This window comes from Diadema antillarum, unplaced genomic scaffold, assembly GCF_040938485.1.
Source record: "Diadema antillarum isolate AM-2024a unplaced genomic scaffold, OU_Dant_1.0 seq00000547_RagTag, whole genome shotgun sequence".
In the NCBI taxonomy this organism is placed as follows: Eukaryota; Metazoa; Echinodermata; class Echinoidea; order Diadematoida; family Diadematidae; genus Diadema; species Diadema antillarum.
In genome coordinates this window covers 1026487-1098575 of record NW_027271493.1, presented here as the reverse complement: position 1 = coordinate 1098575, position 72089 = coordinate 1026487, and the positions used below count along the sequence as shown (strand labels likewise).

At 36.1% G+C, this 72089-nt stretch overlaps 2 protein-coding genes and 1 long non-coding RNA gene across 3 annotated transcripts; all 3 read left to right on the top strand.

Moving 5' to 3' along the window:
* The first annotated feature begins 21938 nt into the window (after nucleotides 1-21938).
* LOC139734789 (uncharacterized) lies at nucleotides 21939-24690 on the top strand. The gene is made up of 3 exons (XR_011711176.1): nucleotides 21939-21990; nucleotides 22236-22316; nucleotides 22660-24690. It is a non-coding gene; the product is annotated as an uncharacterized lncRNA (long non-coding RNA).
* Nucleotides 24691-25405: 715 nt separating this feature from the next.
* Nucleotides 25406-42740, top strand: LOC139734812 (uncharacterized). The gene is made up of 8 exons (XM_071645597.1): nucleotides 25406-25422; nucleotides 25649-25818; nucleotides 29830-30090; nucleotides 30335-30613; nucleotides 31057-31332; nucleotides 31863-32135; nucleotides 33287-33550; nucleotides 39041-42740. Exons 1-8 carry the CDS (start codon nucleotides 25406-25408, stop codon nucleotides 39202-39204), a joined length of 1704 nt encoding a protein of 567 aa, XP_071501698.1. The 3' UTR covers nucleotides 39205-42740.
* A 2765-nt stretch (nucleotides 42741-45505) lies between these two features.
* LOC139734788 (uncharacterized) lies at nucleotides 45506-52878 on the top strand. The gene is made up of 6 exons (XM_071645580.1): nucleotides 45506-45766; nucleotides 46778-47062; nucleotides 47811-48071; nucleotides 49676-49824; nucleotides 50169-50201; nucleotides 50349-52878. The coding sequence occupies exons 1-5, from the start codon at nucleotides 45613-45615 to the stop codon at nucleotides 50193-50195; spliced, it is 876 nt and encodes a 291-aa protein (XP_071501681.1). The 5' UTR covers nucleotides 45506-45612; the 3' UTR covers nucleotides 50196-50201; nucleotides 50349-52878.
* The last annotated feature ends 19211 nt before the right edge of the window (nucleotides 52879-72089 follow it).

Below are 72089 nucleotides of genomic sequence, written 5' to 3'. Positions count from 1 at the left end.
AAACAAAAAACAAATCCGAAAAGTGCTACGCAATCACATTCAGGATAATGACGGAAGAAGTCTGTAATGAGCATGTGTTGAATAAGAAACGGAAAAGTTTCAAAAGGACGTGGAAGCAGTTGAATGAAAATGACTGAGAAACAGAGAAGGGATCGAGCTCCAACACACAGAGAAAAGAATTGCCAGTGCACTCCCGTTATACCAAATTCCTCTGGAGAAGTTTTTGTTTGTTTGTTTATGTTTTTTATTCATCGAAATGCCGTCACAAGCGAACAAAAATCATGCAGTATACAATTATTGTCTGATGAAAACACACAAATCCTCCGCTTATCATCACATGATTTTGTTTTATACTCATCAATGGAAAGCAATTTTCATTTGTAATTTTTTCCAAGGTTTGTTTTTTTTTTCATTTTACAGTTAACAAACAGAGAGATCGTCATTTTTTTGTGCACTTGTGCTTACTTTGAAAACACATGCTAAAAAAAGTAATGATTAAGAATAGGTTTAGAGTTGCACTTTGATACGTTCGCTCTTCCAAAGATTCGTTACTCCGATGTCCAAAGGTTTGTTATTCCAACATGAAAAAAAAAAATTGTAGTTAATTCAGGAGGTTTGTCATTAGAAATGTTCTTCGAAAAATAGATATTAAGGATCATTATTTTTAGGTCCGTTCTTCTAAAAGTGGAATGGGCCTGATATTCGTTTAGGTGAAAACGGTTATTATGAGGTTTTGAAATTGGAGGATTTTAGTTGTTAACTTGTTTCTCCACATTTGGATAAGCGAAAATAATTTTTCATGTTCCAATTAATAAGCCTTTCGGTTAACCTTCGGAGATTCCTATCATTTACCGAATACAAAAGCTTCATAATTATACGAACTCTATCAATTTTCGTATTGACAAACTGTATGAATAACGAGCCTCCGAAATGACGCGCTACAAAAGGTTTGTTATAACAAACCATATTGTATAATATCGAAGTCACAAACATCCATCCAAGTTATATGGACTTATTATGGACTTGTTCAGTTCAGTTCAAATTCAGTTCAAATTTATTTCATATTTCCATTTTCTCAATGATGACATTACAAAATTATTGACAACAAAACAAGAGTACAAAATATATAGAATCATGTCTTTTGATTGTAGAAGAAAAAGAAAAAGAAAATATACTTGACACAAATGTACATGGTCACATCGTATGAAAATGTCACTAGTAAGTATAAGAAATATGATGGGGCCTACATAAAAGCTTTAAAGCTTGTAAAACTGTAGGTTCCCGAGTTCATAGGCATATAATTTTACACGGAGAACGGATATGTTTGTCTTGACCAACAAAAATTACACCAGTACAAAAAAATAGATGAGTAATAAACTAATGAACCACACAGATATCGCACAAACCAGACTGCATACAAATCTCGCAGTGTTTGAATAACAAAAATGCTGTATTATTTTAAAGATGTATCGGTACCATGAAATAACTTAAGTAACTTGGTGCTGCGGACAAGGACAAAAGACTGGGAGCGTAAAAAGGTTGCTAAAGGCTTGGTAGTGTGTATCCACTAAGTAATAACTGTTTTAATTTGCGTTTGAAGGTGAATAAAGATAAGGAAGAAGTGATATCTAGATGGAGATCATTCCAATATCTGGGTCCAGTAAATATAATTGTCTTCTTTGCAAAAATAGTGCGAGTACGGGGAAGGTGATAGGCGTCACTCTGGCGAGTGGGATAACAGTGGATAGAACGATTCCTTTTGAACATGTGGATAAAAACAGATGGTAATTCATTAGTTGTTAGTTTATACATGAAAATTCCGAGATTATAATAAAATAAGTCTGAAATTTTCAGAATTCTGTTTTGATGGAAAAAACAATTGGTATGGGCAAAATATCCGGCGTGGTTTATGATTCTTATTGCACGCTTTTCAATACGGAGAAGGGAATCTAGTAATGAGTGAATTGCATTTCCCCACGCCAAAATTCCATAATTGAAGTGTGGAGATATTAAGCAAGAATATATACTCTGCAAAATATGAACAGGAAAAAATGTTTTAGCTTATTCAAAATCCCAATATTTCTAGACAAAATTTTACTTACAAAATTAACATAAGTTTTCCAGGATAATTCTTGGTCAATCCAAAGCCCTAAAAACTTTGTGTTATTAACCTGCTTTAAACATAAATCATTTATTTTGATATCATATGGAACAACATTCAAAGAACTACTAAATACCATATAATGAGTTTTTTCTATGTTCAAGGACAATTTGTTCGCATAAATCCAGGATTGCACGGACTTGAGCTCAGTATTCATCATATTTATTAATGCATTAGGGTCTCGATGTGAAAAAAACAAGCTTGTGTCATCGGCGAAACAAACGAATGACAAAATTTGCGATGATTTTGGAAGATCGTTTATGTATACTATAAATAAAAGTGGGCCCAAGAGGGAGCCCTGCGGGACTCCACATGAAATAGGCTTTAATTGCGAATCATGGCTATTGATATTAACAAATTGCTTTCTTTCTGTTAAATAACTCTTAAACCATTCTAAGGGGGTACCGCGGATTCCATAGTGACACAATTTATAAAACAAGATTTCATGATCTATCGTGTCGAAAGCTTTAGAAAAATCAAGAAAAACTCCAATTGTATGTTCAAAACTATCTATAGCATGAGCTACCCTGTCTATAAAAGTAAGTAAAGCATGGGTTGTGTTGTAATGTTTTCTAAAACCAAACTGAGAATCCGACAGAATGTTATGATTTGTGAGAAATTTTAATAATCGTGTGTAAACCACCCTTTCGAGAATTTTAGAGATTGAAGTCAACAAAGAAATTGGTCGGTAATTATTCACCAAATCTTTCTGTCCCTTCTTAAAGATAGGGACAACTTTTGCGACCTTCATCTTATTGGGGACTTTGCCATTAAGTAAGGATTGATTGAAAATGTATATAAGAGGAGTAATGATTTCGTTTAAAACATTTTTTAAAAGAAAATTTGTAATTCCATCATATCCTGAACTTTTTTTATCGTTCAAATTCTTAATAATATCTATAATTTCTTCTTCAGCAATAGGTTCAAAAAATATTGATTGAGAATTCCTATTACCTAAGTATCTATAAAATTCAGTTGATGATTTCGGGATTTTACTGGCAAGATGTGGACCAAGAGTTGCAAAATAATCATTGAAAGATTCCGCCATATTGACCGGGTCGTTAATCTGGCGAATCTGTTATGACGAAACTTCGTAGTATCGAACCAATTATCATTTCTGACCAATATATAATAACACAAATTCTCCACGGTAACAGTGTGTAACACAAGGAGCAAACACAGAGGGATTTCTTCCTAACGTATTCGTTTGCCCTCCCCAGCTAAACTTCGTATTTCTATAACGGAGCACATTTCTGTTGTTTTTCTATATTAATTCTTTGTCATAATTTTAGCTGTGATCATGTTTGTTCTCGACATGAAATTGCTGTTTGTTGTGAGTAGAATGCGTTTCCAACTCAAGAGAGCTGCATTGTTCAATATCTTGTTTGTTCCGAACGTCCGTGAGCTACATGCGAACCTCCGTGATGAAAACTATGCTATGTATGTTGGGTTATAGAGACTGCCCAGATGAGATACATCTTAAAAAGGTATATTATTATTTGGGAGAGAGGATTAAAGTATGGGATAGTGGAATAAGAGGTGAAAATATTATATATATATATATATATATATATATATATATATATAGGTGAGTTTCTGTAAAATGCGCGTAAAGTGAAGAAAGTGTTTAGCGGAAGAGCAATATTTCCACGGAAATGACGAATTTAGTTAAATCATCAGTTGTCTACCATTACGTACAGGTTAAGAGTACAAGCTTAATATTCTGCAATCAGGTACACATGTCCCTTAAGATATTTCGTTAGGATTTTGAACTGAATCAGATCTTTGAAAACTATGTTAAATGGTGTTCAAATGTATGTGCAGTACTATTCCTCACGGACGTTCGCTGCTCTGGACATGGTAAACTTCAGCGGTGAATAAAAACTTGTTCCTCTGGGAAAATCCTAGTATAGTTGGGTTCATATTAAAGTTTGAGTTATACTCTTTCAGGTAAGATGAATGATTTGGAGAATTTCCTACTTTTTAAATTTTGCCTTGTTTTGGCTCAATTGTACATCGTTCAAAATTCTGACCCATCTGCGTTTCACCACTTTGCCGGAACACCGGCTTGTAAACCCGAACGCAAGGTTGTTTGAAGAACAAGCCAGCTGACTTTCGACAGCCATTCCGCCTTCACACATCGTCAACATTGGAGTGTACAGAACATCATCAGAACATCAGAATCAGGCTGAATTTGCATGCTATTCCCTCAGTTTTCGTCAAGCCCGTTTGGTTACTGAGGTAGGCAGCCTTAACCAAAGATCGTACGATCTTTGCCGTAACTCATGATGAAATGAAATTAGCACTGTCACTAAAAAGACTTAGTGATGGTCACTAGAAATAGAATGGTTACTAACATTAGAGTAGTCAGAAACACTAACTGTCACTAACCCGTGAAGATCTAACGTTAGGTCTAACTCTAAGATGTATACTCTGTTGTGTGGTCTAGAGGTCTAGTTCTAGTAGATCTAGTACCTGGTATTTAATTAAGGAGCAGGGTTAGGCCTAGGTACTAGACCTATCAATGATTAGATCTGGGTGTCTAACGTTAGACCCCTATAAACGTTAGCCCGACCAGACGCTGTGCAACAGCGACTGAGCTGTGTATAGGCCTACACTCTAACAATGTTACTAGTAGGTCTAATTGTTAGGGTTAGGTAGTTACTAAATGTCAGAAACAGTAAGTGAGGTGTCCACACCTCGCCAGGGTCTCGAATACCGCCAAGCTGTGTAAAATTGTTACAAGCGCACTGAATAAAAATTTATGCCCGGGACTGTGTTCAGTATCATATGTGACTCTGCACCTCAAAACAAACAAAAAGTCGCCAGACATGAATTTTTCGTTAAGACCATATTCTGAAAGAGCAGACTTTAAGCTTTAAAATGATGTATAACTCAAATCAAATGGACTCTCCTAACCTATCTAAATATTGGAAAGAAAGCACAAATTCAGGTAAAGTGTGAACTGAGAAAAGAGGCTCTGAAGTACAGTATCTATTCAAGCGCTTAATCTTTACCAAACTGTGCTGGCTGTGCGATGAATGGGACAAAAAACAGGAAGTAAACCACCAGAGTAACAACAATGAAGGGATTATCAGATTAAACGGAAATTAAGCATGCCTGATTAACACATTCTGTCCATAATAAATGCCAACTTTCAAAGCAGTAGCACCATCCTTTCAAAAGTTATTAGAGTTGAAAGTGAAGAGTGTGGACAAGGTTTTTCAGAAATGAAAAAGGGATTCTAAAGACACACATAATCACACTATTCCACCAAAAATGTTCGAGATAAACTGCTAAAAAAACACACTTTCCTGCCCGTTTTATGATACCAAATTTTAGCATAATGTAAAAGAAGACCCGCTCTTTCAGAAAATATGAAAAAGTTAAGTTCGGCTGGGTTGACCCATTTCACTTATTTCAGCCCTCATGCAAAATCAGTGTGTGCGACTTTATGTTCGTTTTGAGGTGCACGGTCACATATTTTCTATCGTCGGAGCGTCTTGCAATTTTATTTCGAGAATGCACAGTTACCAGGTAGTACTACGGGACTATTAAACTGTTACAGCTTCGGGAGTCTGTGCATAGACGCTGGCCCGGTCAACTGCCTGCATGCTAGGCCTATATGCCGCATGGTTGCACCGGCCTCTCACACGCTGGTTCTCTCTCGAGGCGGATATGCATGTGGAGTAGATGCTGCCGCGGCTGATGCTGCCGCGCCTGGTGGCCCGGACATTAATGTTTCAAGGTTAGCATGTCTGTACACTGACGGGGCATTAAACTGCGCATTACTTGAATATGAGACAGTTCTGAAGCAAATACTTTTCACACAACAATAAATATATAATGTACTCTTAAATGAATCCCACAAGGATTGGAACAATCATCCCCCAGCATTCCCACTGATTCCCACTGATCAGTTACTTGCCATCCCCTTTAAGTGCATTGTACGCTGGGTAAAGACATGGCGCCCAATTTATGAGTTTGCCAAACTCTCTGTAGGCCTATATGCGGCACTGCATTTTGACTAGGCGGAGTTTATAATACGAACTCCCTCACTTTAAAACATACACTCTTACATCCAGGTCAGAACTGACCCGGAAAGGGTCCGTTGGGGTCAAACCCCGTTCCGGGTCAGATATGACCCCATTCAGAGTCATGAAGTGGGTCAGGGTGACTCCATGCCGGGTCTTCATGACCAAATTCCAAGTCATTTTTAACTCGGAACGGGATGCGACTCCAATGAACCCAGTTCCGGGTCAGGTCAGACCCGGATTTGTTCATGAGTGTAGCGTATCACAGATACCCATGCAAAGTATTCATGCATTATGAGCATGGTTTTTCTAGCAATTTCTTGGAACAGAGATTTAGAAAAGGCACAGCACTGACTTTTTACATTCGAACACTCATTGACATGCACTTATTCCTTTTTTTTATACTTTGAACAAGCTTTGTGACCTGAAATAAGAAATCAATGATTTGATGGTGTTGTTGTTTTAATGCATTACAAACAAACAAATAAATTCAAAGTACAGTACTTCCTGCCTTACGGTAAACAGTCTCAAGGACATCATCGAATATTCCAGCTCTAACGATCTCGGAGTCAGCATTTGAAAAGTACAGCTTGCGTTTTGATTGGTCAACTACGATGTCCAGCACGCTCGAGGCTGTGTATGAAATGTTTCTGACGGTGGTTCCGTTTGGTTTACAAACGATAAATCCAGATTTACCAGCCAGAATCACCAGATCATCGATCTCAAAATCTTTCACACCTGAAAAGAAAGGGTCTTTTGCAGTTATATCCTAGCGAGTAAGCTGTTCAATGATATATGTATGGTACGTTGTTATACAAGACGTACCTGAAAATAATGGGACTATTACTCACCAGATTAACAGTATGTCTAGCCGTCGTACACGACGCTTTACAAGGAGGCTTATGATTTCGCCTTCCTTTCAGGTCATGTACTATGCGTACTGCATTCTGTTTTTTTTTTCCATTTTGTAAGCAGATAATCGTGATAGACAGGGTTTGAGATGCACGCGTTTATTGTTTAAGAATCAGTCCCCACCAACAGAAAAGCCCTATTTTGCTTATAAACCATGCTTATAAAGTTAAATGATTCTCTTCATTTCTTAAATGCGGATCTTAATTTGTTAAGAAAGCTGCTGTTAAATTCCTAATCGGTCGGCTTCCCGGCGTCTCATGACCCTTTTGTTCTCCTGTTTATTTACTGGGGTTTTTGACCGGGTTTGTATGTTTGTTTGTCTGTTTCGATGTGTTTGTCTGTCATTGTCCCATTGTTTTAGTTGTACCTCTTCCTCTTATCCCTTCTGAATCTATATGCCCACTCTTTCATGTATGCAAGTCTCCAAAGACCCTTGTCGTTGCTCTTTTTTTTTTTTCCTCAGGGAATTTGCTTATTGTACAAGCTCTGCTTTTGTGCAAGTTCCCTCAATATCCATATCCCCCCATATTTCGTATTTCTGTCAAAAGCGTCTTATCAACCTCTGGACGACGTTTGTGTTTTACAGTTTTTACCAAAAGACTGGTCAAATATTCTTTAACACTCACAAGAACATCATCTCAAATCCTTCAAAACTTTGTACATGAGCACGTTGCCGACAATACTGGCACAACAAATTACGAATACATACAAGATATTTAGGTAGCACGATAGGACAGTAGAATCAAGCTCTAATAAATTTTGTGTAATAAGCAATTATAATACACAGGGAAATGCAAAGGGGAGACATTTGATTTATAAACCGACTCCTATTCGGAGCACCAGTTATCTATACAAGAGCAAAAACCCATCTGGGGTGCTTCGGGTGGGAGATGGGGGAACTCAGGGAAAGTTATGATTACCTTGTGAATTACCTTTTTTGTCTTTACAGTACGTTAGTGAGTGACTGCTAAAGTCAGGCATCTGCTTCTTAGCGAGTTCGAAGCTTCCCTTGTCTTCACAGAGTACTGGCAGACAAGATCCAGTTACAGCACTTGTACTGACGTTACCTGCCCTCGATTGTCCTACATAAACACGGTTGATAAAGAGATAGAGCCAAAAGCTTAAAAGAACTCCGTGTCTTCTTTATATTAAAGTTTTCTTGGCAATCACACCTTTAATGATCTCGATCACACAATATGACGTGAAGGTCTTCGTCTACTATTCAGAGGCATAGCACTTTATTACAGAGGACGAACGTTATGTAAATCAAAAATGATATTTTCCTTATTTTAAAAAGCTTATTAAAACTACAGTTTACCATTGGAAGAAGTGATTTTAAAAGATATTCGAGTTATAACATTTGATGCATATGTGAAATGTACAATCAATAATGTACTTGCAGTTGCTCCTGCAGATCTCATGAAAGGCCTAGGCTAAAGCTTTTTAAAAGTACAGTTTAACATAGGAAGCAGTGATTTAAAAAAAAAATGTTCGAGTTATAACATTTTTTGATGCATATGTGTAGGCCAATTGTATCACAAAACATCTTACCATATAAAATTTCGCAATACAACCTAAAATATAAAGGGATATCACTATCTTTGTCTCTAAACCATAACTGTGGACGCTTTTTTTAATATCTAACAACACTTAACATAGATTATCCTCATTAAAATCTTTACATTGGTTGTTTCTATTTTTACATTTATTCTTAGAACTATTTTGAAGCACCAAAGCTGGGTTTTTGTTCCATCCGCAAATGCCTTTAGCTATCCAACACAAGCTAATGGCGTATCAAGCCGTCTGTGTACACGTACACTTTGCATGGATATTGAATGATGTAATTCATATAATATGGACATACCTGTTATGAATACGATGATTACAAGTTTCACTATCGTCGACGTCATCCTGCAAATATTGGTGGGCTCTCTTGCCGAATCCCCCAAGTCATAGAGATAAAAAGGTTAAGAAAAGTTAAGAAACACCTCGACAAACGATATCATACGAAGTGCTTAATTTTTAATGATCACTCTATAACGTGAAATCACTATCAAGAAAACGTTTGGATAGAAGTTGAACAGACAAAACAAACCAACAAAACCATTAGTGTACTATTGCAAAGAGAGAAAGAGAGAGAGATAGATAGATAAGAGAAAGATTTGGTAGGTTTTCAGAGCGTTACAGAGAGTGGAAGATTATTGAATAATCATACAGTAATAAGTGAAATACAAATCGACATATATGTTAGAAAAGTCAGAATTGATACCATCACACCTATTTCAGCTTTGACGAAAAGGTAATGAACCCATATGACATTGAGAAAGATTGAATTCACACATGAAAGCTCGAAAGAGGCAAACACGGCACTGCTCGAGATAATATCAGAATGAAAATAACATGGAATTGGGAGATGATAGTTATGACCAATTCAAACAGAAATAAGAATCGAAATATTTGTTTTGTGTACTCCATAAACTGTAACATTAAGTCGAACTCTCTATGACGTATCATTCAAAAAGACAAACATTGTTCATAATAAACTTCTTTTATCGAAACCGAATGACAAATTGTTCTACGTTAATTGGCAAAAAATCATTCGGTGCCTTAGGTAATTTGTCATCCAGTTGCAATGAAAAAAACGTAAACCTCAACTCAAGAATGTTTTAATCTAAGTTGATTTTTTTTTTCATGAAGAAAAATATTCAAAGGATAAAATTTTGATTCCATATTCATCAAATGATTATGCAAAAATATGCAAGACCACAAAACCCACGCATTGGCTTTTAGACAAATTAGACAAGAATTCAGTTCGCGGCCAAGTACTAAATTATCACATCCTTTTTCACCAAATTGTTTTTGGTTTTGCTTTTTGCATTACAGCAAAATTTGAGGCCACATAAGTAGCCATATTTATTTATAGATAAGGGTCTCAAAGCCTTTTTCTTTCTGTTTTTTTTAGGGGGGTGGGGCATATGTCCAACGTCATTGGAATATATATTTCGATTCTTATACCTGTTTTTATAACTTTTTTTTTTCTGGCCATTCTAAGAGTGTACATCTATTAAAAAAGCGATAAATTTTACTTACCGATTGCGTCAAAGTATTAAATCTGCTCTTATAAGAACAACGTAGCCTTCGCCAAATATTTTGGAATTGTGTGAATTACCCTTGTTATTTTGTTCGAGGGTGTACATGTCGTTGCCATGGTAACGACACTCAATAAAGATGTACACGCGGAATAATATACAACAACTCTTTTCCAGAGCGTGTGCTTTCTTTCCAATATTCAGGAGAGTCAATTTGAATTGAATTATACATCATTTTAAAACGTAGAGTCATTTCTTTCAAAATCTGCCCTTTAAAACTAAAAATCTATGTCTGGCAACCTTTTGTTGCTTTTGTGGTACAGGGTCACATATAACGTAATAATCAACCAAATGGAAAACTCACCAGAAAGAACCGATAATGAAGCTCATTTTCTTTGCTCAAAGTTTTCAATGCATATATACAGTATCTCTCTCTCTCTCTCTCTCTCTCTCTCTCTCTCTCTCTCTATATATATATATATATATATATATATATATAATACCGTATATGCATGTATATATATACATATATACTCTATATAAAGAAGAGTGAAAATTTTCACTCTTGAAAGAAAAAGGTGATTTTCGAATGAAATTGGTGTGAATATTGAGTGAATATGTCAATTTTCACTAATGTTGGAGTTCCCTCAGGGATCACTCGAAAATCAAAATACTGGTTGTCTTTAATCACCGCTGGATGCGATATTGTCCTTCTTGTGAACCCTGTTGCTTTATCCGTCTTTGTGTTTATATATCTTTTTATTTTCTTCGTTTGTTTTGTTTTTTTACATGGGAGAGAAAGCAGGTTAAACCAAACAAAGCTGGAAGACCCTTAATAATAATAATAACGATAATCACAATATACCATTCCATCTTTACTGAGTATCGTTACCATAGCAACGACATGTACACCTGGTCCTGTGAGCAAACTGACAGGGGCAATTCGCACAGTTCCAATATATGCAGTAGGTATAAAAAAAGTAATAAAATTCTGAGGACTACTGTTCTGTAGAGTTCAGCTGATATAAAGTTCTATGATGGTCGTTCCATTCTTTCAACAGGGGCGTTGACAAATGGCATGGATAACGGAGCACATTAACGATAGAGACATAATGATCGTTCATCATTATAATTGTTATCTATAGCTGTTTTATTGTGTGTGTGTTTTTTTTGACCAGTCTTCACTTTCCAGCATATCCAATAGGGAGTAAAATACCAGGCGAAGTGAATTGGGTGAATAAGCAGCCAGTATAAAAAAATCCCAGCGATTTTAGTATACGCAGTTATTTGTCTGTTAGTACATTAATTTAATGGATGTGATGGGGGGGGGGGGTCTTATGGAATAGTGATGTTAGTTTTGTTCTCTTTGGGCAACGTGGAGGCAGTCAGTAACTACTGAGCTGTATATACGGGAAAATGGCATTGTTATTTTTCAATCGTTTCTTTTGAGAAAGTGTGACGTATAAAAGCTTTTCTGTGGAGTTCGAGGGAAGAAATATTCATAAATTTGATTATAATTAGGAAGAGCAAGACAAGGGAATAGACTGGAACTCTATTCACAAGGATTGTTCATGCATTTCCCCGTCTTTTGATTTGTCTGAGGCTAGCCTACGGGGGAATGGCCGTCAAATATTGTTAGTTTATTTTCTATTGGGTCACATTGGTATTCCTACCCTACATTTACCTCAAGTGCGAAGCTACTTCTGGAAAGAACAGCAACCCCATCCTACCACCCGTGCGTGATCTCTGTGCCAATCGCTTTGAAGCCACTGTGCAGCCATCTTACCACGCATACTAGTATCACACAAGTGCTTCAAATTGATTCACTTTTTAAAGACACTACTACAATTATAGGGAGACATCGGTGAAGAAGTCCAAGTAATTGCTCAGTATTTTCATAAATTATAAATTATCTAGAGCCTATATGATAACAGTATCATAAATACAACCTAATGTTTTTTTTTATTTTTGTGTTATCATATATTTTGTATGTTGCTTTGAACTCGCAAACCCAATTGGAGTGATTGAGTCAATAAACTTTCAACTTTCAACTTTGTCTATCTTGCTGACGACATCATGTAATCCCGGTGACAGTCTCTTCTGAAAAATGCGTGCAAGTACCCATAGGGTGTACGTGGTTCGCATGGCGGCGCGGCGCGACGTGTATGGGCCAATGAGATATCCAGATTGTATGTCCTAAAGAGATCAGTCAGGGAAACCCATGACTCAAACACATAGGTCTCTATTTGTGACCGTGCACCTCAAAACGAACATAAAGTCGCACACACTGATCTTGCGTGAGGACTGAAAATAAGTGAAATGGGTCAACCTAGCCGAACTTGACTTTTTCATATTTTCTGAAAGAGCGGATCTTCTTTTACATTATGCTAAAATTTGGTATCATAAAACGGGCAGGAAAGTGTTTTTTTTTTTAGCAGTTTATCTCGAACATTTTTGGCAGAATGGTGTGATTAGGTGTGTCTTTAGAAACCCTTTTTTCATATCTGAAAAACCTGGTCCACATTCTTCACTTTCAATGCTATTAACTTTTGAAAGGATAGTGCTACTGCTCTGAAAGTTAGCATTAATTATGAACAGAATGTGTTAATGAGGCGTGCTTTATTTCAGTTTAATCTGATAATCCCTTCATTGTTGTTACTCTGGCGGTTTACTTCCTGTTTTTTGTCCCCGTCATCGCACAGCCAGCACGGTTTGGTAAAGATTAAGCGCTTGAATAGACACTGTACTTCAGAGCCTCTTTTCTCAGTTCACATTTTTCCTGAGTTTGTGCTTTCTTTCCAATATCTAGATAGGTTAGGAGAGTTCATTTGATATGAGATATACATCATCTTAAAGTTTAAAGTCTGCTCTTTCAGAATATGGTCTTAACTAAAAAAGTCATGTCTGGCGACTTTTTGTTTGTTTTGAGGTGCAGGGTCACATTTGATCCAATCAGTTGGACAATCCGAACATCAAGACATACAATATTGTACCGCCTCGTTTGAAAAAAAAAAAACGCATTCATTTGCCTATACTGTACCTACGGAGATAAATGGTTTTGCTGGTAAAAATGAGAAATATAGGAAATCACCTTATACTGTTATTTGGTGCAAATTCAAATTACTTCACTTCATTTTAATCTGAACTTTTAAGACGGGTAACGTTTTGGAATGTCAATATCATAATCGTAGTTGAAAGGTGGTAGCGGTAATACCTGAAATATCATGATAAACAATGCCATCATTAAGACTGTCACAAGATGTATGAAAATGTTGATGAGCCTTTTTTTTTCAAACAAACACTAAAGTCTCAAAGAAACAAGGGGAAAAGAAAGTGATATGCAAAAAAAAATAGAATTTAAGCAGAAAGTAGGAACATGGGTTAAAGCACTTGAAAACTGTGCACGAAAACACACACACATACGCACAGACACACACACTCATACACAAAGCGAAACCATCTACATTTGTACCTTGTTAAAAAAACAACAACACAAAAACAGGTGAGTAAAGGTCTGACGTATTCAAGACGTGAGCCTTGCTTCAAAAACTCAAAACTAGAGCATAGAAAGGAGATGATTTGGAAATAGCACTCTCAGTTCCTCCTAAATGCATGAATAAATTAATGGATAATAAACTATAACGTCGGCACATCATACGCAATTGCACATACGTGTGTGTGTGTGTGTGTGTGTGTGTGTACATTTGATAAAATAGCTGCACAAGCGATCGGATTGTTCATGTATTCACTCAAAGCTCTTTGTATTACAAGGATATCCATGGAACTCCCAGCATGGCGTATCAAATCAGTTGTTAATACACGCTGTATCTGCTATTTTACTACGATGCTAATGATCAGCCAAATACTCCGCAGAGGGCGTCCTCCCATATCCCTCGCTGAATTACTATTTTTCATCTCTTTCTCCCTATCCTTTTTTTTCCTTCTTTCAGTCTGCATTCGGTTTGCTTTCCTTACGAACCTTCGGAATAACGCCACAAATGTTCGGATTAACGAACCCGTTTTCATTTTCGGATTAACGAACCTCTAGGTATAGGGAATTTGTGTGTTTCGAATTAACGACCCTTCGGAATTACGAACCTTCGGAATAACGAACAGCACCCAAATGTGCAGGATCGATACATTTATTTGCTTCTTCTGGTTAGCTGTGTTCTTGAAGTATACTGTTCAATTGGAATGAAGAATATACCCATTATCAACTGAAATAGGGTTTGTCCAATACATGCAAATTCTACAAGAATAATACAGTATCATCATAATTAAATCTCGTAGGGAACGGAGCTGCAACTGATTGTGAGAAAGCCCTTGCGAGAATTAAATTAAAAACAACGTCTCGTCTTTTATGGAAATAAGGATGCAGACAACCATGATCTGATGATTACAATATTATCTAGATTGTGATGAATAACATATTTTGGGGTTGATTTTTCAAGTGTTTTACGTGATTCCGTGACGTCATTGCTAAGATGCAAAATAATGGGGTGCACGCGTCACGAGACCGACAGCCCACGAGTCATACAGCCCATTACAGTTCATGAGTTATACAGCTCACGAGTTATACAGCCCCTGGGTTCGACACTAAGAAAATAAGGCCCACGTCGCGGCTGTAGTAAAAAATTATGAAAGAACATATGAAATTAAATTGAAATCCACAAAATGAAATTGAATGCCCAAATAGGCTCCTCTGGGGTACTTTCTTAATTCGAATGTACAGATTTTGAAATCTAATGCAAGAACTGTCAAACCGTATAACACGTAAACGAAGTCGTACGAAAAAAATCGCTTATTTGAATGCCCTAAAAATAAATCGAATTAGGAAAAACAAAATTGGAACGATTTTAATTGAAATAATGTTGCCCTTTAATGATTTTTGATGCTCATAAATTAATTCGCGTGTTCTCGAAATGAATTCCAGTGACTTGAGGCAAAATTCGAAAGAACGATATTGATCGTCAAGCGATAGCGTCTGAAATTGAATGCATCTATATGAATTCGAGTGAAACAAATATGAAATTGAGCGGGAAAACCTATATCTAATTACTGACACGATCAACTTTTTTTGTTTGGAATGGTGATCTTTCAAAAAAAGGACATAAAGGTAAGACACTCCTAAAATCGTAACATAATTCCAATTTCTACATCGTTATATCGAAATTTCGTTACAACTGAACAAATTAACAACAACAAAATGTATTGTTCATTATCATGGGAAATGCTGATTGCGCACTGTAATGTTATAATACCTTCATGCACCGCGTGTTGCATCCCAACAAATAAGTTTTGTCCAGAGATGCGAATTGTAGAAGGAGTGTTACATCAGGAATCCACCACTGCAGCATTGTCCATTATCGTGACCATCTTATCAGTGGCTGTGTGTGTTGCTGCAGTTATCAGGCGAAAACAACTCTCTTCTCCCACCGAGGTGATTCAGCATCATGATATGGATGTATTTCTATATAATAGAATAGATTTTGTTTGATTATATAATAAATGTAATGTATATATCATATAATTCAATGACTGTTATTTGTGGCACAGTATGAACTTATGTTATAATCTATTAGTTTTCTCAATATACAAATAAACCTGTTGTCCTGTTGTAAACCAGCACATGATTTTCACGTTGATTATAATTCCGTTTACAGCATCTCCTTTATTCATTGAATAGATCTTGTAAAACTATGCATATCTGATTTTTTTTCTAATTCCATTCTTGTTGGTAATAAACACAAAATGAAATAAGTGTAATGATATGTTATGAAACGGCAAATGAAATAACAGAAAAATGATGGGTTTTTTTCACTCGTGTATTTACAATATTGACCACACCAAGGAGTGTTTTTGCCAGTCATGTACAATAAATATGTCAATACGTCAGCAATTAACATATTTAACTCTGTCTGTCTTTGCAGATAACAATCACAGACGAGACATTATAATCTAAGGTAAGTACTACTGGAGAGACTGACCAAGCGACCAGTAGCACAACGACTACAGACTTAACTCACCGCCAGACAGCCTGGAAGAGCCGTATCATGCACAACGATGCCCTACTGCTACTGAGTTGCTCGTAGATTGAGTAAAGAGCAAAACTGGAACTTTCGAGAGTGTGTGGACAGCATCTACGACAACGTGGTGTCAGCTAAGCATCCTTACAGACCGGCTAGCCAACCATAAAACGTAAAGCTATTCCAGAAAAAAATTAACACCCAGTTACATCTTCATAGCACCGTCACAATTACCCGCAGGCATATTGAAATTTGTAAATACACGTGTATCTGTAAGTCAGCATCACGCTATAAAAGAACAGCGCCTGTTGTCCATTTTGGATTTGTGCTGTCACCATTCATTCATTACTTATCATCATTGCTGGGTAATCAGTTTAGGCTAAATCTTAACCTAGCTGTTAGAATAAGCGGAATATTTATCCACATGAATCAGTGCGTGATGTTGCACTGTTGACACGATGAATATCTTACCTGCACAGAGCATCCTCACAAGTTACACTTTTGTAGACAGACATTCAATACTATAGTGAATCAAAGATATTAAAGTAAATGAAACGAAATGTTGTCGAAGTTCTGATCATGATTAGATTAAATAACGCCTGATTTCCTGCTTGGAAGCATGTATTTTCATGACGGCCTCCTTAAAGAAAAGCGTTGTATTTTTGATTCATTGATTTATTTCATAATCGCGTTTTGCTTCACTTTAAAAGTTTGATTTACTACATGCCGACTTGGCCTACTCCAAAGGTTCCCTCAATTCTAGGTTGTTGAAATAATAGAACAAACAGGCAAAAAAAAAAAAAGAACAGAAAATGTAAGTCATAGAGATAATGTATCATTTTTTTTTAAAGCTCAGATATAGGTATGAATAGCAGCAGGATACTGTTATCTAAAGATAATTACAAGAAAGTTTTTGAACACCAATCTAATTTACCTCTTTTCCTCAGTTTGCTCTTAAAAGTCTGTCCGTTTAAAAGTTTACCTTATGCAGGTTTTATATGTCATGACCTTCATCATTTAAAAATGTTAAAGCTTCTTATTTTCCATTGTAAATTATAGTTGTTGTTTTTTTATTTTGCGTGTTACGCTGTTGTGGGAAATTGCTCTATCAGCCAACTCAGTAAAAGACTCACTTTTAATGAAATATGTTTTGACGGGTTAATTTGATACCTGTCCTCAAACTGCCTTAATATTGCGTTTTATTTGTAATCACACAAAGATATACGCAAAAATATGTATATGATAACGTAATACGTTGTATGTGTATACTATACATGTGTGCGTGTGTGTGTGTGTGTGTGTAACTTTATAATAAGTAGAATATTCTGTTCTTGCAATCAGCAATCTGTTGCTGTTACACGTTGCCAAATGCACCTCGATATGTAATGCTTCCGAAATTAGGGCTGCCCAAGAAGTTGGCAGAAGTATTATGGGGTACATAACAATGTGCAGCGATAATGCAGACACTAATACATCAGATCAAATATATGTAATAGATTAAAACTACTTACTTTGCATTGTTTATTGCAATAATTGTTATGAAGCTTCATCCTACTGAAAAAGAAAAACAATTGAAAGTAAAAAAAAAAAACACCCACGTATTGAAAACATTGAGTATCTTGTTTATATCAGAACAAGGTGGCACAACGAATGTGGGGTATAGCTATCACAGAGGATTACTTTTTTATCTGCTGGAAAAATAAAAACATAAGCTAATTTTTTAGTAGTTAATTAATTTGTCGGGAATTCACCAAGAGCTCTTGTTTCCGAGCAGAATGCATATCCGTAGAAAGTTACTATTAAGCGTGGCCTATTCGTTGCCGAAGAGGGCGTGTTACCAAATCCTACTTTTGAAATGAGCTTTTCTCCCTCTCTTCCTCACTCTTTAAAAAAAAAAAAACTCTATTCTTGTGTTGATCTGTGTTTTTCGATGTTTCCTGTTACACATTAGCAGATTTGAAATTTCATGTTTGGCACACCTCTCCTTCTTTTTCTTCTCCTCCTTCCGCTTACAGCTGTTCTTGTTCTTGTTCTTGTGCAAACATCGTTGTGATTCTTCTCTGTTATTGCTTGCAGTGCAATGAAAGAAAATGATATGAAGCAAGAAAAGACATAGAATGATTTGAAATTCTGAAATAAAGGAAAAATAAACAAGCAGGGATAGTTATGATTTTTTTTTTAATACTTTCACCTTCTGGTTTGTCTCTTTGGGGAATACATGTCAACAGGAATCTAGGGGAACCCACACAAAATCTTTTAGAACTAAATAATCTCGTATTTTAATGATGTATAAAGCATATATCTCAACCTATTCGTAAGGCATTAAATGTGAAATTTCCCAACATCCAGTGCATTAATAGCGACGCGTTTGTTTGTGACCAGAGGTTCTACATTTTTTTTTTTGTCAGCATAAGAAATTGGTTATTTTGTGTATGTGTTTGTGTGTGTGTGTGTGTGTATGTGTGTGTGTGTGGCGTGTTTAGGTCCTTTCTGTTGTGTGCTACAGTGCCCCTACTGCTGTTGAAATTTTTGTAAGAGATATCGCACATCAATATTCTCACTTGCCATGACATAACATACACTGCCAACATCTCTTATTACAACGTAACTGAAGAAAGACGTTATTTGGCGTTTGTGTCATATTCATATTATTGATTTTAAGACGTAAGTGACCGGTGTCCAATGTCGTGTCTTCTGGGAGTGGAGTGTCACAATAACACTAATGAGGAAGTATAGTTCTCGCCTCACTCTTCATAAGCTTGCTTTCCAAACAAATGCAATTATATCACCCAGGATATAACTTTGTCCACTTGTCAGTGCATGGGGCATGCAGCTGGGAGAGGTAGCTAGGGCATTGCCTTGTTCAAATTTATACGGTTGTATGGGACCAATGCAACTATCTAGAATTTAAAAAAAAAGAGATGTTTATTTGTTTGTTTTTAATTTCTTATTGTTCCATATTCCACACTTCAACAACTAAACAATAAACATAACCAAAAAAAATATGCATGGATGAATTGTCAAATACAGCATTTAAGACGATTAAACATGTGAAATATGAGAAATCTACCTGTGGGTTTCGCGCTAGGCGGTCACATATTATGGACCAGAAAACTATAGGGGAAATAATGTTACAATAATTCATCTTTTCATAGAGCGATGTATGTACAAGATATCACAAGAATCGAAAATAAGACATTTCCAATGATGGAAGATGTGTTTCGACATTTCAAGTGCACCTTCAGTAACTCTTTCGAAATAATTATTGTAATTCTTTCGAGGTAATTCGGGCAATTTTTTTCGAGTGTTTACACTTTAATGCATTGCTATCACAAAGCGGGCAAATGAGCTGAAAAAAAAAATTTCTAAAAGTGAACTATTTCACGATAATGTTTAAAGTACGTCAACTTATTATACTCAAAGACAATCTTAGATTGCATTTGATCATCGTCAAGTACCTCTGAACTTTAATAGTCATACATCTTTTCGAAATTACTTTATTCATATTTCAAATCGGAGGAATGAAATCCTTAACGGTCTGCTTGTTATTGGTTTTGCAACAAAATGCTGTGTCTTGACTCACATCCTGTCACGTGACTTTTATGTGTTAATCTTTACGAGTGTTATCATTGAAACACTACCCTGTATTTCTCCTTAGTATCTAGTTACATGCCGTAACATCTAATTTCCCCAAACCGCTTGCACATACGAGACTTCTCGTTATCAAAGGATCTTCATACAGTTATATGGTCTACGATTCAAGTTGGACATTTTTCTGTTAAACATTACAAAAGTGAACTTGTGAAAATTAGCTGCGAAGTCACATATATAGAGAAATGTGCACGCATTATTCGTTTCTAGTCCTTGTAGTCGACCGAAATAAAATTCGTATGGTGATATCAAATTTAAGATACTTCATTTGTGAAGAAATCACACTGAGAAGTAATGGAGTTTAGGTTTTTCATTCTTTTTCTCATTATTCTACATCGAAGGCAAAACAGTGGTAGTGCAAGAAACGTGCATAATGTTTAATCCCCGAGTGTCACCACACCCTCCCAAAAAAGCCCCCAACATTAAGTCCTTCATAATGAGAGTCGTTCGTTACAATATTACTATAAAGTGACCCTGCACCACAAAACCAACAAAAAGTTGCCAGATACGGATTTTCAGTTAAGGGCAGTTTCTGAAAGAGCAGACTCTAAGCTTTAAAATGATGTATAAGTCAATCCAAATGGATTCTCCTAACCCATATGAATATTGAAAAGAAAGCCCACACTCTGGAAAAGTTTGAACTGAGAAAAGAGGCTATGAAGTGCAGAGTCTATATTCAAACGCAACCTGTGCCGTGAATGGGACAAAAACATGATGTAAACCACTGTATATAGTAACAACGATGAAGGGATTATCAGATTAAGCTGAAATTGAGCATACTCTATAAACACATTCGGTTCATGATAAATGCAAACTTTTAGAGCATCATCATCATCCTTTCAAAAGAGTTGAAAGTGAAGAGTGTGCAAAGGATTTTCAAGAAATGAAAATCGGCCTCAAAGAAAAACCTGATCATACTATAACTCTACCAAAAAAAAAAATGGGGGGGGGGTGTAGAAAACCTGCTGAAAAGGCACTTTCCCATCAAATGTATGATCCCAAACTCAAGAGTAATGTAGGAAAAAAATAGCTCTTTCAGAAATATGGAAAACTCAACATTGACTTGGTTGACCCGTTTCACCTTTCTGGAGTCCTCACGTAAAATCAAGGGGTGCGACTTTTTGTTTGTTTTGTGATGCACGGTCACATAATACAATACAATTAATCACAAAATATGAGATGTGCAATGACCCTCTTTGAAGCCATATTCATCGCAGATTTCTGAAGAAATAAGCAAGGTTATAAAACATGTTTTATAAAATAAATTGTGGGAGCTGACATAGGACGGAAGGAAGGGAGCAAGTCCACAGATCTCTTCTTAAATACAGGAGTGATACATGCGATTTTGACCTCTTCTTGAAAACTGTTTTCTTTGGGATTCTTTACTATTTTTTTTATCATATATTTTTCAAACATTATCATAAGTGTCCAACCTATCCCGCTTTTGCAAAAGGTGTGACGTAATATAGGTCCATTCTATCTTTTTGTTCCTGGTGTTGTTATAGGGCAGTTTCGTAGCAAAGTTCAGTGCGCAAGAATCTTCAAATAATACTGAAGGAGGCAGAATTAACCAAAAGAAGAAAAAGAAGAAGGAAAAAAAGAAGAAGACGAAGAAGAAGAAAAAGAAGAAGAAGAAGAAAAAAAGTTCGCAGACGGGCCAGCTTAATAGCGACACGTGAGTTTTTTTTTTTTTTCAAATCTATAGAATTTTCGCTAAGGGACAGGATAATGAAATATATATATACAACACACTTCTTTGAAAAAAGTCATACATTCATATTGGATACAATAATTAGAAATGACAATAGCTGACCTCGTGCAATTTTCTTGATTGGAAAGGTTTTTTTTTTTTTGTTCTATTTCGCAATGGTGGTCTTACAAGGTTGTATTTTGTTTGAACCATTCTCTTATTACGGCCAGGAAGGACCTACAAGTAGACACGGCCGACACATAACGCTTGGCGATTATTATAGGCGGAGTGATATCTCTGTCCGAGGCTGTGCACTGTCCTCTGCTTCCGTGTCCGTCGTGAGGCCGATCTCAATATAAATGATCCAGAGATTCACAGGAGGTTGGCACCGAATGCACATGTTCTGACTAATAGCATCTCTTTCTTGGTAAGAATACTTCATGTGCAACGTAGCTAGATTAACATTGCCTGATGATACACACTTCCGTGATTTGCAATGATACCAATAGAAACTTTTTTGAATCATGCTTTTCTTACGTAGCTTATATTTTCATACTTTTCATTGATATATATATATATATATATATATATATATAAGATGTATATATATATATATATATATATATATATATATATATCACCTCATCACGCATGCATTCAATGTTCTTGCAGATTTGGACACTAAATTGGAGGTCGACATGGCTGTGATTATGATCACGTGTTGGATGTTGCTGTTCTTGGTGCATTCCTGTGGTAAGATAGCCTTCCCCTAATATAATATCTTTTATCATAAGGTGCGTTTGTGTATTAATCAGCGCCTCAAAAAGAATGCTTTGCATATCAATTCAAAAGAGACACATTGTTTTTCATAGCATGACCATGACACAATTAGAAAATAAAAATGTTCAACTCATGCGTTTGTCTCTTTCCATATTTGAATAAATTATCAAATAATTTGTAAGCTGACATGACAAATCATATTTAGGCTCATGTCTACAAAGTTTTATTCACGATGGTCTGATATCAAACATGAAATAAATAAAGCTGCGATCCCCTGCCATTTCTTATGTCACTTTGTTTGAATCTTGCTCTACAGTCGCCGTGACTTTCACCGTACCGAGTACCCTGACGGCTAACCGCCAAGTCACTGCGCGGTGTACGGAGAGTGGAGTGCTCGAGTCACAGACAGCGAGCTGGTTCTTGGACGGCGTCCAGATCACTGAGGGCGTGGTCACAAATAGCAATCAGGCTCGACAAGACAAAGGATGGGGTTACCAGGGGAATGTTCAATCGGCTCGGTCTACGGATACATACCGCTCCACTGCTACCCGTTATTTAGGCTGACCGGAAAAAATAGAATAACGTTTCGAAATGCAAGCTCAGTATAATACTTAGAACAATATAATACTCATCTGCCGTTATACGCATAGCTCATCTTCTGCAAAGGATACATAACCAGGTAATTGTCTGTAGAAAGGCCTGCCTACTAGGGAGGATTTCTGCCCAGTCAACCTGTCTTACAATTAGAAGGATGGTTACAACCTTGACATATTTTGATTTATCCTTTTATATATATCTTAGGAAGCTTAATGGTGCCGAGACAGCACCGTTGCTTGATGATAAGAGTAACAATGCACCAAACAGTGACTACACATGAACAATTTGGAATATTGGTTGATTTGGTAAAAGATCTGTCTGGGAGTTAAATAATCTAATGGATTTCCGGTCATGCTGTAAGTATAACAATTAGAATACTGATAAACATAACAAAACATGTTCATGTATGGGCAATGACAAAACAGAGAAGACAGAGACAGGCTAGGCCCTATTACACACCTCTAGACAAACAATCAATGTCAAAAGACTTACTGAACGAGGAAGTCTTATGAGCGACAATGAAGACGGAAGTGACCTTTGTGTCATAAAACGCAAGTACCACAAAAAACTCCCGTTATTTCAATCCCTGGGAATGATATCTTTTTAAATGTTCCCAAAACACAGACTATCATGTGTTGTGAAACTAGTCATCGAATTTGAACTATGTATGGATAACTGCTTAGGACAGAGCATGCTGGTCCTTTGATTATGTTGGTGAAGCTTTGGAAAACACCTCAGGCAGAAAATGCAAGCGTTGAATCGGATTCGCTACTACGGGTTAGGAAGGATGGAGTAAACATGAAGACAAAGACTGACACAATACGACTACCTCAACGATGTAAAGGATACAGTTAAGGTTAAGTACGATAAATCTTTAGCTGCGGCAGACACACAATTTGCACAAAATAAGGTTTGATTTATCTTATTGCGGCCTGCTATTTCTGCCATACTACTCCAAACGGAAATGACAATATTTTGATACACAGTCGTTGCACTTAGAGTCGCATCATCACTATTCATGTCAGATCCATTTAGTGTTGTTGGTTATCATAAAAATGTTTTGGATTACGCCATTGTAAAACACAAATTGTCCAATTTATGTTCCCACACCGACGGAAGTTACGTTTGATAGCACATAACGATGGGACGTTAAAAACCCTTTAATTACTCGGAAAATGAATACTCAAGAAAACGTGATAGTAGTTAAGTATAGAATAGGATTTTCACAATATCATGATCATTGAAACATTATTCTTTTCCATGTTAGGACGTGGAAAATTCACTTTTTCCACTTGAATATCACTTGGTATGTTAAAGGCGTATTGGTAGACGACAATCTGCCCGACTTGGACCATTCTAAGTGTTTAGCATGGCCTTCAAATTTACAGATGTTCGACAAAACGAATGTAAAGTCGGATTGTCGTGATTTAGGCACAGTGAACAACATCGTGGGAATCAATATTTCCCGTAACTTTGTCTATTTAACCAGAAGGAATAAATAATTCTTGCTAGATGGCTTTGATGTTTCTTCCCATGTCGCTGCTTGATTTACACAGGTTGGATTGTCCACACTGGACTGAAACCAACAAGGAAGAGTCTTTGATTGTCTGTCATATTAGAACGGTGTAGCCCCAGTCTGGGAATTGTTTTAGGAATTCTGGTGGTGAGAAGATAAGAAATTACTAGCCTAGGGATGAGGTATGATTTTGTTGTGAATTGGAGATGTGACATATACAGTACAACACAGGCAATGGACAAGTGATACCAACAAAAAATGAAATATATGAAGCTATAAACCATCTATTTGCTGGTGTGATTTCGCATCTATTCCAATCATATATTTTTTTAATTTAATCAAAATGAATTAGGTAAATTTACCCTGCGCAGAATCTATGATTGATTTGTTTAGTCCAAAGGGCGTGAGATTAAACCGAACAACATACCGAGAGACATACACAACATACCCCTCACACTGGTTGGCCCGTTCCAGTGGCAGAAAAATTACGCTCTTCATCGGCGCCTCTGATACTGTACTAGTGTAGCTGGCAAAAATTATAATTATCATAATACGACTTGCAGGTTTAGGGAAGTGAATTCAGACAAACTGATATGCATTACAAAGTGTTTTAGAAGCAAAGAAACAACACATGTAATTAGAGAAAGCAATGTATTCTCTTGTAAGTCTCTACATTTTTCTGCCCTGTTACGCTTATAAACACTATAGTGCTGAATGTCTTGAGTAACGGCTCCACACAATTGTGTTTTTTTATGGCAACTTTTGCATTATTTATGAAATACAATATTGATCCTACGCCGTGTAGAGTTTGTGACTACCTACTACCTATCGATGATGTGACAAAATTAATTAAAAAAATAACAAAGCATCGAAATGGAATTCGTTATTACAGTTATGACGGACATTCATCTTCGTCAGTAAAAAAAAAAGCAGAAAGAATGGGAGAACTATGCCGTCTGATGTGAAGTAACTTGTGGTGTTGCATTCTGTCAAGAAATCATTTCCACAATACTTTTTTCTCCAGCCATAGATCATATATTTTAGTGCGTATCCTATTGAAATTTATCCAGGAAATGCACTTTCATAAAATATTTTCAGTTGGAAACCGCAGGTGACAATTCTGACACGAAGTATACACGAGCAATATTGGCACGGAGAGCCGAATGAAGTACAGTTTCAAATGACTACTTAGGAATAATTATTACTCTCAACCCTATTACTGCACGGATCGCTGCTATCACTACAAGACGTATTACGACATCGAAAGTGTGTTGACCTTCACCCCTTCCTCCTTTCATCACGGGAAGACGCTCCAGTGCATCATTTCCGGTTCTCAACAATCAGCCACGCTCAACGTTAGACGTATGTATCCAATACCAATTTGCTAATCTTAATTGTGTGTGTGTGTGTGTGTGTGTGTGTGTGTGTGTGTGTGTTTGTTTGTTTGTTTGTTTGTGTTAATATAGATGTGATAAAACCTGTAAAGAATTACCGTTGACAAATAATAAATGAAATCACAGTTTCATAAGCCTTCATGATGCACAAACACTACATTTTCTCATTTATGGTTTCATACAACAGAAAAAAAAACATACAAGTACAAATTGTACAGTTGTCGGTAGTAACGTTGGTTATTTCACCCTTTTTTGTCGAAGAAATCAAGTGATTAGTATGAAGAAAAGGCATATAACCGTATTGTTTGTCAATTGCAGAAAGAAAACACAAATATTGTTTACATTTATTTTAAGGCTGTTGTATAAACCGGTATTTACATGGGATCGTCAGGACTGAGGAATAGGCCTACTGCCGAGACCACAATATTCTCCGCCAGGGCCATCAACAGACGCATCCCACATCTCACTATGCGATAACCTATTAGAGGAAGAGATGCATATTCCTGCGCTTTCAAAGGAATTTCAACATTGCAAATACGAGATCCATGTTCAACTATATACTTTAAAAAGAATAAAAACTGTTAACAACCATTACAAATAGCGGACAAAATATGAGATAAGTGGTCCATCATTATCAAGGCATTGTTTTTCGCGAGGTGGTCCCTAATAATACCATTTCTTTACTAATGCACAGCTTTTCAAAATGAAATGTACATATTTACGTATTTCAAATTTTCCATCATCTAGCTACTTTTTATCTGAATTTTTTGAATATATATTCACATTTATGAGCGGCTCATCTTTTCTCATAAAAATCAGTTCACACATTTTTCCTTACTGTAAAGGCAATTATTTCCTTGTGTGGGGGGGGGGGGGGGGTGGGTGTGACAACTTTTTTTGTGTGTGTTTTGTGTACTGTAAAAACACACATGGGCAAACTCATTCATCAAAAAAAGGGTGGTAAAGATATATTTTTATAGTTATTGTTTTACTATATTGTAACAAAAACGGTATAAATCAAGCGTAGTCGCCAAGCCAAGATTTATAGCATAAAAGATAAAATTTCTAGACATTTCCAAGAGGGAACAGTGTGAGACAAAAAAGCGCTATCTAAACTGTATTCATCCGCCTTATGTAAGGCAAGCAACCCTGGACCTGTTGATATTACGTCACCTCCGAAGAACTTAGCAATGGGGATAAATTGCCTTGTCTAATGGTACAAATGCTGCTATTTGTAAACTAAAAAAAAAGACCTCACAGAGAGACAGCCCACAAGCCACATAGCCCATGAGTTCGACACTAAGCAAACAAGGCCTACGAGACCGACCCACTGTTGCCGACACGTGTTTCAATGTCGAACTCGTTGGGTGTTTTTACATTCCTAAGTGCTGAACTCATTTGCTGTATGACTCGTGTATTTTTCTTCAATGTCAAACTCTTGGGCTGTATAACTTGTGGGTGGGGTCTCTTGGGGTGATCCCCTCTTCTTTTTCTGTTGATAGATTGTCAGGATACCATAGAGAAAGTTTGAATACACACCGTGAAAACGATATAGCAGCGTATATGACCTCACTATTCGAGAGACAAATCACGTTTATTATAGTCTAAAAGCCCCTCCTTATCATTGGCTCCTGCAATATATTTTTTTCACGTATGCAAGGAACGAAATGTGTTCCTAAATCATTCTCATGTTACATCTTGCTTGCAGAGTTTATTCATTTTATAGATATAGATACTGTCTTAACAGTTCTGTGAATTTAACAATATGGATATAATCTAGCTGCACCGATTTAGAGAAAGGATTGAGGTCTTGTAAAATGAAATATAGGTTTTCCCGTTAATTTTCACACTTATTTTGATTACATTTGTTTGATAGATACTTCATTTTCTGCGAATGAATATACATAAGATACATAGTCATGAACATGTGGGAAACATACAAAGTATAGTTAAAACATAGTCTTTTAACTTGCATAAACAAAGATATAAACGGAAATTAATTGTATAATATACAGTATGCATGTCTATGCAGCAGGGATTACAATAACAATAGTTAAGAAGCGATCATGCAGAGGGCCGTCATTGTAAGCATTGCTTGAAAAGAGGGCCGGTCCGAGGAAAAGGTAGGGACGTAATAGATTCGTAACAATACAAATTCTGCTGCGCAGATAGCAGGGGAAAATAAACTCTGATGTGTGGTTGTGGTGAATATGCGTGCGAGTGCTTCAGTTTTATAGATTTGTGGTTCAATTTCGTCCCGTGAGATCTGGAATATGCAAATCCTAGTTTCAAATTCGTATTTTGCCGATCATTTCGAACAAAGTCGTTTTTCACATACTTTCGTCATTGGCAATTCGTCCGTCAAACTCACTGCACACCTAACAGCAAACGCAATTTCCCCTTTTAGCGATCATGTTCGTCAATTTTTTCTTCAGGTCCGTTTCATATCTTTTCTGTTGTGTTTTCTTAGGTGTTTACTTTTTTTCCTGCAACCGTTAACCTTTTCCACATTTAGAAGTAACATACATACACGTATACCGTACCCCCGCACACAAAAGCACAATATGCACACACACGCACGCGGGCGTGCACACACATATACACACAAACAAACATATCTTTCTCAAAGAACACATGGAGACAAACATAGTACTGTCAAACAAACGAAAAAAAGTGATCCAGACAAGTTTACATAAAAAGTATGTGTAGAGTTTAACCCCATTTTAATCTACATTGAAAATGCATTATTTTTTTTGTGTCGTTTATCAGTTTGAATAAAGTTCTCTACGTGTAATAACATAAAATCGGGAAGTAAAAAAGCTCAAGTCCAAAAGTTGTCACGACATGATTAAAGATTATCTTTACCGGTTTTTAATGTTCTCTGACCGCCGTTTATCCTTTAATTTCTCGTACATACGTGTATATACATTGTCAAGCAAACGGTTTAGGAATAATGACTGTCTGCTGATCCCATTACCGGGATAAAAATAAGGTAATGCAGGCATAGAATAAGTTTACCCTCACACCATAAGACCAATCGTATCCGACGAATTTGTATCCGACTAATTTGTTTTGAAAAATCCATGAAATTGTGCGAACAAAGATTAATTTGATTCTTACATTTTCCAGTCGATGGGCGGCGGGGACGAATTTCAATGACATTCGACGATTTTTGAATGTGATGTCTTTGAAAACGGTTTACGAAAAACGAATTGCAATGACGATGGACTAAATTGAAGTTAGGATTTGATTTCTGTGAGTTCCTAAGGACGAATGTAAACGGAAATTCTTTGAAATTTAATTTAAAAAGTGCAAAAAAAAAAATGGACCTGAAAACTGTACACTAATATTTAAGAATAAATATGTTCTATTCTAAAACAATATCGAGCAAGATTTCTTTCAAAATATTATACTACGCACAACATTGTTAATATGCATACCAAAATAGCAACGTGGTAGCTAGAGACTTTGCTTCGACGCAGACATTAATAATTAATTGTGCAATCACATATTGAGTCCTACGAAAAGGCCAGCGTCGTTTGCCAAGTCTGTACACGATTGTGCACGCTTACATGAAATTCAAACATGCGATAAACAACAAAATGGTCCAAATTCACGAAGGTAGTACAAATGAGAGCATGGTTTATTTAACCATGGACAAACATCATGGAACGCCAAGTGTCGAACGGAATATTTCGTTACGAAGTTTGTCATTTCGTCGACAAAATGACCGTTTCGTTAACGAAATGTTCATTAAGTTACAAAATGTTTTCACTTTGTTACAAAATAATCATCGACGAAACGACTGATTTTGTAACGAATTCCATGCGACACTTGACGCTCCATAGTTTTATCCATTGTTTAAACCATGGTTTCATTTGTACCACTTTCGTGAAATCGGGCCATTATGTATTCTCTGAGTTGATGTATTAAAGTGTAGACAGAAATTGATGACAATCCAATTGTTACCAACACACAGATGGCCCTGCTGATGGTGTGATTAGTATTAAGACACGTGGTCAGGGGTCTTCTTTGGAAATTGAATGCCACGTGATCCCGCAGAACCAGCCAGCGCCCGCTATCAATTCATACGTGATCAAAGCTGATGGCGTCATACGCTCCCAGTCATCTTCTCCTACTACTCGCCTTTCTCCACGGCCTCGTTGGTGTATCGAACTGTCCTGTGAAGGAACGAACGCCTTGGGATCGACATCGAGTACATCAATCTATTGTCCACGAGGTATGGTACAATCAGTAAAGCTTCTTCTGAAGCTTGAATGCAATTATACTGATATGTCTTGAAAACAGTTCATTACGCATTATGCCATGAATAAAATCAATACGACTAAAATACTCAAGCAAGTCTTCAGGAGGAATTTTTGACTTCAAACTAACATTACCTTTTCAGCTCTGTTGTTAAGTGTAGTTGAATGTTTCTTAATGTTGAAAAATCGTGTTCCGATGTTTTATGTTTCCCTATACAGCACCTCCGCCAAACGATGCTATACAGGTTGAGTTCCAAGAGTCGGGGGATCTTAGGGAGGCTGGTGGTCACGTTGATTTGACTATATCCTGCGAGATAGCCTCTCATACTCGACCATTCCCGCCTATCAACACTTACGTCATCAAGAGAGATAGTCAAACATTGTCGACCTCCAACTCGTTCACCCTATCTCCTCGACCGGATAGGTGCACGAATATCACGTGTATTGGCGAAAATGACATCGGGTCGGCATCATCTGTTGAAACCTTCTGTCCAAAACGTAAGACTTTATATTTTTTAATTTCATTCTGATAGTTCACCGGTATGTCATATCACATAATGTATTATACCTATTCATAATGCAGTATGTAAGTATATATGAATATTAATATATTTTAATGTGTGCTTGAATGAACTGTGTGCATTTTCATCAGGCATATTAGCTCTAGCTCTTATACATTACTGCGTCAAGTGATGCATATGCGTGGAATTTCGTGCAAGAAAATCAAGGCATGCAGAAAGGAATGCATGTGTGAAGAAAGGGATGTGATAAACAAAATGATTTTTTTTTTCGTTCACACGTGACAACTCAGAATATTCACCATACATCTTTTCAGTTTTGTTCTGCAGGGTGTTATACCTGATATGACGTCATGATATCTTTTCTTCAATGGTTGACTTTTTTATGGCTTCTTTCAAATGCTTTCTGTGATTCGTTGGCAGATCCACCACGTGATCATATCATTGACATCGAGTTCGACGAAGGTTTGGATGACAGTGGTCGAGGTACTGTCACCATTTCCTGTCATGTGAACGAAATCGACCAACCCTTCCCTGCTCTCGAGAGGTACGAGATCAAAGTTGGAAGTGTGACAGTGTCAAACTCGAGCTCGTCATCGTTCACGGTATCGTCAAGCCCTCCAGGCTGCACAGACATCACGTGTATTGGAATGAATGAACTCGGTTCGACATCTACAGTGAATGAATTTTGTCCAACAGGTAACTTTAATTGATAAAGTCTTTTGTTATTGACTGGGGTGTTAGAAATGACGAGATTAGCTTTAAGCAGAAGGAAACTAAATAAGCATCAAGAATATAGATGAACCACATTTATAACTAATCAACATCATTGCATATTGTAGTAAGTGAGAATATTTCATATTAATGATTGTTATTAAATTTGTTTTACCTACACCAAAGGACAAGAGTCATCTATAGTTAACAAACCATTATGCTTGATTTAGAACAAGATGTTTTTGACCGAAACGAAACAGATTACTACAGATTATTAAGACGCTCGTATGGATTTCCCGATACGACAGCCTTTCTTAAGAGTAAGATGCGTTGATTATCCCTTTTATCCCTTATAAGTAATACATGTATGACATAAAAGTTTACTACAGTATACTGTAGTACACTACAGATGTCCTCTGATGTAATTCCCCATGTTCATAACGTAAAGTTACAACTAATGAAATGATAGTACATAATTATTTTTCATTTGGATTTCTTCCTGATATCAAATCAAGATCCTCCCGGGGAAGACATCATAGCTCTGCAGATTGAAGAGCAGATAGTCGCAAGCGAGGTTAACCTTGTGATCACGTGTCACATCGAACCACGTGACCAACCCACACCTCCAATCGACTCATACGAGATCTCCGTTGACGACGAGACGATTTCATCGTCAAGTGTCCCGTCTGCGATTGTGGAATCTCGTCCTAACAAGTGTATGAACATCATGTGTGAAGGAAGGAACAGACGTGGCTCAACGCGTTCAACGGATTTGTACTGTTTTAGAGGTAAATCCAGATATTCTACTTTAAAGATATTATGTTTGTCTGCTTGATTGGTTGTTGTTGTTTTAAAGAAAGAGAGAAGAGAGAGAAAAAAAATGGGTCCCTATGCAAATAATTTGCCCCAGACAGCACTTAACATAAAACAAACAGTTTAAATCTTAGAGGAGATTTATAATTGTGACCGTGCATCACAAAACGAACAAAAAGTCGCACCCCTTGATTTTATGTGAGGACTCAAAAAAGGTGAAATGGGTCAACCGAGTCAGTATTGAGTTTGTCATGTTTTCTGAAAGAGCTATCCTTCTTTTACATTATTCTTTAGTTTGGAATCATAACATTAATGGGAAAGTGTGTTTTCAGCAGTTTTTCTACAACCCTTTTATGGGGGAGAATAAAATGATCCGGTATATTCTAGAGTCCCCCTTTTATACCTTGAAATCCTTTACTCACTCTTCACTTTCAAGTCTAATAACTTTTGAAAGGATAACACTACTGCTTTGAAAGTTGGCATTAATCATGGACAGAATGTGTTAATAGAACATAGTCAATTTCAGCTTAATCTGATAATCGCTTCATTGTTGTTGTTCCGATGGCTTTACTAGCTGAGTTTTGTCACTTTCATTGCACAGCTAGCACGGCTCGGTAAAGATTAAGCGCTTGAATAGACCCTGTACTTCAGAGCCTCTTTTCTCAGTTCACACTTTTCCAGAGTGTGTGCTTTCTTTCTAGTATTTAGATAGGTCAGGGGAGTCCATTTGAATTGAGTTATACATCATTTTAAAGCTTTAACAGAGTCTACTTTTTAAGAATCTGCCCATAACTAAAAATCCATGTCTGGCGACTTTTTGTTTGTTTTGTGGTGCAGGGTCACAATTGATTGATTGTTTACAAACAAGTTTTTAGGGTAAGAATGTTCTATGAATTTTATTCTACTATAATCATAGCTAGTTTCGATCTGAAATATGACACGATATGCTAGTCGTAGCACGTAAAACTAAACACGTGAAATATTATAGTGTATTTACATTCCTAAAATATAGATCTCGTACCTTTGTCTTGAAATGCCTTTCCGATTGTTTGATAAGTGTTTTTTTTATAGTCTCACCTTCGAATTACATGTTTACCTTCATCCTTTACGTAATATCAAATATTAGATGACATAATCGATGTTCAGTTCAACGAGCGCGTGGGAGAGAACAACGGGAAAATCTACACAGTGGTCTGTCATATCGACGAGGAGTACCAGCCGACACCAGGTATCCATACCTTCCTCATCACAGCCGATAACGTCACTCTCTCATCCTCCCGCTCGCCGTCGACTGCCTTCACCCCTCGGGCCAACGGGGGCACGGAAGTCTCCTGTACGGGATGGAACGATTTTGGCTCCACCACTGCAACCAAGACCTTCTGCCCGTCAGGTAAGCTGTGGCATAACATGGAATTGTTGAAAATGATGTGCTTAAAACCTACCCCTTTTTCTGATGTAAAAGACGAAAGTGTACATAAAGAGCGTAAAACTACTTTTGTAAATTATCATCGTGCTCTAATGCAGATTGTTATAATCAACATAATCATATGAATATTTAGCGTTTTGTGAACATCTATCTTGAAAACGATGCTTTTTGATATTAAAAAAGAGACCACAACTCGAAAGCTGGTAACCCAATGTAATACATGATACACTAGCCTAAAAAAAAGGACTTTACCACTATTTTCAATACGTTTAGTACTTTTCTTTAACCTGACATACGGTCATGATACATGTGCTATCTTCGGACATTCAGAAACAGATGTTCCTACAAAGACATACATACACACACTTACGAACACACGTGCTCGTGTCTGAAGTCTTTTCAATGAAAGGACGTTTGATTGGTGACAGCCCTACAGAAATCCAGAGATTAATATTCTCTATTTATCCTATTCGTTTTAAATACGATGTTCTGTTTCCGCGCGAACATAGCATTCAAGCTCGTTCTAGACCGTCGTACACTTAATCGCTGAAGAACGGAAGTGATGGAGAAGTCATGTGATGTTATAACATGTCATATTGATTGAAGTTACAATTTTGCAAGAAAAAATCACTAAGTAGGGACAATAAATGTGACCGAAAACGAAAGCTTAATTTCTTTTTTGACCACGGTTTGATGAAGTCAGCCTCTTATTTTACTCCATTATAAGCATTTTCCTTTTTATCTAAATGTATCATTTATGTTGTTCAAAACATAGAAATATACCATGCAACACTAAAGCATTGAATGAATTAAACATATAGTAGACGGCGAGTTGTCACAATATTGGGGTGTTCTTAAAATTTTCTGTAGATTTTGATTTTTTGTGCTATTTCCCCTATTTTGGGGGTGCTGAACACGAATCCACTTGTTGCCATTTTTCTAACCTACGTCTTCACCCGTTGCCATGGCAACGCATTATTTTCCTTAAAAGAACATGTATTCTTCATTAAAAATCATAAAAACATGATGTAAACACCAAAATATGTCATTATGAATCCTTTTTAATTAGACTTGAGAAAGAATACAATTTTCATAATATCATGGTTACCTTATAGCAATGACGGTTACCATGGCAACAACTATTTATAAAGAAAAATCATATTTTTCATGAAAAAGCAAGAAAACATGACAAGATTGAGTGGAATATTTATCATAAATCACTATCTAGATTATCAGCTTATTTTTCCACTACCAGTATGTTAATTTCACATCATTATCATTGCCATAGCAACAGCATGACAAAAGCTGCCTTTTAAAGAAAAATAAGCATTGCGATTGAAAGAAAAGCTAGAATACGTCCATAGATGACAAATTTCTGTATAGTGAGATTTTTTGAGCTATTTCCTTTATTTTGTCGGTGCCAAACACGAATCGACCTGTTGCCATATTTCTAAATGACATCTTTAGCCGTTGCCATGGCAACAAATTATTCTCTTTGAAATAACATGTATTCTTCATTAAACATCACAAACGCATGCTAAAACCACCAAAATAAGTCAATATAAACGTATCACGCTTCAATCAAATTAAAAATCACAATTTCCGACTGTCACAGCAACCTCATTGCAATAACGGTTGCCATGGTAACAGCTATTTTTTACAAGAAAATGATTTTTTTCATCAAAAAGCATGAAAAGATGAAAAGTTTGAGTAGCGTACTCATTACAAATTGCTATGATAATTATCAGCTTTTTTGACTACGTTCATGCCACATTATTATCGTTGCTATGGCAACAACTTTTTTCCCTAGAGAGGAGAAGTATCCCATTAAATGAAAAACTAGATAAACAAATGATCAATTTTTGTTAATTATAATTATATTATAATTTTTTATCATTATCTTTAAAAGAACGTGTATTCTTTATCAAAAACATCATAAAAACATGCAGTAAACACCGAAATAAGTCAATCTAAACATCTCTTTAATCAAATTAAAATCACAATTCTTATAACGCCATGGTTTCCTCATAGCAAAGACGGTTGCCATGGTATCAACTATTTTAAAGAAAGTGGTGATACTTTCATGAAAAAGCAAGAAAGTGTGTCAAGATCGGGTGGAATATTGATTACTAACTACTATCATGACTATCACCTCTTTCCCATTATGTTCATTTCACTTCCTGTTCATTGCTATAGCAACAACATGACAAAAACTGCCTTTTAAAGAAAAAAATAGGCATTTCAATTAACAGGAAAATAAGAATGAAGTAAATCCGTAGATGATACATTTCTGTAAGAGTTAGATTTTTTGTGTTCTTTCCCTTATTTTGGGAGTGCCGTACACGAATCCACCTGTTGCCATATTTCTAATTGACATCTTTAGCCGTTGCCATGGAAACAAATTATTTTCTTTAAAAGAACATGCATTCCTCATTAAACATTATAAAAACTTACTGTAATTTCCAACAGATGTCAATATGAACATATTTCTCTGATTAGATTGAATATCACAATTTCCAAATATCACAGCTACAATTTGTACCTCATAGTGATGACGGTCACCATGGTAACAGCTATTTTTATAAGAAAATAATGATTTTTTTTTATCAAAAAGCATGAAATCATGAAAAGATTGATTGAAAAAGTTATTTCATTACCAGTTAGGGTCTAACTATGATTGTCAGCTTTTTTTTTTTACTACGCTAATCTCACATTATTATCGTTGCTATAGCAAAAACATGAGGAAAACTTTCTTTCATAGGAAGAAGAACTGTTTCATTAAAAAGGAAAGAAAGAATAAAATAAACAAGTGATCAATTTCAGAAAAGTTTAAATCTTTTGTGCTTTTTCATCTCTTTTGGGGATGGTAAACAGGAATGCGCCTGTGCGTGGTAATTTTTTAAAATGATGTCTTCAGCCGTTGTCATGGCAACAAATTATTTTCTTTAAAAGAACATGTGTTCTTCTTTAAACATTATGAAAACATGTTGTTAACACCAAAATGTGTGAAGATAAACATGTCTCTTTAATTTAGTAAAACATCACGATTTTTCAATTTCATGGTTACCTCATAGCAATGACAGTTGTCAAGGTAATAACAATTTATTATGAAAAACATAAAAAATGACAAGATTGAGTAACATATTTATAACAAATTACTGTCAGTTCTTTTTTTTTTCACTATAGTCATCCCACTTCGTTCTTGTTGCCATAGAATTAACATGAGAAAACTGCTTTTTAAAGAAAAAAATAACGTTACTCATTAGATAAGGAAAGAATACACTAAACAAAAAACAAATAAGTAAAACCACAAGAGTTTAGTCAGCTTCCTGAATTTCTGATCACATTGCACCTTTAAAACCTTAAATATCCAAAATAATGGTTAATATTTAACATGGTTGCCATGGAAATGCATCAATTCTTGTAGAAAAAAATCTTCAAGAAAAAAATGTGAAATTATGGCCTAAATTTTGAAGTATTACAAATGAGCAAGACTATTAGTCATATATAATTCGGTTCACATCATTTCTGTTCCTATATCGCAACAACATGTTTAGGAATAGATTTCTTTTTTTGACTATAGATATAACCAGGAAACATAAAATACAAATAATAAGCAATACAAATGTTTAAAAACCTCCCCAAAAGTTCCAATTTTCTCGTCATGATGTACTCTGTTTCAGCATTAATGGCTCCAAGACATTTGATAACCTTAAATGACTATGATACCTCCTCTATAGTAATTTCTAACACAGATTGCTATAGAACTTTAATCCTTAAAAAAACATTTTTCTCATGTTATTGCTATGGCAATTGAAATGATGTGGAATGAACGTTGTGAAAACAAAAGCTGATATTAATTTGTGATGAATATGGTACTCAATCTCGTCATTTTTTCAATTTTTTTTCATTAAAATATCAGTATTTTCATTTTAAGAATTGTTACTATGGCAACTGTCATTGCTATGAGGTATCAATGTAATTGAAAAAAAAGGATTGTTTTTATTAATTGAGGAAAAATGTATATAATGACATATTTTGGCCTTAACAACATGTTTTTATGATGTTAATGAAAAACACATGTTCGTTTAAAGAAAATAATTTGTTGCCATGGTAACGACTGAAGACATCATTTAGAAAAGTGGCCATAGGTGGATTCCTTTTCAGTATTTCCAAAAGAGTAAAAAAAGGCCGAAAAATTAAACTCTACAAAAATTGATTATGTATTTATCTAGTTTTTCTTTTACTGGGGTACTTCTCCTTTCTAGGGAAAAAAAAGTTGTTGCCATAGCAACGATAATAATGTGGCATGAACGTAGTCAAAAAAGCTGATAATTATCATAGCAATTTGTAATGAGTATGCTACTCAAACTTTTCATCTTTTCATGCTTTTTGATGAAAAAAAAATTTCTTTTAAAAATTAGCTGTTACCATGGCAACCGTTATTGCTATGAGGTTGCTATGACAGTCGGAAATTGTGAGTTTTAATTTGATTGAAGCATGATATGCTTATTATTGACTTAGTTTGGTGTTTTTAGCATGCTTTTGTGATGTTTAATGAAGAATACATGTTATTTCAAAGAAAATAATTTGTTGCCATGGCAACGGCTAAAGATGTCATTTAGAAATATGGCAATAGGTCAATTCGTGTTTGGCACCGACAAAATAAAGGAAATAGCTAAAAAAATCTCACTATACAGAAATTTATCATCTATGGACGTATTTTAGCTTTTCTTTCAATCGCAATGCTTATTTTTCTTTAAAAGGCAGCTTTTGTCATGCTGTTGCTATAGCAACGAAAATGATGTGAAATTAACATACTGGTAGTGGAAAAATAAGCTGATAATCTAGAGAGTGATTTATGATAAATATTCCACTCAATCTTGTCATATTTTCTTGCTTTTTCATGAAAAATATGATTTTTCTTTATAAATAGTTGTTGCCATGGTAACCGTCATTGCTATAAGGTAACCATGACATTATGAAAATTGTATTCTTTCTCAAGTCTGATTAAAAAGGATTTATAATGACATATTTTGGTGTTTACATCATGTTTTTATGATGTTTAGTGAAGAATACATGTTCTTTTAAGGAAAATAATGTGTTGCCATGGCAACGGGTGAAGACGTCAGTTAGAAAAATGGCAACAAGTGGATTCGTGTTCAGCACCCCAAAAATAGGGGAAATAGCACAAAAAATCAAAATCTACAGAAAATTTTAAGAACATTACAACTCGCCGTCTACTAATAAGGGTCTCCTTCACATGCTAGTTTTACTTATTAATACTTCTATTATTCCTACGTCAGTTAAGTAAAAGATCTCAGCGCGATTTGCCTGCGATTGAAAACCTGATACCTATATCAACCTAGCATGTTTCGAAATCATTTTTAATACAATACCGTCTTTCAGGCTAGTGAGCATTTTGTCTCATTGTCTTACATAAACTCGTAAAAGCTGTGGAAATAATAGCAGAATTTCAGCGTCAAGGAGCTCTTCAGCGATCGTCGACAACTTACGCTCTTCTTGTGGTCGTGTTCTTCCTTTCCGTAATCGTCTGCGTCGCTTACGTCAACAGAAGAAGAACATTCTTCCCCGCAGACGAGGTATTTAAAAGATGATCAGACTACATTGCCACAAGAAAGCACCATCACCCTTCATTACCCTTCAACTTGCACTCACCAAAGTAAAAAATTGCGTAAAAAGTGTTTATACCAACTTACCTTTAGAGACGTGCTGAGAATCTTCCACATGTATCATTATGCGTCTTGATATCACAGCTTGAAGTATAGGGAGTTTGGTTTCGGAGACCTTAATTTTATGTCATTCTTTAGATTTCATTTGTGTGGTATGTTTTTTCGACGATTTACAGTTAAGGAAATGCGGTCCAGAAACAAATTGTAGAAGCTATGAACGAAATATAATCGTTTAAGTAGAAGTGACTGATATCACAAGCTGTACAAACTGTAATTGATGTATATATTTGTGTTTTTATTGAAGGGCAGATTAACGATCTTTATCTTGTCATGTTAAGTTCTCATAATATATTATAATTATTTCATATTTCAAGAGTTGATGTAAATGCGACCCAATAAAAAATAAGGACAAGACGGGAGAGCCTTGCACGAGCCAACAAGGGTTCTTACGCCTGAAGAGAGCACTCTCATTCGGCTATATGATAGTATATTAACTTCCTTTCGTTTTACAGAATAGTTTGAACCTAATTTGTAGTAATGATACAGGCAACGTCATGTATATTAAAAACGAAATTGAATTGATTGGTATTCAAATTGACTGGTAATCAAAATCTTTCTTTCTTTACAGGTGCAGAGTTTCGAATAAACAGATTTCTGTTGGACTTATGGGATACCCTTTTTTCCTGTGACAAGACTGCTCAATTTCGCCTTGAAGACGCATTAATCTTATACTGAATAACCGATGAGATGGATTTGATCATAATTATGCCACTGTACTATGGCAATCCTACATGATCACATTGTTCATAAAATGCAAAGGTGTGCGGTTTCCGGATTTCATGTTTCCAAGTGTATTATTCAGCAAAAAAGATGAATACATATTGTGTAATATTTTATGTTAAACCTTTGTCCATACTTGTAATTCCACTTAAAATTATCATACACAAAAACAATTACTAACTTGTTAAGTCTTTGCCAAAAAATTTATGAAGCAATTCATCTTAATCACGGGGAGAAAAAAAAAACAAAAACTACTCATTATGATATTGATAGTTGCGAGACACAGGAAAATTTACGGTCAGATTAATTTTGCATGATTTGATTTGGCATAAGATATGATGATTTTTGCTGGCAATTAAGATACAACGCTACAAAATAGTCTTCTGTTTTTCCTTCTTTATTTTCCCATTCGATTCCGTTATGTCAAAAAGTCACCGCAGTCCCTATTCATACAGTATCGCTGCACCAGCAATGAGTCTGGTTTGTTTGAACTTTGGTCTCAGAACTACAAACTGCTCTATGTTTTAATGCAAATCGTGAATTCTCGTAAAATATAATCTTGCCTTTGCCGTAGCGTCGATATATCGTATCAGTGAGATGAGAGAGGAGTAGAATATCTTCCCGATTTGTTGAAATGTATGCACAGATTCCATAGTATGACAATTGAATGATTAGCATTCCACTTGCTTTGATGTTCAATACTCCAAGTAAGCCGCTCCTCCACAGAGTTTTTTTGTGTGTGTGTGTGTGTGGAGACCACAGAAAACGGTTTTTTTTTTATTTTAACACCTTTAACCTGTATTTTAGAGGAATAATTGTTGAAATCCTGCACGGAACTTTCTGGTGATATCTTACTGAATGATTATTTCAGGTTTTCTTCAAATGCTCTTGTTATTTACCCCAGCGGGACTAAAGAAAAAATATTGATATCTTATGGAAAGTTAGCATTTAACCATCTTGCGCACATCATTTTGTGCATAATTTTCCTCGCTATTGTACCGTAATGTGAAAACTTTCGGATTATGTGATTGGCTAATCCGTGTTTCTGCGTATTTAGTAGCATTTCACAGTTAAAGAACTGCAATTTTTTGATAATTTTTGTTCGTGTGTCATGTTCTTTATACACACTAAATGATTTCTGCTAAATAATAGTTTAAAGAGACAGAGAACTGCTGGTCGCTCGGTTTGTTGTGATTGAAGAAGGGTGCATACTAAAACAGAACGGTTGTCTTTGGCCAAAGCAATTCAGTAATAAGTGCTACAAAGCGCATAGTATCTCTGCGGCAAGGGTATGGGTGCAATGGAGAGACTCTGTTTCTTCTCATTCGCTAACACCTCCCTGATCGTATATATTACATCGTATTACATTGTGTATACGAATTATTTAAAGATGCAATGGACTAAATTACATTTGAAAATGTCAGGGATAATGCCATCAAAGGAAAAAAACGCGATAGTTCTTGATCTGATCTGAATTTCATTATATCGAAATGTAAATGAACACATTTATTTCCTCCATTCTTTTGTTTTCTCCGTTATAGCTGTGGTTGCTATCAGGATTAAATTAGGTATAATAAACGAGCGTTTGTAATGGTAGTTTCTGTTTTGCTAAAAGATTTATTTCTGACCAGTGAATTTTTAAACTGTAATTAAAGGCTTACATAGATTTGTACCATTTTACCATAGGTTTTGTATAATCATGTTAGAGCGTGAGTATGTTACTTGTAGCGATAAAATCATGATAATTTCAAGCACACGATTGCCTTGCCATATTTATGCTAATCATCAAGAGAATAAAACCGGTATATCGCACGAAGAAACTGCTTTCATGTAGTTTGAGGTCTCTATCGTATGAGTATATTAGAGAAGAGATTGTCGTTGTAATCCGCTCCCACTTATTCTGCCAATGCTCTTGTGGTTGAGAGAAAATATAGTATGATAGACATGAGATTGCATTATGACGAGTATATTCAGTTATCCGGGTATGAAATTCCAGAGTGGATAAAAGTTCACGAGGTTATCAAACGAAAAAATCCGAGGTGATGGGCATACACAACAGATATTTGCAGACGCAAAGACGATATATTCGGACCATCCTATTTCTAAAAATGAACAGCCAGAGAAGGAGTGTGACAGAAAACAGAATGAAAGAAATGATAATAATTATATGCTTTCCCGTTTATTTTCAAACTTTTCTCATTCCATTTACATAGCTTTGTAGTTCAATTTTGTCCCGAGAAATCTAGAATATGCCAATTCTAGTTTCAAATTCGCCTTTCGTCGATGATTTTAGAACAAAGTCTATTCAATTTAGTCATTTGTCACACATTCTCGTCATTTACAATTCCTATTCGTCCGTCACACTTGCAACAAAAATGACAACATAAGTAATTTCGACTTCTATCGATAATTTTCGTCAAAATGTCCTTCAAATTCACCTCATATTGTTTCTGTCGTGATTTCTTGGTTATTTCATTACTCCTGCAGCCATACACTTTTTTTCAAAATTAAGGAGTACATATTACATATACGCACGTTCATTACACCCCACACGCAAAAAGACAGAGAGACCCACACAAACAGACACAGACACACACACACACACACACATGCACAAATGCAAACACACCCTACTCAGAGTACGCACGGAGACAAATATTACTATGTACTGCCACACAAACGAAAACAGTGATCCATGATTTTTAGGTTATTACAATTAAAAGATTATTTTATGCACTTAGAGTTTGAATATCTTTATGCATATATATATATATATATATATATATATATATACCTTAAAACAGGTTTAAACTCTGCGCATAAAAATTTAGAGTTTAAAGGTATTTTTGTTACATTGAATCGGGCTTAAAGGGATGGTATAGTATTGGTGGAGATGAGGATTAAGCTTTTATTTTTTTGCTAGATATCAAGAAATCACTCATGAAATAGTACAGAACATATGATTATAAGAGGAATTCAAAGTTTATTTGATGAAAACCGGCTTTGGAATGACTGAGACATCCAAAAAACAAAATAAAACAAAGAGACCGTAATAAAAGGTCTTTTTTCTTTCTTTTTTTTCAAGTCAATGTTCATTAAATAAACGGCGAATTCCTTTTGGAATCACATGCTCTTTCATATTTCATAAGAGGTTTCGCTTTATCTCACCGAGGAATGTTAGAAACCTGAAGTTAGGTTTCAACCAAAACTATACAATCCCTTTAAAGATAGAGAGGCAGACGGAAAGAGAGAGAAAGAGAGAGAGAGAGAGAGAGAGAGAGTAAACAGAAGGAAACGAGAAGAGATAGTATCAGAGAGTAAAGGAAGAAGTCATCTTTGAATTAAATTAAATTGAATACAATGTATACATGACACTTCTCAGTTCCCTCATGATGAATCTAACCTGGCACAAAACATTTTATCATTTTGGTTTATTGGATTACGTATTTCACGTGTGGACGCAGCGAAACACTGTCGTACATTCTATTGTGTCAATAAATTGAAGCATTCTGCATTTTAATCTTCGTTCTTGACTGATATTGTTATCAAATCAGACAAATCAAATTGGATTATGTAAGGATATTTACAAGTAATTAAAAATAGGCAAATTCTTTCGTTGACCGTGCATACCTGACACATGATATTATATTCATTGCACGAAGTACCAGTTAATGAGTTTATATGACAGAAAAAATATAAAATCCCTCAAATCTTGAGAAGTAACTGTTACGAGTAACATAGTTACTATTGTAACTATGCCGTCGATTTTGCTCCTGCGCAAAATCACAAATCAAAATGCTTATTCTGTAATGAGGTACACGTACACCACGCAAGACTTTTGGGATGTTCTTGCATTTGCAGACATTATGATATGAGACACTTGCTTACGAGTTAAACAAAGAAAAGAAAGGATTTTAGCCTCATTCCGTTTTGTTAATTTGTTTGGAAATAAGCAGTCTGTGGTAACATCTATATGAAGTACTAGTAACCAATGTCGCAAGCACACACACACATCAACACACACACACACACACACACATATATATATATATATATATATATATATATATATATATATGTATATGTATATGTATATGTATATGTATATGTACATATGTCACAAATAAATATAATTTTATCAGTGTTATGAAGATAAATAGATAAACTTATTTTCCTAAACATTTATCTACCAAGAAAATTCTAAGCGATTGTAACCTAAATGCATCAATTAGTCGGTGAGTTCCATACCGTTTCCTTGGAACGTTTTGATATTAAATATCAAAACGTTTAAGCTGAACAAATCACATACGTTTTAAAGTAATATGGCAATTCCGAGGACATGGAAAAAGCGAAACTATCAATTTGATGTTAGGCGGCTTCAGCACGTCTTTATAGCGTCGGGTCAAAGTTAGGTATTTGGTATACAAATAGATAATGAATTTGAATGCTTGACGAACGTTAGATCAGTCACAATGCTGTTTGGTGCATAGTAGCTCCAGGTTTAACTTGGCCAGAGAAAAAATATAACTGGATTTGTGGTCATGAAGGGTGAACCACTGTTCTATTACATGAAGGATTGTATATGTGACCCTGCACCTCAAAACAAACAAAAAGTCGCCAGACATGAATTTTTAGTTAAGACCATATTCTGAAAGAACAGACTTTAAGCTTTAAAATAATGTATAACTCAAATCAAATGAACTCTCCTAACCTATCCAAATATTGGAAAGAAAGCACAAACTCAGGAAAAGTGTGAACTGAGAAAAGAGGCTCTGAAGTGCAGTGTCTATTCAAGCGCTTAATCTTTATCAAACCGTGCTGGCTGTGCGATGAATGGGACAAAAAAAACAGGAAGTAAACCACCAGAATATCAACAATGAAGGGATTATCAGATTAAACCGAAATTAAACATGCGTCATTAACACATTCTGTCCATAATTATTGGCAACTTTCAAAGCAGTAGCACTATCTTTTCAAAGGTTATTAGAGTTGAAAGTGAAGAGTGTGGACAAGGTTTTTCAGAAATGAAAAAGGGATTCTAAAGACACACCTAATCACACTATTCTACCAAAAATGTTCGAGATAAACCGCTAAAAAAAAAAAAAAAAAAACGCTGTCCTGCACTTTTTATGATACCAAATTTTAGCATAATGTAAAAGAAAACCCGCTCTTTCAGAAAATATGAAAAAGTCAAGTTCGGCTAGGTTGACCCATTTTACTTATTTTCAGTCCTCACGCAAAATCAGTGTGTGCGACTTTATGTTTGTTTTGAGGTGCACGGTCACATATAATATCCAACTTGAACAATATACCATTGACACATTGTAGTTTCTTCGCGTAAAACAGAGAAAGTACAACATGCAATTATAATGTTCATGTATTCACTTCGATTTGATTACCTCTTGTTATAATTCATTCTGTTTTGATCAAGAGCTTCCATCAGAAGGTGTGATAACCATCAAGTTTCACGATCAACCGCACCCTGACGTTGAGCCTGGTGTTATTATTGATTGTCATGTGACTCCTTACGATCAACCATCTCCTCCAATCACAATGTATGAGATAACCGTTAATGGCGTCGAACTGTCGAGATCGTCTTCACCTCAAACTCGTCTTTCTCCTCTTCCCCGCTGGTGTGTGGACGTGTCGTGTAAGGGAAGCAACGGACTCAGAAATACAACGACAGCGTCTATTTACTGTCCAAAACGTAATTAATTTAGTCAGTTTGTCAGAGTTATCCATGATTTAAATGCATATTGAGTGCAATAAAGTTTATAGTAAAAGAGTGTATAGAATTGTGTCCAGGAACCGATCGGGTATGAGTGATTGCTATATGTGACCGTGCACCTCAAAGTCGCACACACTGAATTTGCGTGAGGACTGAAAATAAGTGAAATGGGTCAACCTAGCCGAACTTGATTTTTTCATATTTTCTGAAAAAGCGGGTCTTCTTTTACATTATGCTAAAATTTGATATCATAAAATGGGCAGGAAAGTGTGTTTTTTTAGCAGTTTATCTCGAACATTTTTGATAGAATAGTGTGATTAGGTGTGTCTTTAGAATCCCTTTTTCATTTCTGAAAAACCTTGTCCACACTCTTCACTTTCAACTCTAATAACTTTTGAAAACATAGGGCTACTGCTTTGAAAGTTGGCATTAATTATGGACAGAATGTGTTAATGAGGCATGTTTAATTTCACTTTAATCTGATAATCCCTTAATTGCTGTTACTCTGGTGGTTTACTTCCTGTCTTTTGTCCCATTCATCACACAGGCAGCACTGTTTGGTAAAGATTAAGCGCTTGAATAGACACTGTACTTCAGAGCCTCTGTTCTCAGTTCACACTTTTCCTGAGTTTGTGCTTTCTTTCCAATATTTAGATAGGTTTAGGAGAGTCCATTTGATTTGAGTTATACATCATTTTAAAGCTTAAAGTCTGCTCTTTCAGAATATGGTCTTAACTAAAAATTCATGTCTGGCGACTTTTTGTTTGTTTTGAGGTGCAGGGTCACATAATTATTATGAATCATGCTTTCGAAATGTTATCCGTAACTCTGTCTGTAAAAGTTTGTCAGGAGAGCTACGGAATTTAGTGGTGACGTTGATAATACTATGTTGTTGTTTTTTTCATGTTTTAGTTCTAGGTAAAGTATTTTGATATCATGATACAAATATCCTACAAAACCTTCACTTGATTGATCACCATACATGGATAGATGCACCAGCAGCAGACGCCCTGTCAATCCGACTTCAGGAACAACAGGACGCCAACTATCCAGGAGGAAACCTTTTGGTCAAGTGTCAACTTGAACCACGTGATCAGCCTTACCCTCCCATCCACACATTCGTCATTAAGGTAGACCAGGAGATAGTTTCGTCGTCAGAGATATCTTCCTTAATCATAGCACCTCGCCCAGACAGGTGTAAACACGTGACTTGCCTTGGTCAAAATGGAGTTGGCTCTACATCGGTTGAAAAGACCTACTGCCCCACGGGTGATGGTAAGCACTGGAACAGCATTGTATCCATTATCATAAGATTAAAAAAAATGTTGGGAATGAACAAACTTAAGGAGCAAGTATTTTGCAAGGTGAGTAAACATAAGACCGGCAGAGGCTGCTTCTGTATGCCAATGAAAGTGTATTATATTCAAGTGATAATTATAAGGTCAATGCACGTTGTTCTCTGATGTTTACCCACAACCCTGACAAGCATAACTCGTTTAGACGTCTATTTACAGTTCTATCATGAGTATTCAAGCTTCATGGTTTTAAGAGATCATTATATATATATATATATTTTTTTTTTTTGCTGAGATTCATAAAACTGAAAGAAGTCCAAGATTTAAAAGAATATGAAAAGATTATATTCAACATACAAGAATTTAACAATGTAGAGACACATGTGTATCATTCACGTAACATCATTTATTTTCTAAGTACCAGATGTATCATCTCCATCCTGACTCATGGTCAGTAGAGAGAAGACAATCTCTGAATCACGTGTCCTACTAACCAATCGAGAAAAAAAATACAAGCATTTGATGAATTTTTGAGGTAACATTTCAAGGCCTCCAAAGTGTGTACGACTACCAATGCTTTCTACGTTGAAGTGACTTTTCGTATTAAATACCATGCAAGGAATAGTGACTAACGAATGCATTCAAAGACGTGGGATCTATTCAAATCCTGTAGTTTGTTTTGTTGATGTTAATTCATATTTTCCCTTTCTCTTGATTTTATATTGCAGACAGCGTAATTGAAATCAAAGTCTCCGAGATGTTGGGAGGCGATGACGTCATGTTCGCAGTGTCATGTCACGTGCCTAGAGAGTACCAACCACAGGCAGGCTTCCATTCATACGTCATCACAGTGAAAAATGGCACGTGGTCCACTCATGGCTCCACACCGATCACTATCAAACCAGTACTCAATAGCTGCACCACCGTCACTTGTGAGGTCATGAATGTCTATGGTTTGATTGCAGGCTCGAAGACGCTTTGTCCTACAGGTAAGAAACCCGCCGCGGATAGCCGCATAAAGGCGTCAACGAGCCTTCACGTATTTATATGGTACAGTGTACTCCCGTTACAAGGAACACGGTCATAACGAAATTTCGTTACGACGAGGTAAAAATTCAGGTCATTCTCATCATTGAAGTCTATGTTGCAAAATTCGCATATACAACGAACGCGGATATAGCATTTTCGTTATAACGAAGTCATTTCCTAGCGCCATTGATAAAGAAAAACAAGAGAAATATGCACGTTATAACGAAAGGTAGATCGCTTACAAACTTACATACCGGGATCAACATTTACAGAGCGTCTCTGTATGGGCGAACGCTTTACATTGCAGTGTGATTAAATAAAAATTGCCCAATTCGGTCATTGTGCTACTCACCGTATTTGAGAACTCGTGTTTTTCCGAACAACACAAATTCCGTATACCCATTTATACATGTTCGTCTACCCGAAATTAAAATATGGTTCTTTATTACGCAACGTTCGAGAGTGCGAAGATGGTTAAAAGGGGTTTGTTTTAATATCCGAAAGTGAGAGAGAGAGAAAAAAAGATGAGTACTAACAAAACTTCGTCAATATAAACCTTATTTCATTTTCGGATTAACAAACCTTAGGAATGACGAACCTTATCACCTTTTTTTTCTGATTAAATAACCTTTGGGAATGATCAACGAACCTTGTTTCATTTTACAACGAACTAAAATACCGAATAATGAACCTTGGGAATAGCGAACCTTTGGAATAATGCGCCTTCGTAATAACGAACCTTAGGAATAATAAACCTGTTGAATAGCGAACTGCAAAAGAATCTTTAACCATCACTTTTCATGCATGCCTTTTCAAACTAAGCATGAAAGTAGGCCTTCAAACAACTTTATGCTCAAACGAAACTGATTAGGAACCACCACTTTCAACGTTGCTTTTCAGTGTATGATGAGTATTCAATAAATAACATGCTGTATTCGAATGATTTGCGTGCTTTCATCATGATTGTATTTGTTCGGCTATAACGAAATTTCAATATAACGAAAGAAAATTGCCGGTCCCGAAGACTTTGTTATATCAAGAGTGTACTGTATTTGCTTCGGCGGGTACGCTATTTGTGCCATACGGCATTCTCTTCATGTAAGTTGCTCTTCCGATCTTGCCCGTGCCCTTCTTAAGACTTTTCTGTATCATTCATCGTTCTGTTTGTTTGTTAGGTTTTTTTCTGTGTGTATCTTATTGTGTTTGTTTTGTATCGTATTATCTTTTGGTCAATCCTTTACCCAATATCAGTTAACACAAAGATCCCATAGCCACATTAGTGGTCACATCACAACAACACAGCTGAAGTTGTAACACAACAACGCAATCCTTATTCCGATGGGTGTCTTCCGGTGGATATAAAACATTCACAGGTTGAAAATGGGTTGCAAGCTTTCATTGGTGCCCTCCTCCCCCCCCCCCCCCTAAAAAAAAAGAAGAACAGATTACTGCTGGAAATATTGATTTAAGATGTCAATTAAATCATGTTAGTAGTTCGTGCTTATCATCACAATGTTTATCCTGAATTCAAATTGCACCTGGTTTTTTTTTTGTCTCCCATCAGATAAGTTTTGTCCAGAGATGCAAACTGTAGAAGGAGTGTTGCACCAGGAATCCACCACTGCAGTATTGTTAACAATCGCCTTCATCTTATCAGTGGCGGTGTGTGTTGCTGCAGTCATCAGGCGAAAACAACTCTCTACTCCTACCGAGGTGATTGTAGATCATTTTATTGATATGATATTATACGAGTATATTTCCCTTCTATATTTTTCCAAGAAGGATAATGTAATGCCTTTTGAAATTAGTTGTAAAAGAATATATATATATATATATTTTTTTTTATAACTACGATAAACCAGTTATCATTCAGTGGATGTGGCATAAATATACTGACACCGTCCTCTTCCTTGAAGTCGAATAATGGCACGCTAAATATTTATTAAGTTCAAGTATTTACAACACTGGGCATATCAAGGATTATTTCTCTTGGAATGAGCATTAAACGCCTCCATTCCTCAACGATTAACATCTTTAACTCGGTTTCTTCTTTGCAGCTATCAATCACAGACTATGCATCATAATCGAAGGTAAGCATGACTGGGGAATTACTCGTATAAACAACGATTTTGAAAACGTTGCTGACGATAAAAGACATTTTAAACAAAAGTGCAATATAATATCAACGTACGTAATATTCAAGTATACTTTATCTTTCTGTTCTATGTCTCAACTAGGCGGCAGGTACCTTAAAATAGAACACAGCGAACGGAGACACTACCCACTACAAGAAAACCTGGCGGACCCTGATCACGCGTATAGATATCTTGCACTACATGGTTTGTGGATTTAATATAGAGAAAAGAGGACTAGTCTTTTGGGAGTGTCGGAGCCGCAGTCATGATACCTCCGTGTCAGTAGGGAGGTGAGACGACACCTCCATGACCTCCCTGGTGCCAGCAGGCCAGGCTTCAGTGCTGACCAGTGAACCATCGCTTACCACGTAAACCTACTCAAGAGACTTTAGCAAGAAGCACCTTCACAAATATCAGCAGGAATGTTCAATGAAATAAGTGTATCATTAATTCAGTAACAGTTGTAAAGGTAGAGTTTATCGAGTATCTATCGATGCTGGAGAGTTGTTGTAGTCTAAAATTTCTAGTCTCAATCATCAGAATTGGCGGAATATTCGGTGGTTGATTTCAAGTTTGGTGCTAATGCTAGTGATAATGCTGTCTCCTAACCAACTGTGTAGTCACGACTGCTTAGTTTTAGACACATAATGGGAAAGACGGATTAAAATGCTACAAATTTCTTCTCCAGCACACAACGATTTTAATTTTTCTCACAGGCTCAGCTTTATGTTACCATGTCTAAAGTGCTCGTGTAAATTTCGCGGGCGACCATCGCATTAGTATAGACTTTGCACGTAAAATGTGCATCTATTGTGAGTGAATGCGGGTCTCGAACAGTAACGCTTACACCAGCACCAAACTTGAAATGACAAAAATGATAATCCCTAGGGGCTAGTGTCAGCCAAAGCGTGAAAAAGGCACGTTAATTGCCAACAACGACGGTGGAGCTTGGTTTAGCAGTCGATATTCAACACCGGGCCAAACACCAATTACCGGAAATAGGTCATACTTTTGCTGTCAACCTGCCAACATCGACTGAATTCAAGTTCTCTTTTATCTCCGGTGCTAGTGTTGAGGCAGAACTAGCACTAACATCGAACTTTAAATCACCCATTTAGGAAGGTACTGTCTCTTGACCTCTTGACATGATAAAATGATCCCAACTGCACATACCAACACCCTTCACAAGTTACACTTCATATTTATTTAGACATGACAAACGAGACGAAAAATGTAAATAAGGTCAATTAAAAGAGGTTAAAAGAATGAAATGAAACAAAAACTGTCTGAAAGATTCGAGTATAGTTACTCATGATTAAACTTGTTAAATTCAAATTCAAATTGTTTTTATTTTTACGATTATTTAAACGTGGGTCTCAATTCGCTGTTACAATTCTCTTTTATCAAATTCCGTCGAGACGCGCATTTCAAGCTCCGTCATTTTTAGGTAAAATGAAGCAATACGAATATTTCCTGTCCTTTCTCCCGAAAGTACATACAATGCCAGTCAAATCAGATTTAAGGTGGAGTGTTACGGGAGACCCCACTCTCTCATCCACTGTGCTTTATATTACAATATCATTTCCTCCGCTACCAACGCCTAAGAGTAACCTTGTAGCTATATTAATTCGCATTATAAATACTTTTTACTCAGGAACTCAGGATAGAGCCTTTTGATAGATGTAAGCAAGCAAACAACACCGGGATATCAGCTAATTAGGTTTTTCGCAGTTTCATGTTTTATTTGTCTCGTAAAGGGGTATCTGTTTTGTGAACAAGAAAGGAAAATAAGATATGCATCACCACATAATGTCACGTGTGTACTTTCTATTGAAGTACTATAAGCTTACACTTCACTAGTAACATTTCGTAGTTGCAAATCGACTAGTTAGAATCCACGAACGGCAGATTGGATACGGATTGGATACGGACTAAAAGCGGGAAAAAAAGTAACAAAACTCTCTCATTTATTTCTTTTACCATACCATTGATATAGCAGCATATCCTGTATGTGATTCAAAGAACGACCCAAGTCCATATGATTCAAAGAACGACCCAAGTTCATATGATTCAAAGAACGACCAAAGTCCATATGATTCAAAGAACGACCAAAGTCCATCACACACAAAAAAAAATGTCATCTCCACAATTAATGTAAATGTTAATTGTGATAATATATGTACTAATTTTTATGTACAATTTTGCCTTCCCATTAGAGTAAAATAGAATACTATCGGACAAATAAAAAAGATATGAAGTTGTTTTTTTTTATGTTTACTCGAAATGGCCTTCCATGGACTTTGGTTGTTCTTATATTCAGATACTCAGTTGTTTAAAACTCAGGCGAGAGCTTTTTGACAGATGTAAGCAAGCAAACAACACCGGGATATTAGCTGATTAGGTTTTTCGCAGTCTCATGTTTTATTTGTTTCGTAAAGGGGTATCTATTTTGTGAACAAGAAAGGAAAATAAAATATACAACACCACATAATGTCACGTGTGTACTTTCTATTGAAGTACTAAGCTTACACTTCACCAGTAACATTTCGTAGTTGCAAATTGACTTGTTAGATTCCACGAACAGCAGATTGGATAACAAGCTACGAAACCACCAAATGGACGTTATGATGGGAGAGACATTCAGAAGCGGATCTAGAGGGGGTGGGGGGTTGCAACCCCCCCCCCCCCCCCCCCCCCCCCCCCCCCCCCTCACCAAAAAAAAAAAAAAAAATCCAGGGACCATTTTTTTTTTAATCTTATCTTTTTTTTTTAAATTGGAATTTTTAATTTGGCAATGACCTCTATACCAAAAATAGTGGTGTTTTAGATGCAAAAAAACGCCATTTTCACACACAGATTTTCAAAAATTCTCCCTATTGTGGGAGGGGGACACCCCCATCCCACACCCTCCCCCCTCCTCCCGTTATAAAAAGCTAGATCCACCCCTGGATTCTGAATACCGATGTGATTTACATCTACTCTTCGGTTTGCAATTAGAAGCATGTGTTTTACCAGTTTACTTTTTATATGCAGGGTTTTACCAATACAGTGGACTCCCGTTATAACGAATGAAGTCCTCGGGACCGGCAGTTTTCTTTCGTTATATCGAAATTTCGTTTTAACCGAACAGGTAAAGAATGAAGAATGAAAAAAACAAACAGAACGAATAATGTTGCGGTCTGAATTTTAACTTCTGTTGTCTCCTAACCAACTGTGTAGTCACGACTGCTTTAATAGTTTTAGACACATTAAAAAATGTGGAAGACGGATTAAAATGCTACAAATTTCTTCTCCAGCACACAACGATTTTAATTTTTCTCACAGGCTCAGCTTTATGTAACCATGTCTAAAGTGCTCGTGTAAATTTCGCGGGCGACCATCGCACTAGTATAGACTTTGCACGTAAAATGTGCATCTATTGTGAGTGAATGCGGGTCTCGAACAGCAACGCTTGCACCAGCACCAACTTGAAATGACAAAAATGATAATCCCTAGGGGCTAGTGTCAGCCAAAGCGTGAAAAAAGCACGTAAATTGCCAACACCGACGGTGGAGCATGGTTTAGCAGTCGATATTCAACACCGGGCCAAACACCAATTACCGGAAATAGGTCATAATTTTGCTGTCAACCTGCCAACATCGACTGAATTCAAGTTCTCTTTTATCTCCGGTGCTAGTGTTGAGGCTGCACTAGCACTAACATCGAACTTTAAGTCACCCATTTAGGAAGGTACTGTCTCTTGAACTCTTGACATGATAAAATGTGACCCTGCACCTCAAAACAAACAAAAAGTCGCCAGACATGAATTTTTAGTTAAGACCATAATCTGAAAGAGCAGACTTTAAGCTTTAAAATGATGTATAATTCAAATCAAATGGACTCTCCTAACCTATCTAAATATTGGAAAGAAAGCACAATGATTCTGCGTTGAAAAATGAGTAAAAAGCTTTCAAGTTCAGGTGAAAATTTCTAAAATGTCACTTTCTTTTTCTATCCATGTATCGACGTATATAAGTTTATGAACATATTACTTTAATATCAAAACATTGTGATTTGGCAAAGTTGCGAGCCATTGAGTCACATTGCAAGGGTCAAAGGTCTGTCCAATCATTAAACGTGAAACAGTGATCAGTATTAACAATGTCAAGATGTAAACTTTATCGGGAAAATAATAAGAAACATCGGAGGCATGTCAGTATAAGCATAGCAAGCAATGTACATGTACATCTTTACTCTACTACATCCACGCACAAAGCCTTAAAAGTCGAATTTAAAAAGTATGTACAGTCCTGGTTGAGGTGATAATTTAGTTTTTAACATTTTGCGAGATATTCAGAAACCACTGTATGATATGTCAAAGAGCATGCAATTCTACGGGGTATTAAAAGTTTATTTGATGAAAATCGGTTTTGAAATGGCTAAGATATCCAAAAACAAGGTGAAAAAAGAGATCCTAATAAAAGGCGTGGCCTGTCGCCTTTTATTTTAACACATTGACACTTCTGAATTTTGCTATGCATCCTTAATTATCTGAAGCAATCGGAATCTGTGTGTAATTCATCAGAATATTAAGTGATTTTCTTGAGGACTTCTGATATGTGACCGTGCACCTCAAAACGAACATAAAGTCGCACACACTGATTTTGCGTGAGGACTGAAAATAAGTGAAATGGGTCAACCTAGCCGAACTTGACTTTTTCATATTTTCTGAAAGAGCGGGTCTTCTTTTACATTATGCTAAAATTTGGTATCATAAAACGGGCAGGAAAGTGTGTTTTTTTTCACAGTTTATCTCGAACATTTTTGGTAGAATAGTGTGATTAGGTGTGTCTTTAGAATCCCTTTTTCATTTCTGAAAAACCTTGTCCACACTCTTCACTTTCAACTCTAATAACTTTTGAAAGGTTAGTACTACTGCTTTGAAAGTTGGCATTAATCATGGACAGAATGTGTTAATGAGGCCTCTTTAATTTCAGTTTAATCTAATAATCCCTTCATTGTTGTTACTCTGGTGGTTTACTTCCTGTTTTTTGTCCCATTCATTGCACAGCCAGCACGGTTTGGTAAAGATTAAGCGCTTGAATAGACACTGTACTTCAGAGCCTCTTTTCTCAGTTCAAACTTTTCCTGAGTTTGTGCTTTCTTTCCAATATTTAGATAGGTTAGGAGAGTCCATTTAATTTGAGTTATACATCATTTTAAAGCTTAAAGTCTGCTCTTTCAGAATAATATTATGGTCTTAACTAAAAATTCATGTCTGGCGACTTTTTGTTTGTTTTGAGGTGCAGGGTCACATATATTCCTCCAACCAAGATCGACATTTGTAAGCAGCGAAAACAAGGCTTTCATCGAAAGAGAAGTTTGGAATATGCTTTATTGGAATGCAAAGAAGAGTAAGAGATGCTACACAGAATGATACCACATTGGTGGCATGTGAGTGTATCTTTTTGGACTATAGACTGCAGGCAGCTATATTGGTTATATTGATTATGTACGATTCCACACCATGACTACACGGACTGTGATATACATGCACATCACACGAACAATATTTTCATCACAATCAGACATTAAAAAAAAAATACACTTTACACTTGCCCTTTACATCACTTTTTTAAAGTGGCCAATGATACTGGCAACTGAACGACACAGGCATACCTACTGTTTATCGGACATTCCGAAATCACCTAATGCTCTAGGCATGACTACTGTAAATGATTCGTTTTGACCTTCTCAGGTACGCATTGAAAGAAACTTCCTTTTGTGTACCACTGACAACATCATAAAAACAAACTAAATAAAACCCACATTCTTATAACTTGATCACATAAGCTTTTGCCGAGTTAGGTTTCCTCGATTTCTTATATGATTATAAAACGTACAAAAATTTACTGTAAAGTGATAAAAAAAACAATGGAGGGATAATAAACTCCTGAAAATCTTTTCTTTTTCTTCAGTATATAATTTTTTTTTTTTTTCTGGGGGGGGGGGGGTAGGGGCAAAACCATGGAACTCTAGAAAATCCTAGATATTCTGAAGACAAAAGATTAAACAACTGTACATTCAATAGGTTTTCGACGGGATTTGATTGGCGTTTTTAAGCATTCAAATTCGATTCGGAGCAATGTAACACTTCGAGAAATCAAATAATAAAGTGTTATGGTATTCTAGTCGTATCACCTGATCAATAACATAAGCACGTCTTATAATGCATTGGTTATACTTTAAGACAAGTGAACGTGCACATCATTTATCGCTACAGATTTTATAAAATCACATCCTTGCAATCTTTATGTTCACTCCAAGTAACAACAAATGCCAAATTGCTTTAATTTGAATACCAGGACAATAAGTTGTGATGCGTCTTCCTACAGTGTTCTTGATAATACAGGCAGTGTATGAAAAGTAGTCTACACAGTTGATTTTTGTTTCTTTTTTTATCTCAGAATGGGTGCTATTGATTTATGATGGCAAACTCATGTCAAGGGAAAAAGTCGTTTATTTCGTGGGGGTCCAGGTACTCTCAGAACATGAAAGAGGTATGTCTAGAAAACCTCACTGTTATACTATGGCTATTCCAACCAACACATTTTTTTTTTCCTGGAGTAATGGAGTAGTCCTCCTCAGGTGTTCCTGTTTTCACACCGTATATACCATTGTTTCTTTTGAAGGTGTTCCTTTTGAAGTTTTATAATGCAACAGAATGAATTTGATTTTGTAATGTATTTTGTAAACACGATATTATCTTCTCTTCTTTCGATATACTAGTAGTCTGCGTTCTCTTGAGGCATCGATCTTTTTTTACTGCGTATTCTATACATGATCTCATGGTGTAGATATTCCGATCCGCTGGAACGCAGGTAGACACTGTATCACTTTCGAAGACACTTGTATGTAACATTGGGCTAATAGTCTATGTGGGTTTTGGCCATTGGTGTATGCATCCTATGTTTTCTCTCTCCCTCTCCCTCCCCCCCCCCCTCTCTCTCTCTCTTTCTCTCTTTCTCTTCTCCCCATTTTTTGTTCCCCATTTGTGACCCTGCACCTCAAAACAAACAAAAAGTCGCCAGACATGAATTTTTAGTTAAGACCATATTCTGAAAGAGCAGACTTTAAGTTTAAAATGATGTATAACTCAAATCAAATGGACTCTCCTAATCTAAATATTGGAAAGAAAGCACAAACTCAGGAAAAGTGTGAACTGAGAACAGAGGCTCTGAAGTACAGTGTCTATTCAAGCGCTTAATCTTTACCACACCGTGCTGGCTGTGCGATGAATGGGACAAAAAAACAGGAAGTAAACCACCGGAGTAACAACAATGAAGGGATTATCAGATTAAATTTAAATTAAGAATGCCTCATTAACACATTCTGTCCATAATTAATGCCAACTTTCAAAGCAGTAGCACTATCCTTTCAAAAGTTATTAGAGTTGAAAGTGAAGAGTGTGGACAAGGTTTTTCAGAAATGAAAAAGGGATTCTAAAGACACACCTAATCACTATTCTACCAAAAATGTTCGAGATAAACTGCTAAAAAACACACTTTCCTGCCCGTTTTATGATACCAAATTTTAGCATAATGTAAAAGAAGACCCACTCTTTTAGAAAATATGAAAAAGTCAAGTTCGGCTAGGTTGACCCATTTCACTTATTTTCAGTCCTCAGGCAAAATCAGTGTGTGCGACTTTATGTTCGTTTTGAGGTGCACGGTCACAAATGATCCCAACTGCACATGCCGACACTCTTCACAAGTTACACATCATATTTATTCAGACATGACAAACGAGACGAAAAATGTAAATAAGGTCAATTAAAAGAGGTTAAAAGAATGAAATGAAACAAAAACTGTCCGAAAGATTCGAGTATAGTTACTCATGATTAAACTTGTTAAATTCAAATTCAAATTGTTTTTATTCTTTACGATTATTTAAACTCGATCTCAATTCGCTGTTACAATTCTGTTTTATCAAATTCCGTCGAGACGCGCATTTCAAGCTCCGTCATTTTTAGGTAAAATGAAGCAATACAAATATTTCCTGTCCTGTCTCCCGAAAGTACATACAATGCCAGTCAAATCTGATTTAAGGTGGAGTGTTACGGGAGACCCCACTCTCTCATCCACTGTGCTTTATATTTCTACAATATCATTTCTTCTGCTACCAACGCCTAAGAGTAACCTTGTAGCTATATTAATTCGCATTATAAATACTTTTTACTCAGGAACTCAGGAAAGAGCCTTTTGATAGATGTAAGCAAGCAAACAACACCGGGATATTAGCTGATTAGGTCTTTCGCAATCTCATGTTTTATTTGTCTCGTAAAGGGGTATCTGTTTTGTGAACAAGAAAGGAAAATAAAATATGCATCACCACATAATGTCACGTGTGTACTTTCTATTGAAGTACTATAAGCTTACACTTCACTAGTAACATTTCGTAGTTGCAAATTGACTAGTTAGAATCCACGAACGGCAGATTGGATACGGATTGGATACGGACTAAAAGCGGAAAAAAAAGTAACAAAACTCTCTCATCTATTTCTTTTACCATACCATTGATATAGCAGCCTATCCTGTATGTGATTCAAAGAACGACCCAAGTCCATATGATTCAAAGAACGACCAAAGTCCATATGATTCAAAGAACAACCAACGTCCATCACATACAAAAAAAAATGACATCTCCACAATTAATGTAAATGTTAATTGTGATAATATATGTACTAATTTTATGTACAATTTTGCCTTCCAATTAGAGTTAAATAGAATATTATGGGACAAATAAAAAAGATATGATTTTTTTGTTTGTTTTTTTTAGGTTTACTCGAAATGGCCTTCCATGGACTTGGGTTGTTCTTATATTCAGATACCCAGTTGCTTAAAACTCTGGCGAGAGCCTTTTGACAGATGTAAGCAAGCAAACAACACCGGGATATTAGCTGATTAGGTTTTTCGCAGTCTCATGTTTTATTTGTTTCGTAAAGGGGTATCTGTTTTGTGAACAAGAAAGGAAAATAAAATATACAACACCACATAATGTCACGTGTGTACTTTCTATTGAAGTACTAAGCTTACACTTCACCAGTAACATTTCGTAGTTGCAAATTGACTTGTTAGATTCCACGAACAGCAAGCTAAGAAACCACCAAATGGACGGTATGATGGGAGAGACATTCTGACATACCGATGTGATTTACATCTACTCTTCGGTTTGCAATTAGAAGCATGTGTTTTTACCAGTTTATTTTTTATATGCAGGGTTTTACCAATACGGTGGACTCCCATTATAACGAATGAAGTCCTCGGGACCGGCAGTTTTCTTTTGATATATCGAAATTTCGTTATAACCGAACAAGTAAAGAATGAAAAAAAAAAAAACAGAGCGGATAATGTTGCGGCCTGAATTTCAACTTCGTTTCAGCCGAAATTTTGTTATAACCGTATTCGTTATAGCGGGAGTGCACTGTATGTCATGACTTTTTTTATAAAAACAAAACAAAACAAAACAAAAACGCCATACAGCTGCTGTACACGTCTTCCACAAAAGAAAAGATACTAGCTATCTTTTTCTTTTCTTTTTTTTCAGTGTTGTGTCACTATGAGGAGCAATTGTGACTGTGCACCTCAAAACGAACATAAAGTCGCACACACTGATTTTGCGTGAGGACTGAAAATATTAAAGTGAAATGGGTCAACCAAGCCGAACTTGACTTTTTTCTTGTTTCTGAAAGAGCGGGTCTTCTTTTACATTATGCTAAAATTTGGTATCAAAAAACGGGCAGGAAAGTGTGTTTTTTTAGTAGTTTATCTCGAACATTTTTGGTAGAATAGTGTGATTAGGTGTGTCTTTAGAATCCCTTTTTCATTTCTGAAAAACCTTGTCCACACTCTCCACTTTCAACTCTAATAACTTTTAAAAGGATTGTGTTACTGCTTTGAAAATTGGCATTAATTATGGACAGAATGTGTTAATGAAGCATGCTTAATTTCATTTTAATCTAATAATCCCTTCATTGTTGTTGCTCTGGTGGTTTACTTCCTGTTTTTTGTCCCATTCATTGCACAGCCAGCACGGTTTGGTAAAGATTAAGCGCTTGAATAGACACTGTACTTCAGAGCCTCTTTTCTCAGTTCACGCTTTTCCTGAGTTTGTACTTTCTTTCCAATATTTAGATAGGTTAGGAGAGTCCATTTGATTTGAGTTATACATCATTTGAAAGCTTAAAGTCTGCTCTTTCAGAATATGGTCTTAACTAAAAATTCATGTCTGGCGACTTTTTGTTTGTTTTGAGGTGCAGAGTCACAATTAGTCTGGTTTGCGACTTCAAATTTACCTTAACGCTTACTCCACCCTCATCATGCTTATCAATAGACCGTTTTGGCAATGTATTCAAATTGTATGCATGCTTTGTTCACAAACGTTGCCCTTAGTGTTAAGCACGAAGCTTTCGCAGTCTTGCCCCACCTAGCAACAACTATAGGTTTTCCCGGCCAATTTCGCACTTTTGTCAGTCCATTTGATAAAAGGTTCATTCAATTTAGCGAAAATCCTCGTCACTGCACATTTTGTCATTCAAAATTGCAAGTTGTTCGTTCAATTTAGCATTTCGATCAATGAAATTCGCACATGTGCCTTTCGAATTTGTAAAACGGGCATTCAAATTGGCACGCGCTCTTCAGTCATTCAAATTCGCCAGCACTGGCGGAAACTGGCATTTCAGTCATTCAATTTCGTGTATGGGCAGTCAAATTCCAAACATGTTCATTCAAATTGGAGTAATGTTATTTCTATTTTGAAAAGGTGAGAACCGTGATTTATACGTATTTAAATGCGATTTTTTGTTTCTTCCACACACTGTTAAGTATATAATAAAGGTATCTTTGACCCTAAATACTCAAGTTTGTTGTTCTGTAACGCCCCTATTCTTTCATACATGTTATCAGAACTATACATGCACCAGTTACATAGATTCACTTCACTTTCTTATGTCATTGTATGTCCAGTCATGGCAGCACAAGTTAGATACAGGCGTATCTCTCAAGAAGACAGGGAAAGAATCATAGAAGCATTTGAGGGTAATAACCTTGACAAATTGATGGCTAGAGCTGATCCAAGAACTTTATTTCTGATGATTGACGTAATATAGCACCCATCCAATGAAAATAATGAAACATGCCGATGAAAGAAATAATCACGATGTAAATGGAAACTTCCTTCTCCCAATGTCAAAACAAATTTAAGATTAATGTACCTGTGAATAAAATAATGCTATCGAACATAATAAACACATGTACGCATATTTTGAAGTACTGTTGCAAAGATGATATCAGAATAAAGAATGAATACGAAAATATGAAATGTTATGATTCTTGCAAACAATACCTATGATGAATAAAAATGAAAAAACAAAGAATAAGAGCATAAACGTGTATGCTAAATTGACTGCAGTAAATGCGAAATTGGATGCCCAAGAATGAATTCGAATGAACGAGCGCAGCGTATACGTGATCACGTGATTATATCATACTAAGTTGAATGAACGATTTACGAAAAGGTGCTTGTCTTACGAATTTGAACGGGAAAAGTGCTGATTCGAATGAGGTTAAAGGTAATTTGAATGCTCCAAAATTAATTTGAATGAAAAGATTATAAAATTGAAATACCGAACATGCCATCTAGGCTAAATTGTGTTAAATTGAATGCAGCAATTAGGAATTGGACTGAAAAAAAGTGCGAAATTGGCCGGGAAAACCTATATTAGAATATCTGACTATGGAACTTAATTTGAGGGAGCAGGTGGATGAAGTGCTTCGTTACTAAGCTGTAGGAAAAGAAGCCTCGGAGGAATTGCAATGATATATTACAGAAATAGTCTGTTCCGCACATACAGCATACAATATTGATCACACAAATCATCACAGTTTTGGTATACGCTTGCTGGACGACTGGAAGCCGGCGATTATTTGCACAAAATACCGTATGTACTCCCCTCCCCCCCCAAAAAAAAAACAAAAAAACAAACAAACAAAACAAAACAAAACAAAACAAAAACAAAACCAAAACAAAACAAAAACAAACAAACGAGACTTTCTCCAGCGATACCCTTAAAAATAGTGAACCAATCAAAATGCAATTTCACGGTATGAAATTATAACTTATAACCGACATCTTACAGAAAACCCCATCCGATTTGCTCCAGTGGTCACAGAGAAATGGGGATCCTTGTCGAGCATGTCAGGAATCCCTTTCCTCCAAGTTTAGTCCGTTTTGTTATGTAAACCCACGAGCATCCAAGTGCTAATCTTGGAAGAAAAGGATCCATGACATGCTTTACAGCGATCTACATTTCTCTGTGACCACTAAGTACAACCAAATCGAATGGGGTTTTCTGCAATTTGTAGGTAAGAAATCATATTTTCATACCCTAAAATAGCATTAAGATTGCTAACTCATTTAGAAAGTTATCAGTTCGAAATTTGATTGTAATTTTTTTTTAAGACATACTGCAGTGGATAGAGGGTGTATCCCACTGGAGGAGACGTCGCCGCGACTCGTGCGACTTGAAACACCAAAGAATGACTTGTGCTCTCACCAAGAAAGCGACTCCACGGCGACTTCAGAGAAGTCCAGAAGTCGCGGAGACGTGACCGCGACAACTCGTAGACATATCCTATGTCGCGGAGACGTGTCCGCGACGTCTCCGTTAGGTCGCCAGTGTGTCTTCGCAAAGTCGTGGAGACGTCTCGGAGACCTTGTGAATAAAATTAGTCTCTGCGACTTGGAGACGGAGATCTTTGCAGAGATGTCGCAACTCTGCAGCCAGCTGGAGACTGGAAAGAGTTAAATTACATCGTTTCTTGGCGATTTAACATTGTTTTTCAATTACCAGGTCACTGAACAATCATACATTTTCAGGTTGTCATTCCTCAAAACTATTTTCAGTGTTAATTATTTGAACGTTAAATTTAAAGGTCCAGTTTACCTTTGGGAGTAGTGATTTTAAAACTGTCCAAGATATCACATTTGATGCATATGTGTAGGTCTGTTATATCACAAAACATCCTACCAAATAACATTTTCCCAATCAAGACTAGAATATACGGATATTATAAGTATTTTCTCAATAAACAGTAACAATACGTAACATCGATTATATGGATTCAGTTTTTACACTGGTTGTTTATCCCTTATTCGCATGCGCATATATTGAATTTTCAGCACAACATAATTACTCCAAAGCTGGGTCTGTGCGGAGGTGGACGGTGGTAGAACAGAGTCAATATGACTCTATGAAACTTTTTTTTACGTTGTTTCTCCCTTCGTCTCTCGCGTTTTTGTATTGCACAATAAGAAGATGAAAAGGCAAATCAAACATTTTCAGTATCTTTACTCTTAAAACCTTTTGAATGTTAAATTCAACATTTTAAGTCTTAAATCTAACACCTATGGAAGGTTGAAGGAGTCATAACATTTGAAATGTTGGAGATGCCTTTTTTTATCTTTTTTATAAGGTGTGGTATGACAGGGATGTGCCAGAAAAAGTAACAATCAAACAACGGGACTGCATGTACGAAATAAAATCAATGTGGCTGAGCGCAGACGATTTTTTTTTCTAGCTCTTAGCCAATTATTTCATGAGGAGTAATGTAATAAAATCGTAAAAAGCATAATCATCATCTTTATTTTTTCATGATCAAAGATATTTGTTTGTCATTGCCTTTGTTTCCAATTATTCTTATTATCTACGTTCCTGTCAGTTGAACGTAGATTCACAACACTTCAGTAAAGGTTTACCTCGCAATTTTTGAAAAAGATTGTTCGTGGGAGAGAGAAAAGGTTTGGAACACCGCAATTACCCTCCTAATTTGCTTTTACGAGCACATTGCGAGTGAACCTTTGGGTCACGTGCGCACGCATTCTTGCTATCCTGCACCCTTTGAGCAAATTATGACTTATCACTCCATTTACTATACAACGCACTGTACTAGTATTGCCTGATCTGTGCTGAGCTAACTTCGATTTCCATCCGGATATATCCCCATGGTGATACAAACACCTCATCATAGCTGCGATAATCTTGTGAAGACAGGGTCTAACACGTTGCCGATTGTGTAGTTTTGCTTGCTTAACGTTCCACCAACCTTCACGTGAGTTTGCAAAAAAAAAAATTGTAATTATTTTTTCGTAGTTCTTTTTATTTTATGTGTATGAAATTCATGATATTTACATAATTGGATGTACCATGATTGTGCCTTTGGCTGTGTCGAATAAATATCTGCGAATATTCTTGCGAATGAGTAGACAGCCCGTTCAAATCAAGAGTAGGTACATTGTAGATTAATTTCCAAGTAAATTAAGAAAGTGGAGGGAAGAAAATGTAAACCTATCGTGCACACTCTAAGTTTCACGACCAACCAAGTTCTTCACTTTTTTCTACATACATGCATGTTCATAGTCTGAATAAAAACGAAAGCAACAACAAACAAACAATAATACAAAACAGTCCGATAATTTTCTAGATGATGGAAGTGCATGAAGCTATACGCTAAAACATGATATCATCTCCACTCCAAAAGAAGTTGGTTATAATTATGTAATTCCGAAAATCAGATAAGGTTCGTTATTCCATAGGTGTCTTAATCCAAATAAGGGTCATTATAACGAAGGTTCGTTAAATGAAATACGGTTCGTTATTCAAAAGGTTGTTTAATCAGAAAGTGAAATGAGATTTGTTATTCCGAGGGTGCTTTATCCCGAAAGAGCATTTAAAGGGAAGGTTTATTAATCCGAAATGTTACTAAATTCAGAAATGAAATAGTTTAATTTTAAATGAATAATATGTTGCAGAGAATGGTATACTTATTCTTAAAACAATGAAGAAGTTGGGGCAAGGTTGTATTTTAACTTCTGGAATGTATATCGTGTGTTATTATATAATATGTTTACTAATATTGATACTGATTATTAGAAATCTGGTCTTTCGTATAGTGATATATCTGATCATTTACCTATATTTTTCATCTGTGACGACACACAATATTCCCATGTCAAGCAAACAGAAAGTAAGAAGAAGCGCAAATTCACATCAGAAAATAATCATTACTCAACAACGATTTAATCACGGAAACATGGGATGATGTATTACTTTGCGCAGACCCAAATATAGCTTATGATTCGTTCTGGAATATATTTCTTTCCTATTTTGACAAACATATCCCCGCAATTAAAAGGAAAAGTAATAGAAACATTAAAAATACACGGGTAGCAAAAGGAATTTTCCGATCAATCGAGAAAAGAAATATGCTATGTAAATATAGTTCATAGTACCTTGACTCTTTATGTGCCACGTTCGCACGTCCGGCTCAGTCGACGGCGTGCCAATTTCGCATATTCTGCTCAACAAACAAAGCCGCCAAAAACCGATCGATAAATCGCTTAGCCCACGGTACAATCAAAGCGTTTCTCGCGCTTTTGTTCCTCTCACATACGGCTTGCATGCTATGTGGTGATTGACTATCAAGCGGTGTTTCCAACTATAAATTTGCGTGTACATTCTAAGTTTCTGTCACTATTTTATGTGTAAAAGTCATGCCTTTACAGCAATGTAGCAACTGGTAATTCAAAAGAAAAATTGAAAATAGAATTGTTATACATTGTATATAGAAACACAGTTTGGCATCCCTCTTTAACTTTGCTCACTATTATGTCCAGCTTAATAGAAATTTGTAGAAGTTATACAAATTGGAAAGACAGAATTCTTTCTCAAAGCATGACTACCTTCGTGTCTCAAAATAACGTGGCACACAGGGGGTTTCCACCATGGCACGTAAAGAGTTAATAATGATAATGTTAATCGATATAGATAATATAGAAATGTATTGACACAAATTATAAGGCTTTCTCTTAGGATGTATTATACAGAAGCCTTTCAAAATGCTACCGGAAATATGTCAGCCACTTGGAAAGTTATTTATGATGTTATTGGTAAGCAAAAGAACATGTCAGCATTTCAAATTATGCGTGACGGTCAAACACTCTTTAACCCTTGGGATGTAGCATGTTGTTTTAATGAGTATTTTGTTAATATGTCAAGCTTCAAAAATAGATCCCACAAAAACTGATTTCTCGCAGTATTATTCATTAGTTTTCAAACCAACAGATTATAGTGAGATTCTTGACATTGTGCATTCATCAAAATCAAGTTATACAGTTGGTCATGATGAAATGAGGACGTATCTTTTAAAATAGTTTGTTGGTAGTATAATGACACCTTTAGTACATACAATGTATATGTATTTGTATCTTGTCTCTCTCAACTGGTATATTTACGAATGTATGTGAAATTACGAAAGTAATTCCAATAAATAAAAAAAAGATGACTCCTCTCTTGTATCAAATTATCTCTATTCTTCCTAGTATTTTTAAGGTAACAGAAAGGCTTGTTGATAACAGACTGTTTGATTTTTTTAACACAATATGATATACTTAACCAAGACCAGTATGGTTTCAAGACATTTCATTCTACAGATATGGCACCAGCCCAATTATACGATCTCAAGAGTGTCGACTGCCTTAGCTGAACAAAAACATATCATCGGTGTTTTCATGGACCTAAGCAACGCATTCGACACTCTTGACCACACTATCCTCATACGTAATTGCAGTGCTATGGAGTTCGTGGCATTCCTTGATTGGTTCAAAGATTATTCGTCGAATAGAAAGCAATATTACCTATTAGTATTACCTATACAATGTGGAGTCCCACAAGGATCCATATTGGGACCGCTACTATTTCTAGTGTATGTAAATGATAATTTCAAACTCTCTTTCTCCTGTTGGACTGTATCTGCTTTAAAAACAATAACCACTACAGGACCTAAATTTTGGAATGAGTTGGATAGACAAATAATCCAATCTGAGTCTCTTTATTCATTTAAGCATAAACTTAAACTAGTTTTTTCTGAATTCATATCTATAGCTATTCTTCAATCTTCCTCGACATTCTCTGTTCATACTTCACATTACTGACATTATCGATTATATAACATGTGCCTCGCTCATGATTTCTGTATTATCTCCTGAACTTCCTTTGTACACATTTGGTATCTCTCCTATTGTACACTGCATCTGACTTGTACCTCGCTCGGGTGATCACGCAACACTCAAGAAGTCTTGTGCCGCGGACATTGTTTTCTTTGTTTTTTTTTTTCTTTTTTTCTCACTTTTTGGCGTTTATATTTCTCCAATTCACAAATTGTTATTCCTTTAGTTACATATACCAAGTAAGAAATAATCTCACATCCTCATCTGGGAATCTACACCCTACAAGCAATGCTTCTATGTAGATTCCTCATATTTCACATGTTTTATTGTCTTAAGCTGTACTTAACAATTCATCCAGGCTTTTGTATTGTGATGTTTATGTTTTATGCATTTGTTGAAATGTGGAATATGGAACAATAAAAAACAAAAACAAAACAAACTAAAACTTTAGAAAGAATAGAGACAATTGAGTGCACTTTGAATGGTCTGCCACAGGCAGATATCCTTATCATGCTCTTACGTAATATGACAGCTCTTGCAGTCATTAAACCCTGGCTTGGCCTCCAGGTTTGCCACGCCTGAGTAGAAAGTTATTTTGCAGTGGGCAAATACATCTTCTCCCACTTCTCAAACGAGGAATCGTTAGGGGGGGGGGGTATAGCACCCCATCAGCTTCGTTTGGTGATGGGGTTTGACGGCATGAACACTGTTTTTCTATCATTAACTAAAATCCATCTCGTTTTTCGGAACTACGAATATTATTTTACTTTTGGATTAACAAACCAAATAGTCATTTTCGGATTAATGAACCTCATTTGTGACCCTGCACCTCAAAACAAACAAAAAGTCGCCAGACATGAATTTTTAGTTAAGACCATATTCTGAAAGAGCAGACTTTAAGCTTTAAAATGATGTATAACTCAAATCAAATGGACTCTCCTAACCTATCTAAATATTGGAAAGAATGCACAAACTCAGAAAAAGTGTGAACTGAGAAAAGAGGCTCTGAAGAGTACAGTGTCTATTCAAGCGCTTAATCTTTACCAAACCGTGCTTGCTGTGCGATGAATAGGACAAAAAACAGGGAAATAAACCACCAGAGTAACAACAATTTAGGGATTATCAAATTAAACTGAAATTAGGCATGCCTCATTAACACATTCTGTCCATAATTAATGCCAACTTTCAAAGCAGTAGCACTATCCTTTCAAAAGTTATTAGAGTTGAAAGTGAAGAGTGTGGACAAGGTTTTTCAGAAATGAAAAAGGGATTCTAAAGACACACCTAATCACACTATTCTACCAAAATGTTCGAGATAAACTGCTAAAAAAACCACACTATCCTGCCCGTTTTATGATACCAAATTTTAGCATAATGTAAAAGAAGACCCGCTCTTTCAGAAAATTTGAAAAAGTCAAGTTCGGCTAGTTTGACCCATTTCACTTATTTTCAGCCCTCACGCAAAATCAGTGTGTGCGATTTTATGTTCGTTTTGAGGTGCACGGCCACATTTCATCTTCGTTAATTAAATCAATCTTATAGGAATAACGAATCTTATTTCGGTTTCAGATTAAGGAGCCTAATTCTGTTTTTGGATGAGTCGAATGGTCGAAATAATAAACCTTCTTTCATTTTCGGATTAGGGAATCTTTGAATTGACGAGTCTTGGGATGTGTAACCGTCACATTGACCCTTTTTGGCCATGGGAGATTGAAAGACTTTATTCGACGTTTACACAGTCATTATGATTTCTAATACTATCGTCAGGGTTACCACTCTATTGTTGTTATCGTACATCCAATTCTGTTTTGGATTAAGGTTGCGACTGAGAATGCTTAGCTTTAGTGGAAAAAGCCACGAACTTTCATTAAAAAAAAAGAAGTTTTACATTTACGTTCACGCAATTACTTTGAGCTATTGTCGCAATGGTAAGCAGTCGATGATTGCATTTTGATGCTTGTTATTCTCGATTGACATTGTCAGTGTTTTTACGAAACCAAAATAATGCAGTCTGAAGGTGACTTTGGGTGGATGGCGAAAAATCCTCTCAACCTGAATTTTCTTCTATTCAAGGTTCAATGAGTACTGCAGGCCAAACAAAAAGCGATAGTACACAATTAATGTAACAATTCATTGACGAACACATAATAAGTTTACCAACCTTCGAAGTGAAAAAGTGTCAGATTTAATATTTGATTGATTTCATGTGGTTAAAGATATCAACATTTATTTGCTGTGAAACAGTGCTAGTCGGGTGTGTGGTGTTTTATAATTTCGACATTGAGTGCGCTGAAAAGTAATGCCAGCATGAGTTACACAAAGGAATGAAACGAAAAATGTTGATCCCTGTAGATATTTCTTTAGTCGTATAATGGTAAATAATGATGGATATTGTACTCGTTCATTTGCGTTCTCCTTTTCCTCCTTATATATACAGCAACAGCGACCAGCTCAGTCGTCGAAACATGTATGCTATTATCACAATTTCTGTCTTAACGGGTACGTGTGCTCCCCTTCTATAGCGCTGTGGCTTAGCATTTAGAAATGATAATTACAATTAATGTGGAATTTACCCCAAAATGCATAAATCTATCAATATCACGATTTTATTCAAATTTGACTGATGTGTTCTACTGAAATATAGTATTACATACAAACACATTGGATTTATATAAAGAGTTTGTTCGCAAAAACCAATAAGTCCATATTTGCCAAATGGAGATATTTGCGATGAAAGGTCAAGAAAAATAAAGAGAATATTGAGAACATTTTTGCTTCTTTTGACCATAACTTCAAAAATGTAGCTTTATAAGTAGTGACCAATATATCATTTAAAAGGTGTTATTTTGTACTTTATGACAGAGACCGTACTTCAAAAAATCTTCAAAAATGGACTTATCGGTTTTTGCGAACAAAGGAATTCATTCAGGAATGACCGCTTAAGTTGCAAATATCTAGAATTTGATTTTTATCATTGCAGTTTGTTCGTGAAGTTAAAACGACAGCAATGCCAGTCAGAAATGAAGAAAATGTTTCACCAATCTCAGGGGTTTTTGTTTTTTGTTTTGTTTTTTTAAGTGTGTGCAAACTATGGGCAATATGTGCCAATCAAACTATCTAAACCCAATAATCAATAAATAACATAACGATTTCAAGACTGAACTTTTGTTTCTATACATGGCGTGTTTTCCTTTAACCTTTGTATTACACAAACCTTCCTTTCATCTTCTGTTTTTTCCATACTCTTTGTTGTTGTTTTTTGCCACTCTATCTATACATGCGTGATTGAAATTTGCATTCTTAATTCAATTGAACCTTGTCTTTCATCTAACATCACTTTGATCTTATTTTTCTCTTTTCACCTTTCATTTCTGTTCTTTATATCCCAACTGACCTCCTCCTTCTTTCTACTCCCAATACTGCAATTGTTTTCCTTCGTGTATCTACTCAATATTATATTCTTACCTCTTTCTTCTTCTTCTTCTTACCTCTCGTGTTCACGTCATTACTCATGTTTTCTTTTCTTCTTGCATTCCTGTTGTTATTCTCTTCCCTTGTCCTCCTAACATGCCTATCCTCATTTTTTTTCTTTTTACTTTCTTTTTTTTTGTATTGTTCTGTTTTCATTCACATTCCTTTTATTCCTGATCTCCCCTTCTTGCTCATTCTATCGTATTTCTTGGTCTTCATTTTTTTCCTCATCTTCCTTCAAAATATCTTTTCTATCCCTTTTCTCTCTCCTCCTCCTTGCTCCTCATCTTCGATGTTCTTCTCCTAATCTTGATTCCTGTCCTGCGCGCCTCTATCCCTCCGAAACCCTTCAGCATTGGCGGGAAAACTGTCATGCTTCCGGCAGACGACACCCCTGTCTAGGAATTTTACGGCAATTGAGCTGCAGATAGAGGCGAATCCTTGCCGTCCAATCCGGCTGAAGAATGGGACAGTCATCGAACTTTTCCCTGTAAGAGAAGTGATGCCATTTGCAATCCCGGGAGTAGATGAACATATTGTATGTCGACCAATATCAAAGAACGGTGAGATCATTTTATCAAAGTCGTTAATTTTACAAGCCCCTATGAGCGAAAGTGATTACAGTATTGTAACATGGTATCGCTCAATCGGAGAGAATGGCAGGAAAGGCACTTTACCTCCGGGATGAGAATAGCTGATTCCATCAAACATTCATTAGCTTTGAAATATAATCATGCTTTCTCAATATAGTTAGGAGCTTTTACTCTCCATGACACCACTGAAGCTTGTAAGATATTTAGTTTATCTGCAGGTTATATATTACAAATACCGCTATTGTTGAGTTCAGCATTATTATTTCCTTTTGCAATCAAATTTGTCCAAATTGACTACACGACCAATGGCAAAAATAGGGACTATAGTACATGTGTTGCAGTGCAATGTGTGATCACAAAACCCGAAAAAGAAAAAAAAATAAAAGCGAAATACCCCACCCCCCCCCCAAAAAAAAACAAACAAACAAACAAACAAAAAACAAACAAACAAACGCGAAACCCGATTTCACATGAGGGCTAGAAATAGGTGAACCCGGTCACCGTAGTCACGTATCTGAAGAGTAATTCCTCTTCTGTATCATTCCAAAATTTGGGGGAAAACAATAAAAAGAATGGAAAATTATGGTTTTAGATCTTTTCTTTCAACACTTTTTGTAAAGAATGAATAATCTTATTGGGTGTGTCTTAGAGGCCCATTTTTCATTTCTTAAAACCATTTACACGTTCTTCATTTTCAATTCTAATAACCTTTGATAGGATGACGTTACTGCTCTGA

Excerpts from the sequence above, each read along its gene's own strand:
- LOC139734812 (XM_071645597.1), top strand. Across the intron at positions 25,819-29,829 it reads AGCCACGCTCAACGTTAGAC|ATGGCCCTGCTGATGGTGTG; the intron begins GTATGTATCCAA and ends ACCAACACACAG. Across the intron at positions 30,614-31,056 it reads TGAAACCTTCTGTCCAAAAC|ATCCACCACGTGATCATATC; the intron begins GTAAGACTTTAT and ends ATTCGTTGGCAG.
- LOC139734788 (XM_071645580.1), top strand. The coding sequence starts at position 45,613 with ATGTATGAGATAACCGTTAATGGCGTCGAACTGTCGAGATCGTCTTCA. Across the intron at positions 45,767-46,777 it reads GTCTATTTACTGTCCAAAAC|ATGCACCAGCAGCAGACGCC; the intron begins GTAATTAATTTA and ends ATACATGGATAG. Across the intron at positions 47,063-47,810 it reads CTACTGCCCCACGGGTGATG|ACAGCGTAATTGAAATCAAA; the intron begins GTAAGCACTGGA and ends TTTATATTGCAG.